Source organism: Cajanus cajan, chromosome 3, assembly GCF_000230855.2.
Source record: "Cajanus cajan strain Asha chromosome 3, NIPB_CcT2T_4, whole genome shotgun sequence".
NCBI classification, from domain to species: domain Eukaryota; kingdom Viridiplantae; phylum Streptophyta; class Magnoliopsida; order Fabales; family Fabaceae; genus Cajanus; species Cajanus cajan.
In genome coordinates, this window is record NC_138519.1 from 32,838,466 (window position 1) to 32,910,554 (window position 72,089).

Genomic DNA, 72,089 nt, shown 5'->3' on the forward strand with positions numbered 1-72,089 from the left:
GGAAACAAGACTTGACAAAACTTAAAAGATTCAAAAATCAAAAAAAACATGTTCATATGAGACTCAAACCTAAAAATGAAAAAGCATGGAAAACACCTAGCAATGGAAACCTAAAGTATTCAAGGAAGGCTCACAAGGAACAAAGTATGAGCCCAAAACTATTCGGCTACACAAGAAATGACAAGAAGGAGAGAAATGACCGAATAGAAAAAGACAAGCAAGAAGACAAGGAAGACAAGATATTACCCTTGATGAACCTTGGCTCTAGATACCACTTGATGGAGACCCTCCTTCCATGGTTGTAAGTGATGTGTTGAAGGGAGTCACATTGCGCATGATCTAGGCTCACCAAAGGTTAGGCAAAGGAATGTTTAAGATGGGAAAAGGAAACTAGGCGTGATATGGTGAAGGGTGGCGGAAGTGTTTGGGTGCTCAAAGGTTGGCTCACTCCAAAGGTAGATGGAGGCCACTCTAGGGTTCTCACTCTCCAATGGTGGAGATAGGAGAAGGTTTGCCAAAGGTAACCTAGTGACTAAGGAAGGGATGTTGAGGCAAATAATGCTCACTCAATATTATATAATCCAAAGTATTTACAAGGTGTGGTGCATTGGGTATTTATAGGGGGAGGCATCTAGGGTTGCATTTGGAGTATGCATGGCAGAAATTCACAAGGCAAATGCACTCCAAATGAAATGCAAATTAACCCTAGATGCAACTTGGTGGCCAAGGATGGAATCTTTGGGTTTAGATTGGCTATATCTAGGTGCATGATAAGACCATGCAACATTTGCCCTCCACTTGGGCCTAAGCCTTTCTAACACCAAAAAATAGGTCCAAGAGCACCAAAAAATCGGTCACCCCTTAATTTAACACCCTAGCCCAAAATTAAAACCCTAATCATCTAGAGGACCCCATAATACAAGGGTAAAATGGGAAATACAAAAGAAAGTAATTCCTATGACTAAGATACCCAAAATACAAGGGTAAAATTGGAAATACAAGTAAAATAAATTCTATGACTAAAATACCCCAAAGTACAAGGGTAAAATTGTAATAAAGCAATAAAATTCTATACTACTCAAATTGGGCCTAGGAGATGGATCCATACATGGTATCTCTCCATTCTCCTAGCCATGAGCCATGTGATGGGTCTCACATTAAGTACCAAGGATGGTCCTCCATCATCCCCTCCTTCTTGAGAAGGATTTGACTTCAATTCTTTAAGCTCTTCCATTCCATTGATCCTTCAAAAAGATGTGAAACCACAATTAGGGAACTAAAATACTAAAACTTAGCTATGCAATCCTTAAGTACATAATTTTTGAATGAAAGTGCTAGGGAAAGGAGAGAGCTAAAGAGGCGTCACCATTTAAAAAATTATTGACCTCATGCAATTCATTCACCAAATCATCTATTTTAGGGATTGGGTGCCTTTTATTCAATGATGGCTTTTATAAAAAAAGGTGCTCATCCTCCATTGCCATCTTTCTTTAGCACCAAAAGAATGAGGATGGCACAAGGGTTAAGGTTCTCTTGAACCTAGCCCTTCTTTCTCTTGAAAGGGAAAATTCTTTTCTTTTCTTTTCTTTTTCTTTTTGTTTTTGCTTTTCTCTTCTTCGTCTTTCTTAGCTTTTAGTTTGAGTTGGTCCTCATTCACTTGAGAGGGTGATAGAGGACACCACACAAACTTCTTACCTAAGTGTTGGAAACTTATTTTGTTTGTGAGGCCATCATGGATTGTTTGTTTGTCAAATTTCCATGGCCTCCCAAGCAAGACACGACTAACCTCCAATGGCACTATGTCACACAAAACTTCTTCTTAATAATTGCCAATGGAGATTGGTATGCTTGCTTGTTGGCTAACTACAATACCTCTCTCCTCAATGATCCATTGCATTCTATAAGGTTTAGGATGAGGTTTTGTAGTCAAGGCTAACTTATCAACCAATCTAGTGCTACAACAATTGGAAGTTGATCCACTATCTACAATGAGAGAACAAGTATTTTCTAAAATCTTGCATTTTGTTTGAAACAAGTTCTCTCTTTGAGATTGGTCAACGTCACTAGAGTGATTGTTAAGAAGCCTTCTTACCAAAAGTAAGTCTCCTTCACAAGGTAAAATCTCTTCCTCGGATTCTATGGCTTCTCTTTCACTACTAGAGGAAGATGAAGTAGCTTCATCAAGGCTACTATAGTGATCTTGGGCCTTTAAAACCATGGTTTTCTTTGTAGGACATTGAGAAGCAATATGTCCTCTTCCAAGACACTTAAAGCACTTGATTTCACTTGACTTAGACTCTTTGGAAGGTTCTTTAAAAGATGAATTTTCTTTTTCATCTTTTTTTTTCTTTTTCGTCTTTGGGATAAGGTAGGGAAGAGTGGCCCTCCTTCTTGAAACTCTTGGAATAAGATGAAGTGGAGTCTTTTGGAAAAGTTTTTCTTTTAAGTTGATGCTCCACCCTTGAACAAAGTTGAACAAGTTCATTTAAATCTCTATAAGGTAAAAGTTCAACTTTGTCTCTTATTTCAAGGTTTAAACCACTTTGAAATCTTGAGATTGTGGTCCTCTCTTCCTCCCTAATCCCAGCCCTCATCATTAGTAACTCCATAGATTGCCTATATTCTTCCACACTAGAGGACCCTTGTTTCAATCTTTGAAGCTTATCCATAAGCTCTCGGTCATAGTATGGAGGAATATGCCTCCTTCTTAAGGCACTACGGAGCTCATTCCAATATTGGATTGGGGGCTCATGGTTTATTCTCCTTTCTTTTTCTAAGGAGGTCCACCAATACATAGCATGCCCTTGGAAGCTAAGGGTTGCTAAAGAAACCTTCCTATCTTCACTCACTCCATGGCAAGAGAAAAGTTGTTCAACTTTCATTTCCCAATCTAAATAATGTTCAACATTATCTTTGCCATGAAATGGGGGAAGAGTGATGTTGGGTTCCCTATTGGAAGACTCCCTATGTCTATGTTGCCTTGGGGGTCTTTGATAGTAATCATCATTGTGATGACTACTATAGAAGATATCACTTGGAGGTTGGGTATGATGCCCTTCCTCCTCATGAACACTTGAATGTATCATATGCCCCTTTCCTCTTGAGGATTGAGGAGAAGTGACTCTTGGTTTTGAACCACTAGCCTCTCCTCCCACAACTAGACTAGCAAGCAACCTTTTTATCTCTTCATTATTTTTTTCATTTTCTCTTTCTTTTCTTCTCAACTCTTCCTCTCTTTTTATATTTTCCTCTTCTTTTTTTCTTAGGTACTCTTTTAGTTGCCTAAGTTCATCCCTAACACTAGACCTAGAACTACAAGAGTTATGACCATGTACACTAGAATGATCACTCATCTTTGATCCAAAAGGTTTTCACAAAGTTGTTTTTCAAAAAGGTTTGGAAAAGGTTTTCATAAAGAGTGAGTGATAAAAGGTTTTCACAAAAAGGGTTTTCAAGGTGCAAGATAGGTAGGAAGAGGCCTAAGTGTACAAAGTGAACTATCAAAGGGAGGTGGACTACTAGGAATCACTTAATAACCAAGCCTTATCAAGTAATAATCACTAAGCCTTTTCCACTTTTCTCACAAAACAATTTGGCACAACAATAAAGTGTGTGTGTGCACGTTCCCCCTAGTAGGCAAAAGCAAGCCTTCTAAACGGAATTGGAGACAAAGATAAAACCCTAAACAATTATACTACCAAAAGCTTTAAAACATGCAAAAGGAAAGCACTTAAAACATATACTAGTCGAAGTCCTAGGTGAAGGTTTTCAAATCACCTTCAACTACACGAAACTAAACCAAAATGAAGAGATTTAAAAATGGCCAATTACAAACCAAAATAAAGAAAGAAGGCCCAAATACAAGTGGCCCAAAAGAAATCAAGCAAAAAAAATGAAAAGACAAAATTTTTAGGTCTTCAACTCCTCCACTTGGGTTCCTTCACAATGAGAAAACTTTGTTAGTCCTCTCCAAGTGTTTAACACTCCTTTTGTGTGGTGTAAATCCCTCCAAAGACTAGGTTTGGATTCGGTTCACTCCTCCACTCAAATCCACCAAAGGTTTGCTAGTTAGCTAGATAGGTTCTTCACCTACATTCAAAATGAAACCAACCCAAAGCGCAAGAGTCCAAGAAATAAAAACTGAAAAAGAACAATTAGGAAAGGCTAAACTCAGAGAGAAATGATTGAGACAAAACAAAAGAGGCCAAAGAAAAGACAAACTAAAATTAAGACACAATTAAAAAGGAAGCACACAAAAGAGTAATCCTAGAATGGCACTAGAATGGATTAGTGTTTAGTCCACTTGCTTAAGTCTTTTATATGATTCGGTCCAGCCATATTTAAAGTCTCAAAATAGGTTCAATAATGGTCTTAAGTCCAACTCCAAAAAGCATAGGTATTGGTCCAAGTCCACAAGTCTAGCAACAAGTCCTTTTTGGTCAATTTTTTTTTTGTTCTTTCTTTTCACGTTAATTTTTTTTTATATATTCCTTGGGTCCAATTTCTTTTCTTTAATGTTCAGCCCATTTGTTGCTTAGGTTTTTCACCTGTGGGTGGGAAAAATTAGGTCAAATTTAGGAGAAAGAGAAAGGAGACAAGTGGCGTGTTCTTAGAGGGTTTTAGGGAATCTTTTTAGTGGAATTGGTCTTGTACTATTTAGGACAAGTTGTTTTGTGCTAAATTTCTAGCACACCTCTTAGATTCTTTTAGGGTTATCAATCATCAAATATAGACCATCACAAGTGGAAATGCAAGGGAAAAGTGGGCAGCAATTTAAATGCATGTGCAAGGAAGCATTTTTACACATGGAAACTCAAAAAAAATTACAAGGAACATGCTAGGACTAAATAGCATGCATGAATGACTCCTAGATGGTATCTATATGTCACGCCCACTTTATATCATGAAACATGGTATTTTTGGTTCATGTATTCATGCAATATGTTTGGCATACATACATGGAATTTTTTGTAGACAATATAGGAAACAAGACTTGTCAAAACTTAAAAGATTCAAAAATCAAAAAAAACATGTTCATATGAGACTCAAACCTAAAAATGAAAAAGCATGGAAAACACCTAGCAATGGAAACCTAAAATATTCAAGGAAGGCTCACAAGGAACAAAGTATGAGCCCAAAACTATTCGGCCACACAAGAAATGACAAGAAGGAGAGAAATGACCGAATAGAAAAAGACAAGCAAGAAGACAAGGAAGACAAGATATTACCCTTGATGAACCTTGGCTCTAGATACCACTTGATGGAGACCCTCCTTCCATGGTTGTAAGTGATTTGTTGAAGGGAGTCACCTTGCCCATGATCTAGGCTCACCAAAGGTTAGGCAAAGGAATGTTTAAGATGGGAAAAGGAAACTAGGCGTGATATGGTGAAGGGTGGCAGAAGTTTTTGGGTGCTCAAAGGTTGGCTCACTCCAAAGGTAGATGGAAGCCACTCTAGGGTTCTCACTCTCCAATGGTGGAGATAGGAGAAGGTTATCCAAAGGTAACCTAGTGACTAAGGAAGGGATGTTGAGGCAAATAATGCTCACTCAATATCATATAATCCAAAGTATTTACAAGGTGTGGTGCATTGGGTATTTTTAGGGGGGAGGCATCTAGGGTTGCATTTGGAGTATGCATGGCCGAAATTCACAAGGCAAATGCACTCCAAATGAAATGCAAATTAACCCTAGATGCAACTTGGTGGCCAAGGATGGAATCTTTGGGTTTAGATTGGCTATATCTAGGTGCATGATAAGACCATGCAACCTTTGCCCTCCACTTGGGCCTAAGCCTTTCTAACACCAAAAAATAGGTCCAAGAGCACCAAAAATGCGTCACCCCTTAATTTAACACCCTAGCCCAAAATTAAAACCCTAATCATCTAGAGCACCCCATAATACAAGGGTAAAATGGGAAATACAAAAGAAAATAATTCCTATGACTAAGATACCCCAAAATACAAGGGTAAAATTGGAAATACAAGTAAAATAAATTCTATGACTAAAATACCCCAAAGTACAAGGGTAAAATTGTAATAAAGCAATAAAATTCTATACTACTCAAATTGGGCCTAGGAGATGGATCCATACATGGTATCTCTCCATTCTCCTAGCCATGAACCATGTGATGGGTCTCACATTAAGTACCAAGGATGGTCCTCCATCATCTTATCTTTCCAGGGATCCACCTCCATCTTCATGATCACTCTGGGGCAACTAGCCTAGGAATAACCAAGTTAGGGGGAGAATAATCATATGTATTTTTTTTAATTATTTAGTGGTATAGATTCTTCTCATTGAATACATTTATGATTCAATTTAGTTCAATTCAATACACATTTTTCATCCAAAGTTATTGCTTTGTTATATGGAATGCTCTGCTCAAAGTTATAGTTTTTCTATGTATGATCTCGCTCTGTTATTTTATCTATCTTGATATCAAATTTTTCTAAGAGATTCATCTATTTCTTTTTTATGATTACAAAATGGGAGAAATAGAAAAGAATTAATCAAATATGTTATATGAACCTGACATGACTAAGAAACAATCTAGTAAGGGGGAGAGCATATACTAAGGAGGGAGTTGTAGTACATTAATAGTACATTAATAACCTGCAAACTTGCTATGAACCACGAATTACTCTGATTTAGTTTTATCTGAAACAATTTGATCAATTATATTTGTCATCATCAAAAAGGGGGAGATTTTTAAGTCAGACAAAGTAATTCCCAACAAGGTTTTGAATGAGACAAATATAATACATATTGTTATTTCTAACAAGTGTGTTAGTGTTTCAAGAAAAACATAAGCACAGGCAAGATGAAGAACAGAACATGTGCCACGTCATATACTAGAACCAAGACAAAAGAAGGAAATTAAAGCTTCAAGCATCAGACGGAAAGGCCAAACGAAGCCAAGTCTAGCACAAGAAGAAAAATGATCAAGCTCCAGACAAAGCACATTCATGAACGAGAAAAAGTCCATACAGACCACAGACGAAACTTCTTCGAGTACCAGACGAAGATTAGTCAAGGCAAAGCACAGCACGAGGATCAGATGAAGCAAAGTCAAATGATAGATGAAATATGACATGAGCGCCAAATGATAATGGATCAAATACCAGATGTAGGTGTGTCAAGCACAACCTAGAGTGCAACATAAGAACTTAGACAAAGGCTGGTCATGAATTAGACAAAAGTCAACTACATATCAGACAAAAGACAGCACAGACTGAAAAGCATTCCAAATGGAAACAAAGTCTGTCCACCTACAATGTTGACCAGACCAAAGAAAGTCAAAGCATTAATGACAAATGCTCAGACGAAGATCAAGTATTGAGATGCACATGGACTACCAAACTTAGGCAAAGACTGCCATGCAAGCATTTGAAGAATCAAGTCTCAAGGGACAATTCAGGCATCGTCTATAATCATACAAAAGCTCTCACTATGATCGCGCGATGAAAGGAAGAAAAGAAAAAGAAGAAAAGCAAGCGCAAAAGTAAAAGCATGCATGTGTCAAAAAAAGTACATTACTTTTAGAGATAAAGACAACGCCTCTGCAACTACAATGACCGAAAATGACAAAAAGTTCCTAGGTCTCAATTAAAGTCAGACACTACAGCTAACAAAACGTAAAAGACTTCACGCAATGTCTATAAACAGGAAGCAACATTTAATGCAAGATCTAATGCATTAAATGAAAGATCAAACTACTCATGAACGACTACATCCTGCTTCAACGGACACTTGCAACGGAAAAATTTTACAGAGACTATATATATGTCATGACTTCAAACCTTGAAAGGTTGGCGAAGAGTGATATCAAGCCCAAGAAGTAACGAAACCAGAGACAGAGCATACATAGTCAAATGTACAATATTGTATTGTATTTATCTTTGTAGACTAAGGAGTTATAAGTGTAACTTAGGAACATAAACCTTAGTGAGTGTAGTAAATTTTGTATCCTCTCTATGAGAGTAAACCACACACTCAAAACAAACTATCTATCATTTGTAAAGCCTGAAGAGGTTAGGGAAAGAATACTTGTATAAGCCTGAAGAGGCTTGTCAAAGAATCCTCAATAAGAGCCTAAAGAGGCTGAATAAAGAATACTAGAGCCAATGAGTGAAGTTGGTCAACCAGAAGTGGTTGATAATACTCGGGACCAGGAGTGGTCGTGAATACTCAATGAGACAAAGAATACTAGAGCTAATGAGTGAAGTTAGCCAACTAGTAGTGGTTGATAATACTCAGGGACCAGGAGTGGTTGAGAATACTCACTGAGAGCTTGAAGAGGCTGAACAAAGAATACTAATGCTAATGAGTGAAGTTAGCCAACCATGAGTGGTTGATAATACTCAGGGACCAAGAGTGGTCGAGAATACTCACTACGAGCCTGAAGAGGCTGAACAAAGAATACTAGCGCTGACGAGTGAAGTTGGCAGGCCAAAAGTGGTCGATAATACTCGGCAAACCAGAAGTGGTGATAATACTTGTACTTACATGAAAATCTAGTGGAACCCTTCAATTGAAGGAGACTGGACGTAGCTCAGTCTGAGAGAACCAATATAAAAACCTTTGCACTATTTATCTATATTTCAGACGTAATTTCGTTTAGTTGATATATCTTACTGAAAGCTTTGTCCACTGCTTATTCTTCACTATAACTCTCTTAAGACGAAAAATACACTCGTTTCATTTGTTATTTTAAGAAACATTTTCCTTGAGCAGACGATAAACTATCAGACGCAAACTTCTTTGTTGACCAAATCCTGCACAGCTCTTAAGTATTCAAAATAATATTTTTATTGGAAGAAAAAGAGTCTCTCTGGGAAAATGTTTTTAAAATTCCTTCGTTCATACACACACATATTCAACCCCCCTTCTATGTGTTTTTCCGCTAACTTCATAACATTTCAATCGTGGAGCACTACAAGATCAACCTATCGTTATGTAACCCTTAGTCATAAGTGGCTAAGTTCTCCATTATTGAGGATTGTGTAACCCTCAATCTTCCTATTTTTCATCCAATAAAAAGTATTGTTTAGTTAATTATTTTCTTCTATTCTTAATGCTTGTTTTGGTTTGATCACCCAATGCAAATTTCATAAAAATTAATTGAGGTTGGAAAATCCATTTGAATCTATAATATGGAGAAAACATTGATGACATTTAACTAAGGAATTGGGATAAACCTCATCAATAAGCTTTTGGTCCCTCACCTTAATGTAGGATTGTTTAATAAAAATTACCAAGGAATTGAGATTTTCCTTAAACAACCTAGATTTTGTCACCTAAGGAATTAGGATTTAAATACATGCGTGGGTTGAGATTCATGGGTGATGAATGAAGCTTAGCTCTGAAGATTTGAGAAGTTTTGATGATAACAAAAGGATACAAGCCAAGAACAAAGGGCAAGCTAGTCAAGAAAGGAAGATATGAAAGAATAAAAAATGTATTAGGGATAGCTTATATGTTCTTATGTTTTGTGTTGCCTTGTTAAGTTTATTTCTTACATGTGTATGCTTTGTGCTAGAGTAAATCTTAATCTTAATTGACTAAGAGTAAGTATGATGATGGTCTAAATGACTTGAAAAGATTTAGAAATTTTTCTAAAAGTGTGAAATTGAGGTTTTTGAAAACTTACTCAAAATAATCGATTATTATTATGAATAATCCATTATTCCACCAAGAGGTTCAGGGAACCTTGCTTAATAATCAATTATCTGAGAAATAATCGATTATTCCAGGAAGTACCCTCTAGAATAATCGATTGTCCTGCAAAATAATCGATTATTCTATTCTTGAGTGGTTTCCAGAAATCATGAAGAACAAAATAATCGATTATCTCAAGAAATAATCGATTATTTGGGTCTGGAAAACTTTATAAATAGTTTTCACATTTTGAAACAAGACAAGTGAGATGAACTGAAAATAAAAGAGAGAAAAACTTATTTTGTGATGTCTTTGTGACCTTCTTGGGGTGTTTTCTTTGTGAAACCAAGAAGAGAAATATTTTGTGAAATGATTTGAAAGAAATCATCATCATCACTACATTCTTGGAAGAGAAAGATTAAGATGTGTCAGGAATTCACAATCTAATTTGTTCAGCTTCTAGGTGAATTTGTTCCTTTAATTCATTGTGTAAAGTGTAAAAGAAATCTTGACTAGGTGTCTCAAGTAGTAAGGAATTCTTGTAGTGGGTTTTTACAAGAAGTGCTTTCTTGGGGGCAAGAAATTGTCTATCTTGAATGTAAGAGTGTATACATGTGTGATATGCTTATAAAACTTCTTCATTAAGATAGTGAAATAAATCTTGATCAGGTTATGATTGAGGATTGGATGTAGGTCACATGTGGAGTGGCTGAACCAGGATAAAACACTTTGCATTCTTCTCTCATCTCTATCTCTTACCTTGAATCATCTTTAATTGAATGCTAAAATAGTTGGTCTTGATTGATATGCTTGTATGATTAATAATGGTTTAAACTAAAACATTACAATTGCATATTAGTTGTTTCTTAGACTAAATTCAATAAAGATTAACCAAGAATTCATATAGGAGTCATTCCCATTTTTCAAAGGTTAAATTAACTTCATTGAGAATCCATATTAGAAAAGTTTTGAGTGAAATAAAGATCCTTAAACTTTGAAAAAATTTTAAGTGTCATTGAATCCAATTTACCCCCTCTTGGATTGAGCCATTCTTTTCTATCAGCGTGGACTGTTGAATTAATTATTTAATATAAAATTGAATGGAAAATTGATATAATTTTACATAGGAAAAGTTATTGAATCAATTTTTGACTACTTCTATTATATATATTAAATTCATCCAAATTATTATTTTCTTTTAATTTCTACACTCTAATATTTCTTTACATGATTAAAGTCAATTACTTTTTAATTTACCTATTTAGTATGACTATTATATTAAACAACTATAAATTCAATTCTCTATGGATTCGATAACTTAGACTTTTGTCCTCTTTACTACTATGTCAATTAGTATACTAGCCAAATACATATCAATCATATACTAACATCAATAAAACCATAAGATAACATTGTTCAACAACAAGAAACACAACACAACTCATACTAGTTACACAACATAAACACAATGGGATCACTCCATAAAGTGCCAAAAAGACTTAATTGGCTCTAAATACCACAAAAGTATAACAATCTAGTAGGTCACTACACTTACTATAACACAGTTACTAGGTAGCAAAAAACATAAACATCATCTAGCCTAAGATTCTTGTGCAAACAATACTTGGATATTCATGCAACAATATATATACAAGAGTATAAAACTTAAAACAGTCCCTACTTATAATATCTTAAAACATAAAGTTCCTCAGTGGGATTACAGCACAATCTTGTACATATATTTATAAATTCTAGAACAAGAAAGCAATAAAAAACTAACTTCCCAATTAAACAACAACTAGCTATATCATAACAACCTCCACCAAAACACGCCATCTCTCATGGCTCAATATCCTACTCTCTCTCTATCCTAATGTTCACATACTCTCATAATAGTATATTCATCGTAGTCCAACAACATAGAAAAGTAAGGGTAAACTTGTGTGCAACAAAAGAACATATAGTACAAAAGTCATTAGTTAACTATATAAACATCTTCACAATAATCAACATAACAACAATAATATATTCTATTTAAAATCATAGAGCAAAACTGGTAATCATTCATATGAATTAATATCTTTACAACTCAACATATAACTTAACAACTTAGCAATATAGCAACTTAACAACAATTCATCTTAATGTGTCATCAGATATTTCAACTAAGAGATCTCTTATAACATAGATAAGCAGTTAAAGTGGTTTAACCTTACCAAATCAAAAACATAGAAGATTTCTCATCTCTAGGTCATTCAACACAACTTTTGGACATCAATCCAATATTAAAGTAACAATGATTTCTCAAATTTCACCACCTAAAATAGGAAAGTCTAGTACTACTATTAGAAATAGAACAGTTTAGGTATAAGCCTACCATGTAACATCCCAAAATTTTACTAATTAGAATATAGTAAATAATAGTCATTTAAATAGAAATCAACTCCTTAATGAGTCTAAAGAAAAAGAAATTGAATAACAAGAACCTAGACTAAAATAAATAGGACTTTTAGTACTTGATTAATTTAATATAGACTAATTGAACAAGTGTACATTAATGAAAAGTCTTATAAGATAAGTAAAAGTTATTTAAGACTTAGCACTTAGTATAAACTTAAATTGAGACAAATAAGTGATCATTTAATTAATGGTGAAGTCTTCTAACTAATTAATTAGTAATCTAATGGATTTAAATCAAGCACTATATTAATACAAAGAGGTTAACTAGTAACACTTAGTCAAGACCAATTAATATAAACAAGAATTAAGTTAACTATGAAAAGGAACTTGGACTAATTGTCAATCTGATTTACTTAGTAGTCTAGAAATAAGGTCAAAATTAGAATTAGAAAGTCAACAAGAGTCAAAGGAATGGATTTAGTCAACTCATTAGTGTATTATTACTATAATTTAATTTTGTTGGAGATTTTGTGACTTATTCTTGGTAAAGTTAGACTATATCCATGTGTAATCATGCCTGTGGATTTACTGGGAAAAAAATCAGAATTGTTTGAGCACGTATACTATTTTTAATAGGTGTATTTATCTATTTTGTTGATTTAGCCCTAGTACTACTTTTATTATGTTAAATGCTTAAATAAAATATTTGTGAAAACTGGATCAATATAAACTTTTTATATGTCATTGATGATATCTCAAAATTTTTGTATGAATTTACAAGCTCTATAAGTATTTGATTTTGATATTTTATTGAAATTTTAGAAATATGTCAAGTTTTTATTTGATGAAAATTATTTTATTTGTGAGATAAATGTTTAAAAAAATATATGATGTGTGCAGACTTATCATGAATACCCTGAAATTTTCTTAGAATATTATAAATTGATTTTATATAAATTTATAAATTTATTGTGTAAGCTTTATTTTTTGCCAATGGTAATAAATAATTATAAAAATGGTATTTCTTCTTCATAAATTATGAGAAAATTATGTGTGCACAATGATGTTGTATATGACCTCTATAAAATATCTACACTAACCTATTGTATGACTTCATAACCATAGTTATAAAGTTGAGTCTGGAAAGATGTCTTGTCTGAAAAAGAATACTTATTTTTGAGTTTGGAGAGACTTGACTGAAAAAAAATACTTGGTTGTTAAGTCTATAGAGATTTATTATTAAAAGAATACTTGGATAGTTGCTTGAAGAGACAAGTCAAAAAATACTTAAGGATGAGCCAGAAGTGACTTGTTAAAAGAATACTTATATCTTTATTTAAAGATGATAGAATTCAATTTAGTTAGATTAAGAACTAAATGTAGTCTTGATGGTTAAGACGAATCAATATAAAAATACTCAATGTTCTATCTCACTGCTCTTCTTGCTAATCGACATTCATTAATTGTTGGATGACATTTTCTTTGTTACCTATCAAAATTGAACTAACAAAAGTACAACTCGTATATGTTGAACCAAATACGCTAGACCATATATGACACAAATTTAATATACATTTGGAGGAACCAGGACACGTGAACGTGGTTGATTGGTGGTCAAGTTTATGTTGGTTGGGAATTAAATGCATCATTAATGGATCCAATGTGGAATGAGGTCTATAAATAAATTCTCATAAACAATTCTTCCAAGCAGAGAGACACTTTCCATCGTAGCAAAAGACGTTTTCTCAAATATAGATTGTGTTTATGGCTTCCACACCGGGAATCCTCACGGACTGGCCATGGAAGCCTCTCGGAAACTATAAGGTTATTTGCCTACCCTCCCTTTCATATTACATCTAATCTCTATCTCTCTTTTAATTATTAATAAATATCTTAACAATATTGTCATTCCAAAACCTACTAACATCCGCAGTACATCCTAATTAAGATTAAAAAAAACTGTAACAAAGAATTAATGATAAAACTGGGCAAAAACTCATGAAACATTAACAAAACTAAAGGCAATCCAAAATAATTGCGAAAAAAATTCTCCGTATCTCTCTCTTTATTAACAATATTTGTTGCTTTTGATTTAAGTAAACTACTATTTTGATAAGAGTGTAATGTATATCAACATGCTATTAGTTTAAGTAGTATTAATAATTGTTCTTTTAAGAAAAATTTTGTGTTTGAATTTTGTCAATGAAAAAAATCTGAGCAAGAGAAGAGATCCTATTAAAAATAACTAATTAGATTATCCAATAAAAATTAATTATCAACGAAATTGGGTGGTGCTTAAAACTAAAAATTAACACAAATATAAATAAATAAATAAAATATGATACACTGCTTTGAAGCTAAATAACTTTGTATGAAATTTCCCCATATTTCATATATATAATTGCTTAAACTTAACCACTTGCTACATTATAACACTATTTTTTGTTTTTTTAATTTTAAATAAATCTGAACGATATAGATTATATTTTCATTGACATATTTAGAATTAAGTCTCAAGTATTAGTGTCACGTACGGTGTTATAAACCTTTTTATGACATGAACGTGATACATTGTTCTCGTACATTGGACAACTTTTAATGTCAAACGCCCCCATTAACATTTTCAGTTTTTTTTTTTTCTCTCTCACTCTTCCTATCAAATCGTATAATATATTATACTAATATTTTTTTATATTATTTTTTTCCATCGGTATAATAAAATATATTATTAATGACAATTATTTAATAATAATAAATTAATTGTTATTTTATTATATAATAAAATATTAAAGATTAATATGTAATAGTTACTAAGAATATATTTATATTATCAAAATTTATTATTATTAATAATTATTTATTAAAAAAATTTAAGTCTTACATCGATTAGAGATAAGATAATTAAAGAGTATATAAGTGGGTGATAACTATTACCTTACAAGTTAATTTTGTAGGGTTGAATTAGACTCATAACCCACTTACTATTCTAATTTGATATTAGATCTTAAGAAAACAGAAAAATTAAAGAATATATAAATAGAGGATAATCATTATCTTACAAATCTCACTTTGATTAGAAATAGGGTAATCAAAAAGTATATAAATTAAGAATTACTTATTAAATTTTTAGTGACAATAACAAAAAATAAAAAATATTATAAAAAATCAGTATACAAAATAATTGATGATAAATATTTTAGCGACACTGCATATAATAATTACTGTAAAAATATTTTTACAACAATTTTTATTATTACTAAAAATAATATTAAATACTACTAAAAGTTTATTTTATTGTAGTGTATTGGAATTGAATAAATTGTTTTGGTTGTTTAAAAATCAATTTTTTGGCAAAATAATATGTGCATGCATGATGCATGAAAAAGTTTTCCCGTGGTTTCAGGCACGTGCAAAACGTTTTATTTATACCTTTGATTATTTTAAACAAATTGTGATGATAACTCATTAAAAACAAGGATAAATTGTGCATTTTATTAGAGCGAAATATGTCTCTTCAAAGTAATTTTTGCATTTCGAGAATCTTGACGCTTAGCATATACGCCCTATAGTAAGGTGCTTTATTAATTAATGGATCCAATTGCACCGATCAACAACACAGTTCCAATTCCAATGACAAAGATAAAGTAATTAAGATAACTTAATGTAGAGAGTAAATATATTTAACTTTTATATTATTATTAGTACTACTCTCTTTCACTCTTACTAATTTTAAATGAGTTAAATTTAAAACTAACAATGCATATTAGAAAATATATATCCTTTGTAAATTAAAATAACTAAAAATATTGTAACTAGATACATATTAGCTGAAATAAAATAAAAAATTAAAAAAAAAAGTCAAGTCAAGTCAAACATAACTTAATTTAGATATATTTTTATATATCTTAAGAGAACACTTGGTATGCAAGATATTTTGCATTTATGAAAATCTTAAAATGTAAATCTTAATTTTATATGTTTAGTAGCAATTTAAAAAAAAAAAAAGATTATTAGAAATATAGTTTCCTGATAATCATTTTTATCCCACTTTTTCTAAAAAAATATTTCATGGGAGTGAGAATCCAACTTTCTTAAATTAGAGAAAAAGTTTAATGTATATAAAAAAATCACAATTTTCTTTTTTTAAAACATAAAATCTCTATCTTTCTATTTCTCTTTCTCCTTCTCTTTCTCTCTCTCTCTCCCTCTCTCTTTCACTCTCAATCACCCTCTCTTCGTCTCTCCCTCTCCTTCTCCCTCTCTCTCCCCTTCCATTTCTCTTTCTCCCTCTCTCTCACTCCCCTCTCTCCCTCTTCATCTCCCTCCCTCCCTCCCTCTCTCTCTCTCTCTTTCTCCCTCTCACCTTGTCACTCTCTTCCCCCTCTCTCTTTCTCTCTCTCTCTCCTTCCATGTCTTTATTTTTCTTTCTTTTCTTGTATTTCATTATTTCTTGACTTTGTCAATTTTAATAATAATATTAAAGTTTGTTTTATTTTAATAGTATTTGTTAACACTTTTTAATTAAAGTCTCTTTCTCGCTCACTTTCACTCTCACTCCCTCTATTTGGTTATATTATTGGTTTTTTCGGCTAACATATTAATAATGTTGCAGTACGTGGTAGTAGCACCTTTTGTTATTCATAGCTGGTACGCAATGTTGGTGAAGGATGACAGTGAAATAAATGCATTTAATATCTTAAAAATATTTTTTTTTAGCAGGTAGAAAGATTTATAGGAAAACGTAGAGAAAAAAATGTTGTAATAGAAGTATTTGAAATTATTGTTAGAGTTAATCATCTATACATTGTCAATGTAAAGTGTAAAAAACTAGTAACTAATCATATCTTTTAAATTATTTTATTTTATTATTATTTCATTAAAAAAGCAACTGACATGATATTATTAAAAGATATGATTGATTATCAGTATAAAAAATTTTCACACTGATAATGTATACATAATTAACTCTTATTTTTAACTTAATATATATTAATGGTGTGATTAATTTTGCAGTACATGGTAGTAGCTCCTTTTGTTATTCATAGCTGGTACTCAATGTTGGTGAAGGATGAAAGTGAAAGGGACATAACCAACTTTCTCATACTACCATTTTTGTTGTCGCGTATGCTTCATAATCAAATATGGATCTCTGTCTCTCGCTACCAAACAGCCAAAGGCAATGCTAGAATTGTTGACAAAGGAATTGAGTTTGATCAAGTTGACAGAGAAAGAAATTGGTTAGTATCTATGCTTAAAATGACAACTCAAATTAAGTCTCAAACTTACCCTTTTCCCATTTAGTTGAGTTGTTTGTTTTACTTTTTGTATTTCGATCTTGCAGGGATGACCAAATATTATTCAATGGGTTATTATACTACATGGCAAACTATATATTTCCAGGGGCATCACGTCTTCCATTATGGAGAACAGATGGAATGATTATGACAATACTACTTCATATGGGACCAGTGGAATTTCTGTATTACTGGTTACATAGGGCACTTCATCACCACTTCCTATACTCTCGATATCATTCTCATCACCATTCTTCAATTGTCACAGAACCCATTACTTGTAAGTATTGTCATATTAATTATCGCCCTTTGAATTTGTGACACATTTCAACATCATCTTTTTTGTGATATTTAATATTATTTTTTAATAGTCAAAAAATATTTTACTTGAATTTTCACATTACCTATTGTATGTACGAGAAAAATGTATGATTTTTCTTACTGAAATGTAGTATTTTTTTTATCATTATCATTAAAAATTTAAGAAAATATTTCTAATTTATATATTTTTTAATTGTTTTTTTTAGTCGATGTGAGACTTGTAAGGTAAGAGTTGCTCTGTACTTATACCAAGTTAGAATAGTGAGTTGTGGATCTAACTCAATCATACAAAATTAACTTGTCAATTAAGAATTATCATTCATTTATATACTATTTAATTATCTTATCTCTAGTCGATGTGAGACTTAAGTTTTTTTTAATAAATAATTGTCGCTAATAGTAAATTTTAGTATAATATAAATATATTTTAATTTAATAGTTATTATATATTAGTCATTAATATTTTTATTAATAAAAATATTATTTATTTCTCCCTTCAACAAAATCATCTGTTTTTTATATTTAATATTATTTTAGTAGTCACAAAATATTTTACTTGTATTTTTACATTAATTATTGTATATACGTTTTTGTAACATCTTTTTTACTGAAATTTAATACTTTTTTACCTTTGTCACTAAAAATTTAAGAAAATATTTCTAACTTATATATTATTTAATTACTTTATCTCTAATCGTTGTGAGATTTGTAAGATGACAGTTGTCCCCTACTTATATACTCTTGAATTGTCTTATTTTTAGTCGATGTGGGACTTAAATTTTTTTTAATACACCCCCTCAAGTATAATATTATTGAGCTTGACACATGAATAAATGGTGAGTGATATGATACTATCTTAGAATTTACAGTATATATTTTAAAATAAATATAATATCATGTAACAAAAGATATTACTAATATTTTAATATTAATGCACAATAATTCAAAAATACTTATAATTTATATGAGAATATTAATGTCAAATCAAATTGGAATAATTCAAATTCATCCCAATAAAAATACATTGATTACAATTTCAAAATTTGAGGCTATTTAAATCAATCTCAAACCGAATTAACGGATTGTGGAAAGTCATGTTTACTTGAATTTTAAATTTCATTATTATTGATTTATTGGTATGATGATATTTATTTACATAACATATTTTGAGTTAATAATTTAAGTTTTTGAAATAATTAATCTAAGTAACTCTTGCACAAGGAGTGTTAAATTCATTTATTTATCTTAATTAAAAATATAAAAGGATTCCTTGCAAAGGGAATCGCTTGTAAGAATTCAGGGAAAAATTGGTTCAAATCTTAGTATATATAACATTATTTGTTCTAGGCATACACTCCATATACACCCCCAAAACAAGATGTACGGTATTCGTTTTTCATTTTATATTAATTTTGTTTATATATGACTAGTTCAAATTTTGACTAGCTAACACGTCAACAGTTTTTAGTCAATAAACAACTCCTTTACATTCACTACAAAAATTCGTACATATTAATGATTGAGGGTTAAATTCAATTAGTTTGGTGAAATATATATTTAATAAGACAAAATAATTGACATTATTCATCTGTATTAATTAAGATAATAATACATTTCACTAGTAGATAATTTTATGTTTAAAAATATTTTTAGTTCCTTTTATTTTTTTATTTCTTAAATTTAAAACTATCATTTTAGTCTTTATAATTTTAAAAATTATTATTTTAATCTTTTAAGACCATCAATAACATACTTAACATAAAGAAGGGTATATGTAATATTAGTTAAATTTAGTTTGATATTTTCACTAACAAGAATGTTAGTAAGTAAATTTTTTAAAAATATTTAATAATACTTGAGTTTTATTTGACAAACTTATTAAGAATTTTTAGTGGAAGGACTGAAATATATATATATTTTTTAAAATTACAAGAACTAAAAAATTAATTTTAAATTTGAGAAATGAAAAATAAATTTAACTCTTATTTAAAGGACGAAAAACATTGGATAAAACATCATTCCAATTTCTAAGAGTGCATGTTTCTTAAAATAAGAAAGTTTTGAATAAGTCATTGAAAGTTTTGGTTGTTTCATTAAGTCCATCAGAAATAAGTTATTGCTAATTTAATCCCTAAATATATATTAATATTTTCATTTTAGTCACATATTTTAAATTTTATAAACATTCAAGGACTTTTTTTTATTTTAATTTTTATAATTTCATGGAGTGCCATTGATATGTACTTTTAGGGGCTCGAACAATATTTTACCAAAAATATTTAAAGCATAATTTTATTTATATATAAAAGTGGTATATTTTTAATACATCAAATACTAATATAAGGTATCATTTTATTAGTGTTGACTCACGAATAAATCATTTAACACTTGTCTATAAGTTTATGTAACACCTTGTTTTTCTTGGTGCAGCTGTCACCCATCCATTTGCTGAGCACATATTATATTTTCTTCTTTTTGCAATTGCTTTGTTAATCCCTGTCTTTACAAAAACGACCTCTATGTTGGCCGTGTTTGGATATGTGACATACATTGATTTTATGAACAATATGGGTCATTGCAATTTTGAGATTGTTCCAACGTGGCTCTTTCGCATATTTCCTCCTCTCAAGTACCTCATGTACACCCCATCGTAAGTATTTACTCTCTCTCTAAGAAACATACCATGTCAAACACAATAGCACAAAAGAAGTGAATTTCAATTATATAATAAAAAATGAGAGATAAGATTAACATTATTTAAAGCAATCATAATCATTCATATGTTATGATTAATATTTAAGTCACTTTTGGAATAATTTATTAACAATTTATTTATAATTATTTTATGGATTTAGCACTTGTTTACATGTTTAAAATAACTTATGATATGTTTATGATATATTTTTATCTTATTTCAATAAGTTTTACATAAAGACTTATGATAAATAACTTACGACTTATATTAAAATAGATTTAACATATTTTCACTTTAACTATAATAAACAACATATACATAAGTGTTTACGTACATAATAAATAATTATTTAAAATAATTACTTAAAAAAGAAATAAATTTTAATTACTTAAAAAAGACATGTGACATTTTTTAAAAATTCACATGACTCGTTTATTTAATTTTGTCTATTCATTATTTAATCTAATTAATCTCTCACAATAAAGGCTCTCTCATAGATACTCCATGCTACACATTTAAAGGACATTTTTAATTAAAAAAATGAAAACTTTTAATTAAAAAAATGAAAACTTTCTATGGTAACTCTTGGATAACAATTAAAAAATAATTGTGATATAAATTTAAACATAATTATAAACACTATTTTTTATAAGATTATTAATGTTATTAGTATTGTTGTCATCTCTATTTTAGTTATCATTGTCATCACCACAATGTCACATGGATAGTAGTGGAGGATGATGATGGTGACTATAGAGGCGACAACAAATAATAGTTTCACAAGATGTATATAACTGAATTTTAATTTCAACACAATTTTTTTAAGTGTAATCCAATGCATGATTATCTTATTTTGAAAATTCATTTATTTTCATTATTTTTTTAATTAAGTGTTACTCTCACACATATTAGGTGTGGATTTATTTTGTTTTTGTGATAAATAAGAACATTTAATTACAACTATTACATTAAAATTGATTGTTTAAATTGCATATTTAATTACAAAAGATAACAAAGTATACATAATTATTTTCATATATTTCACAGGTTTCACTCTTTGCATCATACACAATTCAGGACAAATTACTCTTTGTTTATGCCATTTTATGACTACATTTATGGCACCAAAGACAAGACCTCAGATCAGTTACATTATTCAACAAGAAAACGACAAGAAGAAATACCAGATGTTGTGCATCTAACACACTTAACTACTCCTAAATCCATATATCATCTCAGATTTGGATTTTCTTACCTAGCCTCCAAGCCATACACAACAAAATGGTACCTTTGTTTGATGTGGCCTGTGACAGCTTGGTCTATGATTCTTACAAGGGCTTATGGTCGTACATTCATTGTGGAGCGAAATAATTTTGATAAACTCAAGTTACAAACTTGGGCAATACCCAAATATAAATTCCAAGTAAATATTATAAGTTTATTTCTTTGTAATTAAATATGAATTTACTTTGCCAATTTCATAGACATTTATTCAAAACCATTTAGTATTTAAAATTAAATGGAAACATTACTTTTTTTTTTTGTTTGAAAATGTCTTCATAAAATCCTAAAGAATATTGAATGTGAAGTTGACATGTCTATATATAACTAACAAGTTGTTTGACTACTTTTTTTTTCTTATATTTTATTTTGTATCATCATTTGAGTGATTGTTTATTTTTGTAAAGTTTTAATATAATTATATGTGATCAATGATATATTATATTTATATGGTGGTGTAAAATAATAATTTATATAACTATGTAATATTTTGTAGTACATTTCACAATTGCAAAAAATGACCATCAACAAAATGATAGAGGAAGCAATACTAGATGCAGATAGAAAAGGCATAAAAGTGTTGAGCCTAGGCCTTATGAATCAAGGAGAGGAGCTTAACATCTATGGAGGGCTATATGTTAGTAGGCATCCAAAGCTAAAAGTTAAGGTTGTAGATGGAAGCAACCTTGCTGTTGGTATTGTTCTTAACAACATTCCTAAAGGAACAACTCAAGTATTACTTAGGGGAAAACTCACTAAGGTTACTTATGCTCTTGCCTACACATTGTGTCAACAAGGCATTAAGGTCGGTTTTACACACTATAAATAGATAGATAGATAGAAATTTATGCTTATTTAATTTTGAATGCCTCTAATTTTGATATCATAATTAACTATATTTCAGGTTGCTACAATGCACAAGGATAATTATGGGAGACTTCAAAGTTCATCCAATAACTTTGAAACTAATTTGATCATTGCAAAAAGCTACACCCAAATGGTAATATAACAAAATTTTCCTAGTATTTTTATAGAATACTTTACTAAAAACAACTTCAAGTTAATCTTAAAAATTTATATAAAAAATATATGAAAAATAATTCTTATAATAATTTCACCTTGATTTTCTTAAAACCTTGTCAATAATGACAAACAAGGTTTTCCTTTGATTTTTGATCTTTGTTGTTTTTTACAGACTTGGTTAGTTGGAGATGAATTAACCGAAGAGGAACAATTGAAGGCACCCAAAGGAACATTATTTATTCCATACTCACAGTTTCAACCAAAGAAATATCGCAAAGATTGTTCTTATCATTGGACTCCAGCAATGTTAATTCCTAAATCTGTTGAAAATGTTCATTCTTGTGAGGTTTGTTTAGATCATTGTTTAATTGATTCAATCATTCTATTCAATTGTGCATGGACGATTGCATTATGATTTTTACTATTCCAAGTGGGAAAAATTTATTAAATATTATACATATATTGCAGAATTGGTTGCCAAGGAGGGTAATGAGTGCATCACGCATAGCTGGAATATTGCACTCTTTAGAAAGCTGGAATGAACATGAATGCAACTACACAATGCATAGTATAGAAAAAGTTTGGGATTCAGCTCTTCAACATGGATTTCGACCTTTAACTATGCCAATTCAAGAGTTAATTCATTGTTAATAAACTTAAATAATTAATTTCTTTTCCTACCTTATTAGAGCTCTTCGAAAGGTATTAACATTTCCTTACAAAGATTATCATATATGTTAAAATAAGTTTTAGTATTTTATTCAAACATACTGATGGAGGACCATCCTTGTAGCTTCATGTGGGACCCATCACACTAGGTGGGTAGGACAATAGAAGAAGAGGAAGGAGCTCACACATCTAGAGATACTCTCCTCATGGTCAGGGTATTAATTACTCTCCTAAGCCTCATTAGTATAGGATTTATTTTCTTTTATTTCATGAGTTTTATTTCTCATTTTACCCTTGTATTTTGGGGTACTTAAAATGTAGGATTTATTTTGCTTTGTATTTCCTATTTTGCCTTTGTATTTTGGGGGTACTTAGAATTTAGGGCTTAAATTCCTAGAGGTATGGTGAATGGTCGTGAACATTATGGGATCTATTGGGCTAAGTAGAGCATTTGCCCAAGTGGAAGGGCACCTAAGTTGCATACTCCCATTATGCACCTAGTTGTAGCTTAACTTAACCCAAAAAGATGTCATCTTGGCCTAGGCATGTGCGACACTTTTAGGGTTACATGTAAGTCTCATTTAGAGTGCATTTCCTTCTCATTTTGAGGTGGGAATGAGCACTCCATGATGACCTAGCCGTCACACATCCCTAGGGTTATGACCTCACCCATCACTTATAAATATCTTAGGGAGCACCTCATGTAAACACTTTGAAAATCAATATAGAGTGAGCTTTTGAGCCTTTATATTTTCCTTAGTCTCTCTTGGTCTATTTTTGGCCAAGTACCCTACTATCTCCACCTTGAGTGCATAAACCCTAAGAGTGGCCTTCATCCCCCTTGAAGTGAGCCAAACCCTAGAGTGCCTCGTACACCTTTCATCAAACACATTACCTCCTTCCTCCATTTTCGGTCTCCACCTTCCATTCACGGCTAGACATTGAAGAACCATAATCTAAGGAGCCTAGGAGGCTTTCTCATTGATTACCATTCCTCCATCAATGCTAAGAAGGTTTCCATCATGTGGTATCTAAAGCCAATGGTTCTTCAAGGATAACTTCTAGTCCATATTGTTCTTAAATTTTCAGTCATATTTTGTGTCTTTTTTCTTGTTTAAATTTGTGCTAAAATGGATCATTATCTTACCATGTTCTCATGATTTATATGTTCTCTTTTATGTGTTGATTCATGCCATATCTTCCTTGTGAATCATCTTGGTGTTTTAAGGATTCCTTGTTTAAGTTCCTACCATTTTCTTTTTAAGTTTGAGTTGCTGGAAAAGTTTGGTTGCAGGTGAAACATTGGTGAAATTATATATTTTATTTTATTATCCATCTGGTTTTGTCATTAGATTGTCTCTTTTGAATTACCTTGAAAAAAATTCCAAGTATTCATGCTTAAACCTTGTTGTGATCAAAATATGACATGCATGCCACATGTTTGATGAAATGGCCATGAGTCTCTAGTGTGCTTTTGAGAGTCAATCATGCATGCTAATTAGTCCTAGCATGTTCTAAATCACTTAAACGTTCATGTGTGATTAATTTCTTTGCACATCATTGTTATAAATTTTTGGCCATTTGAATAGCTCCTTGTGCACTTGAAATGCTTACATATTGTTTGATGATTTAAGTATGAGATTTATTTTTATGTGCATATTTTACAGCTAGACATTTGCAAATTAAAATCTAAGAAATGCTCAAATTGTTGTCTCATTGAGCTATCACAAATTGTTAAAAGGATACTCCCAAAATTTTTGCTAATCAAATTTTCAATCTCAAGTGTAAAACCCAAGCAAAGGAAGAACATTAATATAAAAAAATAAAAATAAAAAAGAGAAAGGTGGCTGGACGTTTCTAAAAGACTGAGCCATAAACAAGTGTAAAAAAATAAAAAAGATTCAAAAAACAAGCAAAAAGGGAACCTTTGCTAGACTTATGGACTTTGGGACAAATTTTCCTACCTTAGCAAGTAGAGTTATTCTTGGACCTTTGAACAAAACTTAAGGGCTGAATGAGACCCTTAATTCAAACATATTAAGTGCAACATTTCTTTACACATACTTGTTGATTCCATTCTAGTGTCATTCTAGGAATTAATCTTTTGAGTGTTTGGCTTTCTTAATGTGCCTTAATTTTGGCTTTGTGTCTTCTTTCTACTCTTAAGTTTTGTCATATTCACCTCCACTTGAGTTTAGCCTTTTTAATTGTGTCTTTTTAGTTTTTATTCTTTGGTCGTTTGTACTTTTGGTTTAGTTTCTTCTTGGCATAGGTGAGGAAAACTTCTAAAACCATACACACTCTTGGTGGATTGAGTGGGGGGGTTGTCCGAATTTGTGTCGAAGGTGCTTTGGAGGATTATACCGAAAACTAAGAGAGAAAACACCAAAGGAGAGGACTAACTTGGGTGTTCTTTGTGAAGGGAGCAAGTTTGAGACTTGAAGACTTAATTTCTTAAATTATTTTATCTTGTGCAAGTTTCAACCACTTGTACTTTTGGCCTTTGTTTCCTTTGGTTTTTGGTTTGTAATTGGCCTCTTTATTAAGTAGTTTTAGGGTAATTCGAGTAGTGCTTGTGGGAGTGGCTTGAATACCACCAAGGTCACTTCAAGCTCCCACCCTAGGAAATTCGACTAGCATATATTTTAATTGCTTTCTTTGCATGCCTATTGCTTTGGGTGGTATAATTGCTTAGGTTTTTACCTTGCTTGTTTTCGTTTAGAATGCTTCAAGTTGCCTACTAGGGGTTCGTGCACACACACACACACACACTTAACCTTTGTGCAAAATTATTTTGTAAGAAAGGTATAAGAAGGCTTAGTGATTTTTACTTGAAAAGGCTTAGTTATTAAGTGATTCTTTGTAGTCCACCTCCCTTGATAGTTCAATTTGTACACTTAGGCCTTCTAATACTAGTCTTGCACCTCAAAAACATTTGTGAAAACCTTTTATCACTCATTTTTTGTGAAAACTTTCAAACCCATTTGTGAAAACCTTTCTTGATCATAGATGAACGATCATTCTAGTGTGCATGGTCATAACTCTTACAGTAGTACACCTAGTGTTAGGGATGAGCTTAGGGAGTTGAAAGAGTACATAAGAAAAAAAAGAAGAGGAAAACATAAAAAGGGAGGAAGAAATTAGAAAAAGGGAAAAATAAAATGCATAGAATAATGAAAAGATAAGACAATTACTTGCAAAATTTGTTGGAGGGGGGGGGGGGGGGGAACTAGTGGATCCAAACCAAGGGTCCCTCCAACTAGGTCCCCAAGAGGCAAAGGGGTTAGAATCCCTTCAAGTGTGCATAAGGAGGAAGGGCATCATACCCAACCTCCAAGTGAAAGCCTCTATAGTAGTAATCACAATGATGATTACTATCAAAGACCCCCAAGACAACCAAGACATAGGGATAGAGAGTCTTCCAATAAGGAACCCAACATTACTCTTCCATCATTACATGACAAAGATAACGTTGAAACATATTTAGATTGGGAAATGAAAGTTGAACAACTTTTCTCTTGCCATGGAGTGAGTGAAGAGAGAAAGGTTTCTTTAGCAACCCTTAGCTTCCAAGGGCATGCTATGTGTTCCGGCCTGTAGACCCCTAAAATTGTCCGGGTCGGAAATAAAGCTTGAAGACTCTCGAAGACTGAAGGATAATCAGCCAGAAGGACTCCTCGAAGGCCCTAGGAGGGTTCTCTGTAGGTCTAGAGGTCTTAGAATAGCTAAAAATAAGGAAGTGGAGGGAAAAAGCCCAATACGGCCGTACTGAACTTAATACGGCCGTATTGAAGCTTCAATACGGCCGTACTGAAGTCAGTACAACCGTATTGACACTTCAATACAACCGCAGCGAACTCAATACGGGCGTATTGAAATTTCTGAACTTCAATACGACCGTATTGAACTTCAATACGACCGTATTGAAGTTCAAAAATTTCAATACGGCCGTATTGGCCCTGTAGGCCGTACTGCGCCTATTCCCTATAAATATGACGTCAATTGGACGTCATTCCACACTTTTTCACTCAGTTTTGACTCCCTCCTTGAGTATTCTGGGGTTTTTGAGCAGTGTTCTGCCTTAGAAATCTCTCTGGGAGTCGATCCGACGAAGTTCTGGAATTCCGAGCACTTAGCTTGGAGATTCGAACCTAGTCGAAGGGAAATCCTCCGGATTTCCATAGTCAAAAGTTTTTAGGAAGGAGCGAGCGAGCTTGTAGAGCGAGGGAACGCCAAAAAGCTTCCCAGTTTTACTCAATATATAAAAAGCACGCTTCAAGAGGTTTCTTCTTAAATCCTTCCTTTTACTGCTTTCTGTGTGCATACTTAAACTGTCATCATGTAGATAGTTAATTTATAATCGCTTATAATAAATAGGGGTAATTTAGTAATTTTATATTGTTATTTTAGAATATAATCTGTCATAGGGAACCCGAAAGGGGCGCTGTGGGGTGCTAACACCTTCCCCACGCGTAACCGACTCCCTTACCCAACTCTGGTTGTAATGGCCAAAGTTGATTTATAAAATCAATTGCCTTATCCCTTTTTCCAATGTTTTGAGTAAAACATTGGTGGCGACTCCACGAACCCTCCTTTTACGAAAACCACTAATCCATGGAGGGTCCCGCTTGGGATTAATATGGATTAGTGAGACTTTTAATAAAATTGTTCGTTTGACGAGGTCTCAGTTTGAGAATAAGTCATTCTAGCAATCCACATTCTTAAACAAATAAACGAGTCCAACCATCCTTCGCGAAAGCCGAAAGCCCGTTTCGGGCCGGTGGCGACAGATGGCGACTCCACTGGGGAAGCTTCGAGAGTCAGTCCCATTTAGTGACAGATTATTTTTAACAAATAATAGTTAAAAATTACTTCATTACCCCTTGCTTGTATGATAACATGCTTTATGTATTTGGCTTTAAATAACTGTTGTTTGTTTAAATTTCCGCAATTGTTTGAAATACAAACTGTACACAAACCTTTGCACACAACAGTTCCCTCTATACCCGGGGGCATGAGTGATTAACCATAGGGAGTGGATGTTAGTACGGCCGGTTGTCGAATGGGTCTATAGGTGCCCGTAGACCGTTGTCGGAAAACATCACTCAAGGTGATAACCATGAACTTGAGTCCGACGGTGCGTTGGAACTTTCCATCGACCTACGACGAGAGGAATTGGGTCCCTATAATGGGGGCACCTTGGGGGCCTCAGACCAAGTGAGAACAGTTAGAACCTCCTTGAATATGCACTTTTCTGCAGGAGACCCCTACCTCGTGATTCGCTCGTGACCGTTCGTGGATGAGTGAATTGTTTGTGCATTTTTATGTGACATTGTATGAGCATACATTTGCACCTTTTAAACATACAACATTCTTTTTTAAATAAAAAGAATAAATAGAAATAAAGATCTTCTAGTACATGGTGTTAACATCTACCTTCATTGCATTCATATAGGTAGTTTCCCTTTTCACCCAAAAAATACAAAAAAAGATACAAAAATATTCAAAAGAAAAATATGTATTTACCCAAACCAAGCAATATCATGCATCATCTTAGGAAAATCCTAAAAACATGATAATGCTTAGTTCAATAAACACAATGCATGCATATTCAACATCATCATATCATGCATATAGATCATGGAGGGATCTAGGAGTCATTCATACATCTCTCCTAGTAATCCATTAATAAACATTAATAAAAAGAAAGGATTAGTCGATGCGTATGTTCAAAGAATGGATCGCACGCCGTTCGTTATCAAGTGTAAGCCAACAACCGTGCCAATCGAGCGCACATCAGCTCCGTTGTTGGTAATCAAGACGAATAAAGGGGAAGGTCCGACACCATTAAGGATCACAGTCCCAAGGCCTTTCCCTTACAAATCAAATAAGGCTGTGCCGTGGATATACGACATCCACCTTTCTGCCGACAGCGATATCTCTAACATCGCTGGACTTGGGGGCATGACTAGGAGTGGCAGGATCTACACTCCCGAAGATCTTCATGATAAAGCCCCCAAGAATAAAGAAAAAGAAGAAAAGAAAACCGAGGAAAAAGAATCCGAGGAGGAGACAGACGAGCTGTTAAAGTTTATCCGACAGAACGAGTACTCCATCGTGGATCAACTTCATAGGACGCCAGCAAAGATTACGCTGTCGTCGTTGATCCGAAGCTCCGAACCGCATCGACAAGATCTGTTGAAAGTCTTGAACGAGGCATATGTGTCGCACACAATCTCCCAAGACGAGTTTGAGGGGATTGTTAGTCACATCAAGGCTAATGATCACCTCACTTTCATCGATGAAGAAATCCCCGCCGAGGGATCAAACCACAACAAGCCCTTGCACATCTCTATAAAGTGCAAGGAGTATCACATCGCTAAAGTCTTGGTAGATAATGGATCTTCCTTGAATGTGATGCCAAAAAGAACGCTCAAGCAATTGGCAATCAAGGGAGTCCAAATGCGCCCGAGCAACATGATCGTTCGAGCCTTCGATGGTTCTAACAGAGAAGTGGTGGGAGAGATCAATCTTCCAATCCAAATTGGACCCACTATCTTTAAATGTCGAATTCCAAGTGATGGACATTACTCCAACATACAGCTGTCTCCTCGGCCGACTTTGGATTCATGATGCAAAAGCTATTCCTTCTACGCTTCACCAGAAAGTCAAATTCATTGTGGGTGACAAGCTGGTGACTGTACAAGCTGAAGACGACATACTCATCAGCAAGCCATCCACCATACCTTATGTGGATGCAGTGGAGGAAGCTCTAGAAACCGCCTTCCAAGCATTGGAAATTGCCAATGTTGAAACGTTTCCTCGAGAAATGAAGAAGGTAGCTCATATGCTCACAAAGAACGGATACTTGCCAGGACAAGGATTAGGCAAGGACTCCCAAGGAATCCCGGAGCTACCCATTATCAAGGATAATCCGGGGAAACAAGGGTTAGGATACAACCCTGTTAAAGATCAAAGAACGAAGAGGAATCAAGATCCTTCTCGACGTTCTTTAAGCCAGATCTTTAGGAAGGCCGGTTCACAAGCGTCAAGGCCGGTCGTCGTCGTCAAAATATTTTTTTCCTTCCGATAGGGATGTATAGACTCAGTGACTATTAGAGATCACTCCTCGGGGACAGCCCGACCCCCGAGCCTCGATAGGGCACATGTTTCCGCTGCGATTATAATAAAATCATTCTTCATTAATTCTTTATTGCTTCTTTTCTCGCTTGCAATAAAATTCTAGACCACATTATTTTAACCCTGTTTGAATAAACATGAATGAGGTTTAAATCATCTTAATAATAATAAACCCGCATCATTTTTATGTGGAAGTGTGTGTGTCAACTTGGAGCACCTTTTCTTGGCCTCAATAAGTGCCGTCATGGATAAAATAAATCCATTCAGGACAAAAATCCTAAAAAATAAAAAGCTCGGCAGGAAACCCAAAAAGGGGGCTGCACAAAAATAAGAGCAAAAGACCCGCTAGGAATCCCACAAAAGGGTGACCTAGGCAAAAATTAGGGTTACAAAATAATGAACAAAAACAAAAGCCCGCTAAGACATCACAAATGGGTGTTTTAGGCAAAAGTTAGGGCCGTCAAAAAAAGAAAAACAAAATAAATCCATGATGGTACCATCAATTGAATTCAACAAGGGGCTCAAGAAAAGCTATCCAAGTTGTCAAAACACAATCATTAATAACAAAGATGTGCTTAACCTCATAAGTGTTTAATCGAACAAGCCTAAACACATAAGCCTACCATGGCCAGCCATTCTTACAAAATCCAAAAATTAAAAAGAGTTACCCGAATAAGGATAACCGGGATACTCCACCTACGTCAAAAGGACGTCAGCCAAACATAAGGCATCGCTCGACTCAGAGAGAAAGAGCATCTGTGTCTACACCCCAAGGAATCAGAAATTCCCCATGGGTACCAACAATGCAACGCAAGTTGGGGCACAGGAACCTGTGAATGACTGCACATCCCGTAGACGGATCCCTGCATTATCCAGCCCTCAGTGGCACCAAAATCAAAATCAACATCCAGAATCCCCAGCGGATAACAGCCTACACAGAGGCAGCGAAAAATCAGAAAATCAAAAAGAGTTACCCGAACAAGGATAACCGGGATACTCCACCAACGTCGAAAGGACGTCAGCCAATCATAAGGCACCGCTCACATCAGAAAGAGCATCTTTGTGTCTATACCCCAAGGAGTCAGAAATTCCCCAAGGGTACCAACAATGCAATGCAAGTTGGGGCACAGGAACCTGTGAATGACTGCACATCCCCTAGACGGATCCCTGCGTTATCCAGCCCTCAGCGGCACAAAAATCAAAAAACAACCGTCGAAGCAGCATCGTGGATTGTGGAGACAAAATCATCACCAAATCCCTGGAAAGGAGATATTCACGCTACCCCGTCGTCACAAACACGGAGGTATGTAGCTTCCGGCTCGGGCAATGAGAGAAGCTATCTCTGGAAAAGGGGTACTCACCGCTTACCGTTGTCACAAAGGTACTTAGCTTCCGGCTCGAACAAAGAGTGAAGTTAAGCCTGGAGAGGCGGTACTCAACCATCAGCGTCATCAGAGGCGCATTGATGTCCAACTTCCGGCTCGAGCGTCGAGTGAAGTTGACCTTGGAGAAGGTAAACTCAGCTACCGAGGATGTCAGAAGCGCCAAGGTATGCACCCACCTGGAGAGGCTACTCAACAATTTTCCGCCGGAAGACGCTACAAGTCAGAAGGTCGGCGCAATACCCGGACAATTGGGTCAACTCCTTTACTTGTCAGCCGATACACCAAAAGGCCGTCCGACTAAGTAAAGGGGGGGCAGCTGTAGACCCCTAAAATTGTCCGGGTCGGAAATAAAGCTTGAAGACTCTCGAAGACTGAAGGATAATCAGCCAGAAGGACTCCTCGAAGGCCCTAGGAGGGTTCTCTGTAGGTCTAGAGGTCTTAGAATAGCTAAAAATAAGGAAGTGGAGGGAAAAAGCCCAATACGGCCGTACTGAACTTAATACGGCCGTATTGAAGCTTCAATACGGCCGTACTGAAGTCAGTACAACCGTATTGACACTTCAATACAACCGCAGCGAACTCAATACGGGCGTATTGAAATTTCTGAACTTCAATACGACCGTATTGAACTTCAATACGACCGTATTGAAGTTCAAAAATTTCAATACGGCCGTATTGGCCCTGTAGGCCGTACTGCGCCTATTCCCTATAAATATGACGTCAATTGGACGTCATTCCACACTTTTTCACTCAGTTTTGACTCCCTCCTTGAGTATTCTGGGGTTTTTGAGCAGTGTTCTGCCCTAGAAATCTCTCTGGGAGTCGATCCGACGAAGTTCTGGAATTCCGAGCACTTAGCTTGGAGATTCGAACCTAGTCGAAGGGAAATCCTCCGGATTTCCATAGTCAAAAGTTTTTAGGAAGGAGCGAGCGAGCTTGTAGAGCGAGGGAACGCCAAAAAGCTTCCCAGTTTTACTCAATATATAAAAAGCACGCTTCAAGAGGTTTCTTCTTAAATCCTTCCTTTTACTGCTTTCTGTGTGCATACTTAAACTGTCATCATGTAGATAGTTAATTTATAATCGCTTATAATAAATAGGGGTAATTTAGTAATTTTATATTGTTATTTTAGAATATAATCTGTCATAGGGAACCCGAAAGGGGCGCTGTGGGGTGCTAACACCTTCCCCACGCGTAACCGACTCCCTTACCCAACTCTGGTTGTAATGGCCAAAGTTGATTTATAAAATCAATTGCCTTATCCCTTTTTCCAATGTTTTGAGTAAAACATTGGTGGCGACTCCACGAACCCTCCTTTTACGAAAACCACTAATCCATGGAGGGTCCCGCTTGGGATTAATATGGATTAGTGAGACTTTTAATAAAATTGTTCGTTTGACGAGGTCTCAGTTTGAGAATAAGTCATTCTAGCAATCCACATTCTTAAACAAATAAACGAGTCCAACCATCCTTCGCGAAAGCCGAAAGCCCGTTTCGGGCCGGTGGCGACACGGCCAAGGGGGCATCTAGGGTTCTTTCCCTAGGTCAACCTTTCCAAGCTAGAGCATTCGAGTGAGTATTGTGTATTTTGCTTTCCTAGCTCTAGGGTTTCAGGTCTTATACTTTTTTCACCATGGGTCTCATGGGCCTCATGAATGTGGAGATTTTTATGACGGCTTTATTTGGGAATATTTGGTCATTTAAAGATATGATTTTATCCTTGATATCGGATCAGTATCTACGTGGGAAGGTCAGATCGGATTCTGACTGAGCCAACGCACTTACGCAAAAGGGTAAGATTGGATTCTGACCGAGTTCATCCATGTAGAGGGGTTAGATCAGATTCTGACCGAGTGCACTCATGTAGCGAGGTCAGATCGAATTCTGACCGAGACAGTACACTTGCTTTCCAGCCCCTATGCCTTATAGCCATGATATCAGATCAATGCCTATGTTAGAAGGTTATATCGGATTCTATCCGAGATGTTACACTTGCCTTCCAGCCCCAAGCCTATAAGGTGTAAGGGCTTAGCTAGCCATGATATCAGATCAATGCCTACATGAGAAGATCAGATCAGATTCTGACCAAGACGGTACACTTGTCTTCCAGCCCCAAGCCTATAAGGCGTAGGGGCTCAGCTAGCCATGATATCGGATCAATCCTACGTGGGAAGGTTAGATCGAATTCTGACTGAGACGGTACGCCTCCCTTCAAGCCCTGACTTTACGTTGTATTGAAGCAAGACTATTATTATTCTATTAAGCGTATTACTAGATTTTTATTCACTGATCATCCTTATGCATTATGTGGGAGAGAATAACCGAGACATTTGTTGATATCATGAATAATGGAGAAACTAAACTAAGTTAAAAAATTTCGTTTTTGGTATACCATGTCATCCAAATTCCAATTTGGAGAAAATAAACTAAGTTAACAAATTTCATTTTGGTATACCATGTCATCCAAATTCCGATTTGGAGAAAATAAACTAATTTAACAAATATCGTTTTGGTACACCATGTCATCCAAATTCCGACTTGAAGAAAATAAACTAAGTTAAAAACTCCGTTTTTGGTATACCAAGTCATCAAAATTCCAATTGGGAGAAAATAAACTAAGTTAAAAATTTTTGTTTTGGTATACCATGTCATCCAAATTCCGATTTGGAGAAAATAAACTAAGTTAAAAATTTCGTTTTGGTATACCATGTCATCCAAATTCTGACTAGAAGAAAATAAAATAAGTTAAAAACTCTGTTTTTGGTATACCATGTCATCCAAATTTCGATTGGAAGAAAATAATCTAAGTTAAAAAATTTGTTTTGGTATATCATGTCATCCAAAATGCCGACCTCACGATTAATGAAGAAATAAACCAAGTTAAAAACTCTGTTCTTGGTGTATAAAACCATGTCTCCAAAATGCTGACCTTATGATTAATGAAGAAATAAAACCAAGTTAAAAACTCCGTTCTTGGTGTATATATAAAACCATGTCTCCAAAATGCCGACCTCAACATTAATGAAGAAATAAAACCAAGTTAAAAACATTGTTCTTGGTGTATAAAACCCAGTCTCCAAAATGACAATCTCATAATTAATGAAGAAATAAAACCAAGTTAAAAACACTGTTCTTGGTGTATAAAACCCAGTCTCCAAAATGCCGACCTCACGATTAATGAAGAAATAAAACCAAGTTAAAAACTCTGTTCTTGGTGTATAAAACCATGTCTCCAAAATTCGGACCTCAAGATTAATGAAGAAATAAAACCAAGTTAAAAACTTTGTTTTTGGTGTATAAAACCAAGTCACCAAAATGCCGACCTCATGATGTATGAAGAAATTCCGAGTTTGTCTTCAAGTTATTTATACTCGCCTAGTCCGAGTTTAACCGATCAATCACGAGTTTATCTTCGAGTTATTTATACTCGCCCAGTCGAAGTTTAACCGATCAATCACGAGTTTGTCTTCGAGTTATTTATACTCGCCCAGTCAGAGTTTAACCGATCAATCACGAGTTTGTCTTCGAGTTATTTATACTCGCCCAGTCGGAATTTAACCGATAAATCACGAGTTCTTCTTTGAGTTATTTATTCTCTCCCATTTGGAGTTTAACTGATCAATCACGAGTTTGTCTTTGAGTTATTTATACTCGCTTAGTCGGAGTTTAACCGATCAATCACGAGTTTGTCTTTAAGTCATTTATACTCGCCTAGTCAGAGTTTAACCGATCAATCACGAGTTTGTCTTCGAGTTATTTATACTCGCCCAGTCAGAGTTTAACCGATCAATCATGAGTTTATCTTCGAGTTATTTATACTTGCCCAATCGGAGTTTACCCGATCAATCACGAGTTTGTCTTCGAGTTATTTATACTCGCCCAATCAGAATTTAACCGATCAATCATGAGTTTGTCTTCGAGTTATTTATACTCACGCAGTCAGAATTTAACCGATCAATCATTAGTTCTTCGAGTTATTTATACTGGCCCAGTCGGAGTTTAACCAATCAATCACGATTCTGTCTTCAAGTTATTTATACTCGCCCAGTCAGAGTTTAACCGATCAATCATGAGTTTGTCTTCGAGTTATTTATACTCGCCCAGTCAGAGTTTAACCGATCAATCACGAGTTTGTCTTTGAGTTATTTATACTCGCCTAGTCGGAGTTTAACCGATCAATCATGTGTTTGTCTTTGAGTTATTTATACTCGCCCAATTGGAATTTAACCGATCAATCACGAGTTCTTTGAGTTATTTATACTCTTCCAGTCGAAGTTTATCCAATTATTCATGAGTTTTTCAAGTTATTTATACTCGTCCAGTTGGAGTTTAACCGATCCATCACGAGTTTGCCTGCGAGTCAGAATCAGTTTGAAAATAATTTTTATTATTTGATGGTACCTCATTAAAAACCTTTTCAGCAAAAAGTCCTTTCACAATTTTGTAGGGATAAAAATACTGATTTAGGAAAAGAGTGCACCTAGTACAAGTACAACACAACCAAAGCAACCAATTAACTATAATAAAAAAGTAAACTTGTAATATTCCACGTCCTCGGTATCTTTCCGGCATTGAGTGTTTTCAATCGGTAAGCTCCTTTGCCAATCACCTCATCAATTCTATAAGGACCGACCCACTTGGGTGATAACGCGTTCTTCAGCTGAGTTAGTTGAGCGCGCTTCAAAACAAGATCTCCTTCTACGAAATCTCGCGGGATGGCTTCAGATTCGATTGCCTCTGAAAACGGTTTAAAGTCCTCTGGGACTTCCATCATACTATCTTCTTCCGTTGTCTTGAGATTGACCGTGATTGTAGCTTGCATCTCATCCACTCATCTCCGAATTTCTTTGTTCTCCCGTCTAATGGCTTCCTCCCTCTCCCTAGCTCGAGCATTTTCTTCTCTTAAGCCATTGATTAATGCCATCATCTCCTCCATGGTAGGTGTTGCGTGTCTTGATTTGGTGCACCGCCTCACGCCATTTTTCTTAACCTCTATTCTCTTTCACGTGGTTGTGGGTCCTTGAAGTTTTTGTACATCTTAGGGCATAGGAAAAGTTTTACCGTAGCCCCACGGTGGGCGCCAAAATGTTCCGGCTAAGGGGGCGTCTAGGGTTATTTTCCTAGGTCAACCTTTCCAAGCCAGAGCATTCGAGTGAGTAATGTGTAATCTGCTTTCCTAGCTCTAGGGTTTCAGGTCTTATACTTTCTTCACCATCGGCCTCATGGGCCTCATGAATGCGGAGATTTTTATGATAACTTTATCTGGGAATATTTGGTCATTTAAAGATATGACACTACAAGAAAAATGTAAATTTCCGACGGAACATTTCCGACGGATATGTATGACACTACAAGAAAAATGTAAATTTCCGACGGAACATTTCCGACGGATATGGATCCATCGGAAATTTCTGACGGATTTATATTTCCGTCGGAAATTTCCGACAGAATTTTCTGTCAGAAATTTTCCGTCAGAAATTTCTGACGGAAATATAAATCCTAGAAATTTCCGACGGAAAATTTCGTCGGAAATTTCCGACGGAAAAATAAATCCGTCAGAAATTTCTGCCGGAAAATTTCCGACGGAATTATTCCGTCGGAAATTTATTTTTAATTTATTTTTAATTTATTTTTTTAATTTCTTATTTTTAATTTATTATTTTTAATTTCTTATATATATTTGTAGTATTAAAAATTTTATATATCTTTTAAAGGTATAAATATATATTATAATTATTTATTACAAGTTTTTTATATCTACGATTAGTATTAAAGATGAAAATAAATTAGGTTATACTATATTTTATTATAATTTACTTGGTTTAAACCTAACTTTCTTTAAAAATATATATTTTAAGTGTGACTTATTTATCTATCATAGATAATTTTTAAATATTTGGGTAGAACTACAATTATATAGACTTTTATTTTATAATAATTTAACACTATTAAAAATATAAAAATCTATATGTTAAATTTATAAAAATAAAGTTTAATTTATTTATGATATAAATCTGTTTTTAATATCTAATATATATTTTTAGATGATAATTTATTTTAAAATATATCTTATAATAACAATTCTAAATAGAATATAAATCTTATGATTTTTCTTATTTTGATTTTTTTAATCAATGTATACAATTTTACAATTTTGATTTTTTCAATCAACGTATACAATAAATAAAAAACACAAAAGAAAAACATGCATGCTACAAATTTTATTTTATCAAAAAATTATTTGTTTTAATATATTACATTATATATGTGAATATTAAGACATATATATATATATATATACATATATATTATAATTAAACTTTTTTTAAAAATTAATTCATTATTAAGAAATTTTTTTTATCACATGAGAATTAATTTCCTTCAAAAATTTGACAGATATCAAATAAATAAACATTTTTTCTGAATCTATATATTTATTTTATTAGAATATAATTTTTATTTTTTAAAATATATTATTTTTTTAGATAAAAAATTATGTATATGTCAAATAGTAGTGAGGGCAAGTGCCTCACTATTCCAAACGTGCAGCTGTCGCTGTATATATATGTATGTGTGTATATATATATATATATATATATAATATAAGGGGTTATAATTATATCGGTGTAACTTTTACTAAGTATTATGCCGCTCTATAACTTTATATTAAATGTGAATTTTGTAAATCCAACCGTTAAATTGAAAGTTCATATCACTTTATACGTGTATATCAAGTTTTGTTAAAATTGAACAACAACTGGAAGATAATCCAAGTGTTCATATTTTAGTGTATTTTGAAATGAATATATTACATCAATTTTGTTTTATAAAAATGAAGTATCAAATCATCTTGGATTAATATAAAGTTTTGTATATATAATCTATAAGAGATATGAACTTTCAATCTAACAGTTGGATTTACCAAATTCACATTTAATATAAAGTTTTTGAGCGGTGTAATACATTGTAAAAGTCGCATTTAATATATATATATATATGAGGGGGGTTATAATTACAATGGTATAAATTTTACTAAGTGTTACACCGCTCAATAACTTTATATTAAATGTGAATTTTGTAAATTCAACCGTTAAATTGAAAATATTTTACTCTTAAATCATATATATATATACACACACACACACACACACACACACACACACACACACATATATATATATATATATATATATATATATATATATATATATATATATATATATACATGAGGGGAGCTATAATTACAATGGTATTAATTTTACTAAGTGTTACACCGCTCAATAACTTTATATTAAATGTGAATTTTGTAAATTTAACCGTTCAATTGAAAATCTTTTACTCTTAAATCATATATACAAAATGTTATATTAATCGAAGATGATTTTTTATAAAATAAAATTAAATCTGTCGAAAAATTTATATTTTTGATGAGAAAATTTTTGTAAGAAAAGTTATATTATTGATAGAATATTTCAGACAAATTTATATTTGTCGAAAATGTAAGAACTGGTTTTAAATTTGATATGAAAATATTATGATATAATTAGATAAGATTTTAAGTTAGTATTTTATTAATGGTTGATAATTAAAAAATAAAACATGGATAAATACATTATTTGAATTTTATATGTTTGATTTAAGATAACTTACAAAATAACTCTTGGTAAAGTTATTCCGCTCAATAACTCATGGTGTGTTGAATTTCATCGATCCAATTAATTGTTAAATTAAAAGTTATTAAATTTTACTAATAATTAATATAAAAAATTAATTAGTTTTGGAATAAATTATTTGCTAATTAACAATATAATTGAAATATTAATTATTTTAAATTATTTAACTAAAATCTTATTGACAATTTACTATATGATCTTAATATTTTTGTATAACTAATATCTGGTTTTAAATTTGATATGAAAATATTATATATAATTAGATAAGATTTTAAGTTAGTATTTTATTAATAGTTGATAATTAGAAAAAAAAAAGGATAAATACATTTTTTAAATTTTATATGTTTGATTTAATGTAAATAAATATATTAAATTAATTAATAATTTATTTAAAATATTAAAATTTAATTTATAAGTATGTAATAAATAAATATTTATAATTTTATAAATTATATTATCATTATAAATTATAAAATTAAATAATTTAAATTATAATTTTAAATAAAAGTAAGTAGATGTTAATTATAAAAGTAAGTACATATAAATAAAGAATAATTAAATATATTATTATTATTATTATTATTATTATTATTCATAATATAAAATTATTATATATTATTATTATAGTACAAATATGAGATTGTATATTTGAGGATGACTTAAATGAATTAATTTGTACAAGTTATACTGACAACATACATAGACATTTCGGTAGCTTACTCATCAGAACTTCACAGTTAAGCGTGCTTGACCTGGAGTAGTACTGGGATGGGTGACCTTCTGGGAAGTCTCCCAGAAATTGCACAAGTAAGAATAAAACACGCTAAACAGTGAAATATTGTGAAATAGAACCCTTGAGAAGCCAAATATGGGAGTTGTTACATTAATAAATTTATTAAAATTAAAAAAAAATTATAATTTCCAACGGATTTTTCCGTCGGAAAATTTGACAGCAATTTCCGACGGATTTTTCCGTCGGAAATTTTCGACGAAATTTTCCGACGGAATTTTCTGTCGGAAAATTCTGTCGGAAAAATTATTTCTGACGGATTTTTTTTCCGATGCCACTTTTTCCGACGGATTGAAATCCGTCAGAAATCCGTCGGAAAAAGCAAAATCCGTCGGAAATTTACCTATTTCCGTCAGAAATTTCCGTCGGAAATCAGCATTTTTCTTGTAGTGTGATTTTATCCTTGATATCGGATCACTATCTACGTGGGAAGGTCAGATTGGATTCTGACCGAGCCAATGTAACATCCCAAATTTTATTCAATGAAAAGAAATATTTTTTTTATGTATTTATTATGTGAATAAGTATTTTATTTATGTATTTTACTATTTACGTATACGTATTTTTACTATTTATGTATACGTATTTTACTATTTATGTATATGTATTTTTACTATTTACGTATACGTATGTATGAATAGTATTTCACTATGCAATTGCACAGTGAAGGCGGCTGCACGAGGGACGCGGGTTCAAATTTTATAATAAATTTGAATATAATAATGAATAGTGCATAGTAACTTATAATATTATTTTAATGAATAGTGCATAGTGCATAGTAATTTATAATATTATTTTAATGAATAGTGCATAGTGCATAGTAACTTCAAAAATTCTATAAATAGGGACTTAAGGTTTTGAAAATTTAGAATTCTAGAGAGAAGGAAATTCTGGAGAAATAGAGAGAGAAAGTAAGAGAGAGAGAAGGAGAAAGAAAAGAAGGTTCTGCTCTAGTGTCTTGTTTAAGGAGAAAGAGGAAGAGATTCTGCCCTATTTCCGATTCCTTTTAAGGAAAGATAGAGAGGAGGAGATTCTGCCCAAATTTCTGTAAACCCAGGTAAGGGGGGAGTGGGAAACCTCGCTTGGGGGTGTGGGAATAATTGTTAAATAGTTTGTTTGTTGGATTGGCTCCCGATCCCTTGCCTGTTGTTTATTTCTTTGAATATGTATTATTGATGTGTTTTGTTTTATATCTTATTTATTTACATATTAGAATCTGTTATTTGAATGGAAGGCTAAGCCTCCTAAGTATTTATAAATTTGTAATCTATTATTTAAATGGAAGGCTGAGCCTCCTTATTATCTTATATTACCTTTTAAGCTTCCTACTTTACTTAAAAGATCTTAATATATTATTATTGAAAAATATGATACCTAAGCAACCTCTGGACTGTTGGATTGTTGGACTGTTGGATTGTTGGACTGTTGGACTGTTGGACTGTTTGGACTGTTGGACTGTTTGGACTGTTGAACTATTGGACTATTAAATTGGATTATTGAAATAATTCTTAATTATGAAATATGAATATGATATGTGTAACATGCTAAAGGTTGAGTCTGTGAATGTATGACATGCATCATATGCACATATTACTCCAGGTGTGCCGCTGAGGCCGCATACCCACGACTAACAAGGTGTACCTTTGGGTCACCCACGATATGCTAACGAGGTGTATGAACACCAATGATAGGTGTACCTTAGGGTCACCGACAATTGTATAGGTGTGCCTTCGGGTCACCAGTGATGAATTCTGCAACTTCCGTATGGCGCCACATGCATACATTAGTGAGTCAAGTCAAGAAAATCATTATACATAAGCATATATGTGAGATTGATTATATATGTGAATTATATTGTGTGTGTGTGTGCTATTTAACTTTTATTTCTATATCTGCAACTGAGTGAGAAGTTTCTCACTCCCTTGTCATTTTTGTGTATATTTAAATTATGATGCAGATAATTAGCATGAGGCTGAGAATGTTGGTGGTGAAGCTTAGGCTTCTGTTTGGGTTTCGCTCTGATAGGATGTGACATCGGGATTAGCTAGACTTATTGTTAAATTATTATTATTTTTCTTTTGTAATTTTTATGTTATTTATGTTGAAAGTGTGTATTTTTGTCATATTATAATTTTACTAAAAGATTATAAGTTAATTCCTAACTAGGAGGCTCTGCCACCTTTACTGGGATTAATCTATAATCTTTATTTTATTATTTCTTGACAATTTGATACTTACAGTTGAAAATTATGAATGTGCATCTTTTACCCAATGATACTTGAGATAATTATTTTATATTAGACTAAGAAAGAATTTATATATAGATGGTTTATATCTATTGTATTTATGTTGGGGTAGAGGGTGTCACATTTAGTGGTATCAGAGCAAGTCGATTTTATCAACCGTGTGTGTTATGTGCTTATCATGACTCTGTTGTGTACTCTGACTATGTCTTGTTTGTTGTGTATTATGATGATGATGTTCGTCCTGTGTTGATATTGTTGAGTTTGAGATTGTTAAGTTAGTTTGTAATCAGAGGAATGATAATCATGATAGTGTTAGCCAACTCGAATTATTAGAACCTTGGATGGGAGGTGATATATTGAGTGTACTAAGAGTTTATGATTGGTGAAGTTTCTGACATCTATAGTTGTAGCAGGTTGAATCTAAAGGTGGTTGTCTCTTTGGTGAGAGATCGAAATGATGTTAATTCCCTTAAGTGTTATTATTGGTATGTTAATTATTTATGGTTTAGGTAGCATGTGAGTTGTTTTGATTGAGAAAAGTAAGGAGAGACTTGAATGAGAAATTAAGTAGTGAATTTGGAAAAAGTTGAGGTATTTTGTGGCATTAGATATATTGATACATTATTGCTATTTGGTGTCGAAAATATTTTCATTATAGTTTGTTAGGATAGTATGAGTATTATATCGACAAAATTTATATTTTGAGGTCTTTATGAAGAATATGGCTTTAGATATTATCTTTTCAATAGAACTAGGATAAGATGAAACAAAAATCTAGAACTTCAAGTTATGACTGCCTTGGTGATTAGAAATTTAGTAAGCACTGAATTTATTAGTGGTGATATTTGAATCTTTAGCTAAAGAGATGATCTCTTGGAAATCTTATGTCTTCATAAAGAGTTGTAGCTTATTCACTTAACTTTCGTTTGAGATAAGTTTGAAATCACTTGGATGAATACAACTCTGTGTGTCAGGCAGATATATGCTATCATGATATTTTGAGTTGTTAGGTATAAAAATAGATTTAAATATGATATTTAGAGGTTTTGTATTTGATAGGTCTATTAAAATGATATAATGCAGAGTAGTAAAAGTTGGTTCTTGTACATGCTATAGGATGTAAGCAATGATCAATTCATACATGCTTAGGAATGATATTTATGAAAAAGGTATTCTAATATGAATATGTATATTTTTAACTACCCAAATCATTTCGTTGCTTACTTCTTTGAATTACTTACTATTACCTTTGACTGAATTGACTAGAAAGGAGTTACATTAGTATGGGATAACAATTGAGGAAGTAGTTTTCAAACTCTTAAGGAAAGATTGACTAGTGTTAATATTACTAGATTTTAGTAAGATTATTGTGATATATAAATATGTCTCTGAAAATAGGTTTAGGAAGAATATTGTGGCAAGAAGAAAAGATAGTAGCTTATGTTTCTAAGAAATTGAAAATTCATGAGAGAAATTACCTTACCCATAACCTTGTTAGCGACTTTGTCATTTATACTAAGATTTGGAGACACTAACTATATGATTCTATGGTTGAGGTATTTAGTGATCATAAGAACCTTAAATATATTTTGACCAAAGGGGTTGAATACGAGATAAAAGAAATAGTTGAAATTTCTTAAGGAATAAAATTTTGATCTTATTATTTGGCTAAAGCCATTGTGGTGATTGAGGTTTTGAGGAAATCTTTATCTTTCATTATGATTAGAGAGATGAATCTTTTTCGCTCAAATTAGAAATTTAAGTTTGGATTATAAGGTTACTTCTAGTATTGTGAGATTAAGTATGAATAACGAATGGATTGTTGAAGAAAATTATAGGAGCATAATTAGTTGATTTATTTTGGTAACAAGTTATAAGGCTATAGGTTAAGGTGATGGATATGATTATGACTTGGGTGAAGATGAAATGGTGAAACTAGAGAACTGATATGGATACCGAGTGTACATTATGCTTAGGTACCTGATCTTTAGAATTGATCATAGAAGAGTTTGAATTGGTTGTAGATAGAGTAGTAAAATTAGTGATCTGATATGTGTATCTAATGCTTAGGTGTTGATGTTGTGGCAAATATCTGGATTACAATGATAACCAAATTATTATTTTGATGATTTAAGGATTGAATTTGATTGCAGAATTTAGAAACTTATGCTTGATGTGTAAGATTACCCTAGTAGCATTGAATTATTTATGTTGGAAGTAACTATCAGATTAATAGATGAGATTAGAGGAACTAGGAGTTAGATCCTTTATTAGTGACCCAAATAAGCAAGAGATTAGAAAGGACACAGTTGGATGTTTAGTTATAAAACTTGAAAGGACATAAGAGTACTCTTAACATTTATTTAGGAGTTACTAAAATGTATCAGAGTGGCGCAGGGGAAGCGTGATGGTCTAATATGGAAAGAGAAGTAGAGAACTTGAATCAAGATATGGAGAGTGAGTTTAAATTTGGAGTGGATGGAGTTTTGAGATTTAAGGATAAGTTGTGCATTCCTAGTGTGCTAGAATTTAATAAAGCAATCCTAGAAGAAGGTCATAAGAGTATCTTTAGTATCCATTCAGAAACTACTAAGATGTACCAAAATCTTAAGAAGATATTTTGTGACCTAAGATGAAGAGAGGAGTAAAGCAATTGTATATTTATGGTTAGCATACTAGAAGTTTTTAAGAATCTTGTAGCACTTAGATGCTCCATTTTGGAAGTAAGATGGTGAATAGATAGACCCTAGTAGAAGATTTGTCTAAGACGCTTAAGAAATTGATTTTGTTTGTGTTTAAGTGGATAAATTCGTCAAGATCTTTCCCTAAGCAAATCCTTTGAGGAAATTGATAAAAGTTGTACATCAACAAGGTAGTGATGTTGCATAAGAATTAGAAGTAAGAATGCGAAGAGTTTACCATTGCAAAAATTTCGGGGACGAAATTTCTAAAAGGAGGGGAGAATTGTAACATCCCAAATTTTATTCAATGAAAAGAAATATTTTTTTTATGTATTTATTATGTGAATAAGTATTTTATTTATGTATTTTACTATTTACGTATACGTATTTTTACTATTTATGTATACGTATTTTACTATTTATGTATATGTATTTTTACTATTTACGTATACGTATGTATGAATAGTATTTCACTATGCAATTGCACAGTGAAGGCGGCTGCACGAGGGACGCGGGTTCAAATTTTATAATAAATTTGAATATAATAATGAATAGTGCATAGTAACTTATAATATTATTTTAATGAATAGTGCATAGTGCATAGTAATTTATAATATTATTTTAATGAATAGTGCATAGTGCATAGTAACTTCAAAAATTCTATAAATAGGGACTTAAGGTTTTGAAAATTTAGAATTCTAGAGAGAAGGAAATTCTGGAGAAATAGAGAGAGAAAGTAAGAGAGAGAGAAGGAGAAAGAAAAGAAGGTTCTGCTCTAGTGTCTTGTTTAAGGAGAAAGAGGAAGAGATTCTGCCCTATTTCCGATTCCTTTTAAGGAAAGATAGAGAGGAGGAGATTCTGCCCAAATTTCTGTAAACCCAGGTAAGGGGGGAGTGGGAAACCTCGCTTGGGGGTGTGGGAATAATTGTTAAATAGTTTGTTTGTTGGATTGGCTCCCGATCCCTTGCCTGTTGTTTATTTCTTTGAATATGTATTATTGATGTGTTTTGTTTTATATCTTATTTATTTACATATTAGAATCTGTTATTTGAATGGAAGGCTAAGCCTCCTAAGTATTTATAAATTTGTAATCTATTATTTAAATGGAAGGCTGAGCCTCCTTATTATCTTATATTACCTTTTAAGCTTCCTACTTTACTTAAAAGATCTTAATATATTATTATTGAAAAATATGATACCTAAGCAACCTCTGGACTGTTGGATTGTTGGACTGTTGGATTGTTGGACTGTTGGACTGTTGGACTGTTTGGACTGTTGGACTGTTTGGACTGTTGAACTATTGGACTATTAAATTGGATTATTGAAATAATTCTTAATTATGAAATATGAATATGATATGTGTAACATGCTAAAGGTTGAGTCTGTGAATGTATGACATGCATCATATGCACATATTACTCCAGGTGTGCCGCTGAGGCCGCATACCCACGACTAACAAGGTGTACCTTTGGGTCACCCACGATATGCTAACGAGGTGTATGAACACCAATGATAGGTGTACCTTAGGGTCACCGACAATTGTATAGGTGTGCCTTCGGGTCACCAGTGATGAATTCTGCAACTTCCGTATGGCGCCACATGCATACATTAGTGAGTCAAGTCAAGAAAATCATTATACATAAGCATATATGTGAGATTGATTATATATGTGAATTATATTGTGTGTGTGTGTGCTATTTAACTTTTATTTCTATATCTGCAACTGAGTGAGAAGTTTCTCACTCCCTTGTCATTTTTGTGTATATTTAAATTATGATGCAGATAATTAGCATGAGGCTGAGAATGTTGGTGGTGAAGCTTAGGCTTCTGTTTGGGTTTCGCTCTGATAGGATGTGACATCGGGATTAGCTAGACTTATTGTTAAATTATTATTATTTTTCTTTTGTAATTTTTATGTTATTTATGTTGAAAGTGTGTATTTTTGTCATATTATAATTTTATTAAAAGATTATAAGTTAATTCCTAACTAGGAGGCTCTGCCACCTTTACTGGGATTAATCTATAATCTTTATTTTATTATTTCTTGACAATTTGATACTTACAGTTGAAAATTATGAATGTGCATCTTTTACCCAATGATACTTGAGATAATTATTTTATATTAGACTAAGAAAGAATTTATATATAGATGGTTTATATCTATTGTATTTATGTTGGGGTAGAGGGTGTCACAGCCAACGCACCTACGCAAAAGGGTAAGATTGGATCCTGACCGAGTTCACCCATGTAGAGGGGTTAGATCAGATTATGACCGAGTGCACCCATGTAACAGGGTCAGATCAGATTCTGCCCGAGACGGTACACTTGCCTTCTAGCCCCAAGCCTATAAGGCATAGGGGCTCAGGTTGCCATGATATCGGATCAATGCCTACGTGAGAAGGTTAGACCAGATTCTGTCCGAGACGGTACACTATGTATTGGTGGGCTTCCTTAGAAAAAGAAAGGAAAATAAATCATGAGCCCCTAATCCAATATTGGAATGAAGTTCGTAGTGCCTTGAAAAGGAGGTATATTCCACCATACTATGACCGAGAGCTTATGAACAAGCTTCAAAGGTTGAAACAAGGGTCATCTAGTGTGGAAGAATATAGGAAAACAATTAAGTTACTAATTATGAGGGCTAGGACTATAGAGGAAGAGAGGACCACTATATCAAGGTTTCAAAGTGGTCTTAACCTTGAAATAAGAGACAAAGTTGAACTTTTACCCTATAGAGATTTAAAGTAACTTGTTCAACTTTGTTCAAGAGTGGAGCATCAACTTAAGAGGAAATATTTTTGAAAAGACTCCACTCTCTCTTATTCCAAGAGTTTTAAGAAGGAGGTTCACTCTTCATAACCTTATTCCAAAGAAGAAAAAGAAAAAGAAAAAGAAAAATATTCTCTCAAAGCACCTTCCAAAGAATCTAAGTCAAGTGAAATCAAGTGCTTCAAATGTCTTGGAGGAGGACATATTGCTTTTCAATGTCCTACAAAGAAAAATATGATTTTAAAAGCCCAAGATCACTATAGTAGCCTTGACGAAGCTACTTCATCTTCCTCTAGTAGTGAAGATGAAGCCATAGATTCTGATGAAGAAATCTTACATTGTAGATAATGGGTCTAGTTCCAATTTTTGTAGTACTAGATTGGTTGATAAGTTAGTCTTAACTAAAAAACCTCATCATAAACCTTATAAAATGCAATGGATTAATGAGGAAAGAGGTATTGTAGTTAACCAACAAGCAAACATACCAATCTCCCTTGGCAAATATAAAGAAGAAGTTTTGTGTGATATAGTGCCATTAGAGGCTATTTATGTCTTGCTTAAGAGGCCATGACAATTTGACAAGAAAATAATCCATGATGGCCTCACAAATAAAATAAGTTTCCAACATTTAGGTAAGAAATTTGTGTGGTGTCCTCTATCACCCTCTCAAGTGAATGAGGACCAACTCAAAGTGAAAGCCAAGAGAGAAGAAGAGAAGAAAAGAAAAAAGAAAAATAAAAAGAAAAGAAAAGAAAAGAGTTTTCCCTTTAGAGATAAAGAAGGGCTAGGTTCAAGAGAACCTTAACCCTTGTGCCATCCTCATTTTTTTGGTGCCAAAGAAAGATGGCAATGGAGGATGTGCACCGATTATAGAAATCCATCAATAAATACAGTATAGGAACCCAATCCCTAGGCTAGATGATTTAATGGATGAATTGCATGGGGCCATTAAATTTTACAAAATTTTCTTATATGCATGGTTGGTGATTCCTTTTGGCCTCCCCAATGCCCCTATCACATTCATTCATCTAATGAATCATGTACTTAAGGATTACGTAGGAAAGTTTTAGTAGTTTATCTCGATAATAATTGTGGTCTCATATCTTTTGAAGGGACCAATGGCTTGGATGAGCTTAAAGATTTGAGGTCAAATCCTTCTCAAGAAGGAGGGGATGATGGAGGACCATCCTTGGAGCTTCATGTGGGACCCATCACTAGGTCCATGGTTAGGAGAATAGAAGAAGAGGAAGGAGCTCACACATCTAGAGATACTCTCCTCATGGTCATAAAGTATTAATTACTCTCCTAAGCCTCATTAGTATAGGATTTATTTTCTTTTATTTCATGAGTTTTATTTCCTATTTTACCCTTGTATTTTGGGGTGCTTAGAAATTAGGATTTATTTTGCTTTATATTTCCTATTTTGCCATTGTATTTTGGGGGTACTTAGAATTTAGGGCTTAAATTCCTAGAGATATGGTGAATGGCCGTGAACATTATGGCATCTATTAGGCTAAGTAAAGCATTGACCCAAGTGTAAGGGAAACCAGGTTGCATAATCCCATCATGCACCTCGTTGTAGCTTAACTTAACCCAAAAAGATGCCATCTTGGCCTAGGCATGTGCAGCACTTTTAGGGTTACATGTGAGTCTCATTTAGAGTGCATTTCCTTCTTATTTTGAGGTGGGAATGATCTCTCCATGATGACCTAGTCGTCACACATCCCTAGGGTTATGACCTCACCCATCACTTATAAATACCTTAGGGAGCACCTCATGTAAACACTTTGGAAATTAATATAGAGAGAGCCTTGAGCCTTTATATTTTCCTTAGTCTTTCTTGGTATAATTTTGGCCAAGACCCTACTATCTTCACCTTGAGTGCATAAACCATAGGAGTGGTCTTCATCAACCTTTGAGTGAGCTAAACCCTAGAGTGCTTCTTACACCTTCCATCAAGCACCTTATCTCCTTCTCCATTTTCGTTCTCCATTTTAATGTTATTTTTTTAAATGATAAAACAAATATAGAAAACCAACGTATTCTCATATTCAGATTCGTAGAAAAATAAAATCATTTCACATATCAAATCTCTTTTAAACAAAATTCACTATCCATCAACATTAGTAAAACTAATTTGAAATACAATACTGGAAGGTTAAGGTTATAGAATTGAATTCAAATGTACCAACAAAATACTACAATTTTTTGCTTTTGCCAACATTTTTTTCCTAAAAGGTAAAAAATGTCACTATAAGTGCATTGAACAATGATTTAAAATTGATGTAAAAAATATTATGTAAGATTATTTTTTTTTACCAATATTGAATAAGTGTTTTCTTATGTCGAAATGGGAAAGAATTTTAATCGTTATTACGGGGGCATTAATTTGTTTCAAGTTCTAATATTATGTTTCTAGGAATAGATTCGTAAAAATATTATAACTAAGAAGGTTATTTATGCCAACATTTAAAAATATATTTTGTTTGATTTTAACATTCCTAGAAATATTTTTAACATTCCTATATATTAAGGACCAATTTAAAGTTTTAACATTAATTTTTTTCACAAGAGATTACATTTTTATAGTTATATTGTTGTTATAATCTTAGTTTTAACACATTCTTAGGTTTTAGTTACACACCTATACTTTGCTTAGGAGAGGATCCTATCCATAACCTTAGAAGGTCTAGTTTCATTAATTTAAACTTGTTTGTTAGGTTCTCTGGAAGGATTCCTCTTAGGGTTTGCCTTTCACACTTTTTATTTGAATATGTCACCTCTCATGCATGGTATTTTATAATTGTAGGTAATGATGTCTATCATGAAGATCCTCGAGATTGGAGGAAAAATCATTTTCAAGAGGGAGGGTATGATGGAATCATGCCAAGGCCAAGAAGACCAAGAGGTGATACATTAAAGGACCAAAGAGGAATGGGTTAGTCTTGAAGACCACAAGAGGATTGGGCCTACTTTTGGGTTAGTGGGCCTTAGCTCATTATGGGCTATGGACCTCTAACTAAAATTCCAATACCTCTCATATCATTGTATATATATAGTAGTCCCATTATAGGTATCATATTTTTTAGCCTTGTATTTTGGGCACCTAGATTATAGTTTTTGGCCTAGTAGCCGATTTGGGCCTATTAGTGGGCTTCATCGGCTTTGGGCTTTTCATGGACAATATTGGTCTTGTTTTGTTTGTGTTTTTATTTTAGATATGATTGTATAGGAATTTTAGACCTTGTACTCACAGGTCTCTTAGTATAGGATTTTTTAGGTTAAAGGGTTTTAATTTGAAGATAAATGTAATTTAGAGTGCATTTACATCTAATTTGAGTCATGCCTTCCATGCATGACCAAATAAGATGCAAATGCAACCCAAATTACATTTATAACTTCAAATTTGGGTGAGTTGGACGTGAATGAGAGAGCCAAGGCGCCAAATTTCAATTAATTCAAATTTGGACAACTAGGATTTAAAGTGACCATACCATGGTTCACTTTAAACACTAGTTAACCTAGCTTCTCTCACAAGCTTCCCCACTCTTATAAATACCCTACACACTTGTAGCTGACCACTTTTTGATGATATATGATTTTCACTTCAGAAAATTCTCTCAAAGAGTCCTTAGAGCTTTAGGGAAATTCTCCCTCCTTATGCACCTTCACAAGGGAATCCTTCCTTTATGCTTTGGCGATTATTCTTCCTTCTTTGGAAGATATCCACCACGGATCCAGCTGCATTCTTCACCATTTTTGAAGTTTTTTTTCTTCCATTGGAACCTCATGGATTGCGTGTGGACTTCGGTGGAAGCTAGAAGAAGCAAACCGGACCACTTCTTCAAGAGTGCTTCCATCACTAATCCTCTCAGGTTTCTTAATTAATCTTTGTGAATGTTTATGTTTAATGTTGGAATGAAACTATTGAGGTAAGATGGCTATGATTGTAATTTTGTGATAAATTTAAGTGTGTACATAATTACCTTATATTTTGAGGGTTAAGATTGTATGCATAATTTGGAAGCTTAGTGTGATTTGTTTTAATTCAAAAAGATTATTAGAGTATGATGTTTAATTTTGAGATGATTATACGAGTATGGGATAATTTTATGGTTTAACGTATAAAGAATAAGTGGATGAGAACTCTATGCGAATCAATCAAGCCTGATGCAATTTTATTCCTTTAGACTAATAAGAACGATCATGCTTGAAGGAACCACACCCATGTAGGAGGTACCTATAGACACCTAATTTTATCTGGGGCACATAAACAAGGAAATGAACTTTTAACATAAGAAGAAGGAGTTCCCAAAGGCCTGAAAACAACATCAGAGCAGGCTAACATGACATCCAGAGGCCTAAACTGTAGAAGGCCAGAATTAGGAGCCTGGAACAGGTCATTCCCAAATCGGAATGGGTCATTCTGAGTATAGAAAAAAGCCTGTAACCCTAGGTCAAAATGTCCCGTTCTGACTTAGTTTTTTACATGCAAAATTCAAATCTGGAACGGGTTGATCCGCTTTGGGAACGAGCCGTTGTAGTTTTAATTTTTTTGTGTAACAAAAAGGCCCAAAACAACCCATTTTGAATTCAGAGCAGTCTATTGTGGTGGATTTTCGTCCCTATAAATAGTAGGCTCGTACGAAGCACCAAGGGAGGAAAAAAAGGGAAAAATTGCTTACTAGAAGTCTTGTATAAACTCAAAATTATCTCTCTCCCTCCTTTTGTATTTCTAGAGTGTTGTGAGGCACATTGTAGTGTGAAGGGTGACCAAAAAGCACCTAAAGTATTTCACATTTGAAAAACACTTTATAAAAGCTCGCTCAAAAGGTATTCCCATTAGTCTTCTTCTCCATTTTCTATTTCTTTTATTGTAAATATTGCTATAACTAAAAAGGACCATCATGCATATGTTGATGTCTTAGGGTAAATTTGATAATTTAGTTTAAATCATGTAAATAACCATTAATAAAGGGAACCGAATATGTAAACTGTTATTCTCTATCATGTTAGTTTTATTATAAGATTACCAATTTAGGGCATTGTAGGGTGCCTAACACCTTCCCTATACGTAACCGACCCCTGAACCCAATTTTGTTTGTGAAGGCCATTTTTTATATTTTTAAGAATCTCTTTTTCCTTTTTTCTGATTTTTTGAGAAAAACATCGGTGGGGACTCCATGAACTCTTTTGAAAATCATTAATTAGGGATTAGTCTGGTCTTCGGGCATTCCTTAATGGATGAGATTTTCAAATTTGAAGTCCAAACCATTTGTGGCTAAGATCAAAATTTTTTGGGTTCGACAGCTAACAACTCTATTGGGGAAGCTTAAAAAGGGTCAGGTCCAAATAAATGATGAGATTAGCAAAATAAGAATAATAGTTCAAATATGTTTTCCCTTTACCTTATTTGTTTTGCATGTAAATATTTACTTATTTGGCTTTGATATTTGTTTGTATGTTTAAATTCTGCACCTGTTTGAAATAACAACTATACATAAACCCTTGCACATAATAGTTTCCTATACACCCAGGGGCATGGGCGTGTAAAGATAGAGAGTGGTTGACATATGACCAGTCCAAGAACGACCTTAGAGCCTGCAAGCTTTGTCGAAAATCACACTCAAGGTGATAACCGGTTACTCTAGCTCGAAATATTGCGTCAAACCTTAGAGTTTGCCAGGTGAGGATGACAGAGGTACTAGGTCCCTATGATGGGGGCACCTTGGGAGTTTTTAAAGACTAGTGATGATAATTAAAACCTTCCTATACAACGCACTTTCTTTGATAGGGACCCTAAACCATGGATTTGAACGTGATCATTCACGGGTGTGCGTTGATTGAGCATTGTCGCCACCGGCCCGAAACGGGCTTTCGGCATTCGCGAAGGATGGTTGTGCTCGCTTTTATTTTGGTTTTGAAAATGTATTGGATTATTAGAACGACTTGTTCTCAAACTGAGACCTTGTCGATCTTATCCAATTTATTTATTAAAAGTCTCACTAATCCATATTAATCCCAAGCGGGACCCTCCATGGTTTAGTGGTTTTCGTAAAAGGAGGGTTCGTGGAGTCGCCACCAATGTTTTACTCAAAACATTGGAAAAAGGGATAAGGCAATTGATTTTATAAATCAACTTTGGCCATTACAACCAGAGTTGGGTAAGGGAGTCGGTTACGCGTGGGGAAGGTGTTAGCACCCCACAGCGCCCCTTTCGGGTTCCCTATGACAGATTATTTCTAAAATAATAGCGTAAAATTACTAAATTACCCCTATTTATTATAAGCGATTATGAATTAACTATCTACATGATGACAGTTTAAATATGCACACAGAAAGCAGTAAAAGGAAGGATTTAAGAAGAAACCTCTTGAAGCGTGCTTTTATATATTGAGTAAAACTGGGAAGCTTTTTGGCGTTCCCTCGCTCTACAAGCTCGCTCGCTCTCTCCTATAAAATTTTGACTATGGAAATCCGGAGGATTTCCCTTCGACTAGGTTCGAATCTCCAAGCTAAGTGCTCGGAATTCCAGAACTTCGTCGGATCGACTCCCAGAGAGATTTCTAGGGCAGAACACTGCTCAAAAACCCCAGAATACTCAAGGAGGGAGTCAAAACTGAGTGTGAAAGTGTGGAATGACGTCCAATTGACGTCATATTTATAGGGAATAGGCGCAGTACGGCCTACAGGGCCAATACGGCCGTATTGAAATTTTTGAACTTCAATACGGTCGTATTGGGGTTCAATACGGTCGTATTGAAAGTCAGAAATTTCAATACGCCCGTATTGAGTTCGCAGCGGTCGTATTGAAGTGTCAATACGGTCGTACTGACTTCAGTATGGCCGTATTGAAGCTTCAATACGGCCGTATTGAGTTCAGTACGGCCGTATTGGGCTTTTTCCCTCCACTTCTTTATTTTAAACTATTCTAAGACCTCTGGACCTACAGAGAACCCTCCTAGGGCCTTCGAGGAGTCCTTCTGGCTGATTATCCTTCAGTCTTCGAGAGTCTTCAAACTTTATTTCTGACCCGGACAATTTTAGGGGTCTACAGCTGCCCCCCCTTTACTTAGTCAAACGGTCTTTTGGTGTACCGGCTGACAAGTAAAGGAGTTGACCCAATTGTCCGGGTGATGTGCCATCCTTCCGACTTGTAGTGTCTTCAGGTGGGAAAATTGTTGAGTAGCCTCTCCAGGTTGGTGCATACCTCCGCGCTTCTAGTCACTTTGGTAGCGTGAGTCTTGCCCTCTCCAGGGTGAGTATTAATCGTCGCCTCGTGAGTCTTGCCCTCTCCAGGGTGAGTTTGCCCTCTCCAGGGTGAGTTTGCCCTCTCCGGGGTGAGTTTGCCCTCTCCGGGGTGAGTATTAGTCGTCGCCTCTCCAGACTTGTGCGTGAGTCTTGCCCTCTCCAGGGTGAGTTTGCCCTCTCCAGGGTGAGTATTAGTCGTCGCCTCTCCAGACTTGTGCGTGAGTCTTGCCCTCTCCAGGGTGAGTTTGCCCTCTCCAGGGTGAGTTTGCCCTCTCCGGGGTGAGTATTAGTCGTCGCCTCTCCAGACTTGTGCGTGAGTCTTGCCCTCTCCAGGGTGAGTTTGCCCTCTCCAGGGTCTGCCTCCGTGTTCTTGACGACATTGGCAATGTGAGTTTGCCCTCTCCAGGGATTTGAGATGATTTTTGTCTCCACAGTCCACGATGCTGCTTTGACGGTTTGATTTTGATTTTGGTGCCACTGAGGGCTGGATAACGCAGGGATCCGTCTAGGGGATGTGCAGTCATTCATAGGTTCCTGTGCCCCAACTTGCATTGCATTGTTGGTACCCATTGAGGAATTTCTGTTTCCTTGGGGTGTAGACACAGATGCTCTTCTTGAATTGAGCGATGCCTTATGTTTGGCTGACGTCCTTTGACGTTGGTGGAGTATCCCGGTTCATCCTTATTCGGGTATCTCTTTTGGGTTTTCTGATTTTGTCGCCTCTGTGTAGGCTGTTATCCGCTGGGGATTCTGTCGTTGATTTTGATTAGCCTCTTCTGTTAGGCGTATCAGCTCGACGTTCAATGATTGGCTAAAAAGCCAAATTCCACTTGGGGAATTGTTATTGATTTTTTTTTCTTTTTTTGGGTTTTCCTTTTTGAAGGAGTGCCTCTTGTGTAGGCGACTGGGGATTTGAAGTTCAGTGTTCGGCTGAGTGCCAGATTCCGCTTGGGGAATACTTATTGATATTTTTGATTTTTTCTCTTTTTGCAGGGATGCCTCTGAGTAGGCGATTGGGGAATGAGGGATCTTATGTATCCCAGAGTATTATTTAGGAAGCCTCTGCAGGCTTAGCCTCACTCAGCGCTTTGAGTCGGAGAGCTATCTTTCACTGAGGAAGTGTTAAGTCCTTTGACTTGTATATACTGTTTGGATGATCGCACTTCCATTGGGGATTGCGTCGATTTTGCTTTGATAGCTCTCGCTGGGGATTCGTTCCGTGAGCTTGAGTTGAGGTTTCTCTGGGGAGTATTATTTCTGCGAGCCTCTCCAGGCTCATTTATTCTGTACAGTTGGGGGAGTATTATTTCTGCAAGCCTCTCCAGGCTTTAGTTATTCTGAGGAAGTATTATTTCTGCAAGCCTCTCCAGGCTCAATTATTCTGAAAGAGTATTATTTCAGCAAGCCTCTCCAGGCTCAAATATTCTGAGAGTATTATTTCTGCAAGCCTCTCCAGGCTCAAATATTCTGAGAGTATTATTTCTGCAAGCCTCTCCAGGCTTTAGTTATGATGAAAGAGTATTATTTCGGCGAGCCTCTCCAGGCTCAATTATTCTGAAGGAGTATTATTTCGGCAAGCCTCTCCAGGCTCAATTATTCTGCGGGAGTATTATTTAGGCAAGCCTCTCCAGGCTCAGTTATTCTGAGAGAGTATTATTTCGGCGAGCCTCTCCAGGCTCAGTTATTTTGAGAGAGTATTATTTCGGCAAGCCTCTCCAGGCTCAGTTATTCTGAGAGTATTATTTCGGCAAGCCTCTCCAGGCTCAGTTATTCTGAGAGTATTATTTCTGCAAGCCTCTCCAGGCTTTAGTTATTCTGAGAGTATTATTTCGGCAAGCCTCTCCAGGCTCAGTTATTCTGAGAGTATTCTTTCGGCAAGCCTCTCCAGGCTCAGTTATTCTGAGAGTATTCTTTCGGTAAGCCTCTCCAGGCTCAGTTATTCTGAGAGTATTCTTTCGGCAAGCCTCTCCAGGCTCAGTTATTCTGTATGACGCTGTTGATTTTCTGAATCTTTGCATTTTGTTTACTGCTGTCATACACAAGCAATTTTTCCTATTTTTTCTAATTTATGTAGTTGCCTCATGACGAGGTCTTTGAAAATTTCTTTATGGCCAATACGGCCGCATCCATTTCAGTACGCCCGTATTGAGTTGAAATTTTGTTCATAACCCTGATTTTAGTACGGGTGTACTGAACATGGTACGGGCGCATTGTTTTTTCTGAAGTTTATATTTTTTGTTTGTTTGTTTTTTTTTTTTTTTTTTTTTTTTTTTTTTTTTTTTTTTTTTTTTGTTTTTTCAATAAACAGAGAATAAGTGATCTTCCAGTACACCTATCATCTGTATGCATGTATGCAGTATGATGCACCTAATTCTATTTGATTCTTTTTTTCAAAAGAATTAACCGATGCGTTTTTGTGTTTGGATTTTGCCATTCCTCCAGACGGACTGTGCGCTGCCGATTTCTGTTACCGAGGAATGATGCGTATTTGATTTTGGTGTCATCAACCAAATGATCCTTCCCTTTCTTTAGAAGATGTGTCAACCCTCCTATTGACCACTATATCTCCATGTTTCCACTAGATTATTCAAAAATCGTTGGGACAAGAGAGAAAAGAAGGAAAGGATATATTTTCAAAAGTTTGTGTTTTAGAGGGGATTATTTTATTTTTGAAAAATTGTTTTTGTAAGCATGGATGGCCAAGGTAGGCTTATTGTGTTTAGGTTTGTTTGTTTAAACACTTATGAGGTTAAGCACATCTTTGTTATTAATGATTGTGCTTTGACAACTTGGATAGCTTTTCTTGAGCCCCTTTGTTGAATTCAATTGATGGTACCATCATGGATTTATTTTGTTTTTCTCTTTTTTGATGGCTCTTACTTTTGCCTAAAACACCCATTTGTGGTGTCTTAGCGGGCTTTTGTTTTTATTCATTATTTTGTAACCCTAATTTTTGCCTAGGTCACCCTTTTGTGGGATTCCTAGCGGGTCTTTTGCTCTTATTTTTGTGCAGCCCCCTTTTTGGGTTTCCTGCCGAGCTTTTTTGTTTTTTAGGATTTCTTTTATCCATGATGGCACTTATTGATGCCAAGAAAAGGTGCTCCAAGCTGTCATGCACACTTCCACATAAAAATGATGCGGGTTTATTTTTATTAAGATGATTTTAACCTCATTCATGTTTATTCAAACAGGGTTAAAATAATGTGGTCTAGAATTTTATTGCAAGCGAGAAAAGAAGCAATAAAGAATTAATGAAGAATGATTTTATTATAATCATGATGGAAACATGTGCCCTATCGAGGCTCGGGGGTCGGGCTGTCCCCGAGGAGTGATCTCTAATAGTCACTGAGTCTATACATCCCTATCGGAAGGAGAAAAACATTTGACGACGACGACCGGCCTTGACGCTTGTGAACCGGCCTTCCTAAAGATCTGGCTTAAAGAACGTCGAGAAGGATCTTGATTCCTCTTCGTTCTTTGATCTTTGTTAGGGTTGTATCCTAACCCTTGTTTCCCCGGATTTATCCTTGATAATGGGTAGCTCCGGGATTCCTTGGGAGTCCTTGCCTAATCCTTGTCCTGGCAAGTATCCGTTCTTGGTGAGCATGGAGGCTACCTTCTTCATTTCTCGGGGAAACGTTTCGACATTGGCGATTTCCAATGCTTGGAAGGCGGTTTCTAAAGCTTCCTCTGCTGCATCCACATAAAGTATGTTGGATGGCTTGCTGATGAGTATGTCATCTTTAGCTTGTTCGGTCACCAGTTTGTCACCCACTATGAACTTGACTTTCTGGTGGAGCGTAGAAGGAATAGCTTTCGCATCATGAATCCAAGGTCGGCCGAGGAGACAGCTGTATGCGGGAGTGATATCCATCACTTGAAATTCGACGTTGAAGATAGTGGGTCCAATTTGGATTGGAAGATTGATTTCTCCCACTGCTTCTCTTTTAGAACCGTCGAAAGCTCGAACGATCATGTTGCTCGGGCGCGTTTGGACTCCCTTGATTGCCAATTGCTTTGAGCGTTCTTTTTGGCATCACTTTCAAGGAAGATCTATTACCTACCAAGACTTTAGCGATGTGCTACTCCTTGCACTTTGTAGAGATGTGCAAGGGCTTGTTGTGGTTTGATCCCTCGGCGGGGATTTCTTCATCGATGAAGGTGAGGTGATCGTTAGCCTTGACGTGACTAACAATCCCCTCAAACTCGTCTTGGGAGATAATGTGCGACACGTATGCCTCGTTCAAGACTTTCGACAGAGCTTGCCGATGCGGTTCGGAACTTAGGATCAACGACAACAGCGTAATCTTTGCTGGCGTCCTATGAAGTTGATCCACGATGGAGTACTCGCTCTGTCTCCTCCTCGGATTCTTTTTCCTCGGTTTTCTTTTCTTCTTTTTTTTCTTTATTCTTGGGGGCTTTATCATAAAGATCTTCGGGAGTGTAGATCCTGCCACTCCTAGTTATGCCCCCAAGTCCAGCGATGTTGGAGATATCGCTGTCGGCAGAAGAGTGGATGTCGTATATCCACGGCACAGCCTTATTTGATTTGCAAGGGAAAGGCCTTGGAACTGTGATCCTTAATGGTGTTGGACCTTCCCCTTTGTTTGTCTGATTACCAACAACGGAGTTGACGTATGCTCGCTTGGCATGGTTGTTGGCTTACACTTGATAACGAACGGCGTGCGATCCATTTTTGAACATACGCATCGATTTAATCCTTTCTTTTTATTTATGTTTATTACTGAATTACTAGGAGGGATGTATGAAATGAATGATTCCTAGATCCCTCCATGATCTATATGCATGAGATGATGATGTTGAATATGCATGCATTGTGTTTATTGAAATAAGCATTATCATGTTTTTAGGATTTTCCTAAGATGATGCATGATATTGCTTGGTTTGGGTAAATACATATTTTCCTTTTGAATATTTTGTATCTTTTTTTGTATTTTTTGGGTGAAAAGGGAAACTACCTATATGAATGCAATGAAGGTAGATGTTAACACCATGTACTAGAAGATCTTTATTTCTGTTTATTCTTTTTGTTGTATGTTTAAAAGGTGCAAATGTATGCTCATACAATGTCACATAAAAATGCACAAACAATTCACTCACCCACGAACAGTCACGAGCGAATCACGAGGTAGGGGTATCCTGCAGAAAAGTGCATATTCAAGGTGGATCTAACTGTTCTCACCGGTCTGAGGCCCCCAAGGTGCCCCCATTATAGGGACCCAATTCCTCTTGTCGTAGGTCGATGGAAAGCTCCAACGCACCGTCGGACTCAAGTTCATGGTTATCACCTTGAGTGATGTTTTCCGACAACGGTCTCATAGGCTCCTATAAACCCATCAACCGGCCGTACTAACATCCACTCCCTATGGATTACCACTCATGCCCCCGGGTATAGAGGGAACTGTTGTGTGCAAAGGTTTGTGTGCAATTTTATTTCAAACATTTGCGGAAAATTAAACATACAACAGTTATTAAAGCCAAATAGATAAACATGTTATCATACAAGTGAGGGGTAATAAAGTAATTTTAACTATTATTTGTTAAAAATAATCTGTCACTAAATGGGACTGACTCTCGAGGCTTCCCCAGTGGAGTCGCCATCTGTCGCCACCGGCCCGAAACGGGCTTTCGGCATTCGCGAAGGATGGTTGTGCTCGCTTTTATTTTGGTTTTGAAAATGTATTGGATTATTAGAACGACTTGTTCTCAAACTGAGACCTTGTCGATCTTATCCAATTTATTTATTAAAAGTCTCACTAATCCATATTAATCCCAAGCGGGACCCTCCATGGTTTAGTGGTTTTCGTAAAAGGAGGGTTCGTGGAGTCGCCACCAATGTTTTACTCAAAACATTGGAAAAAGGGATAAGGCAATTGATTTTATAAATCAACTTTGGCCATTACAACCAGAGTTGGGTAAGGGAGTCGGTTACGCGTGGGGAAGGTGTTAGCACCCCACAGCGCCCCTTTCGGGTTCCCTATGACAGATTATTTCTAAAATAATAGCGTAAAATTACTAAATTACCCCTATTTATTATAAGCGATTATGAATTAACTATCTACATGATGACAGTTTAAATATGCACACAGAAAGCAGTAAAAGGAAGGATTTAAGAAGAAACCTCTTGAAGCGTGCTTTTATATATTGAGTAAAACTGGGAAGCTTTTTGGCGTTCCCTCGCTCTACAAGCTCGCTCGCTCTCTCCTATAAAATTTTGACTATGGAAATCCGGAGGATTTCCCTTCGACTAGGTTCGAATCTCCAAGCTAAGTGCTCGGAATTCCAGAACTTCGTCGGATCGACTCCCAGAGAGATTTCTAGGGCAGAACACTGCTCAAAAACCCCAGAATACTCAAGGAGGGAGTCAAAACTGAGTGTGAAAGTGTGGAATGACGTCCAATTGACGTCATATTTATAGGGAATAGGCGCAGTACGGCCTACAGGGCCAATACGGCCGTATTGAAATTTTTGAACTTCAATACGGTCGTATTGGGGTTCAATACGGTCGTATTGAAAGTCAGAAATTTCAATACGCCCGTATTGAGTTCGCAGCGGTCGTATTGAAGTGTCAATACGGTCGTACTGACTTCAGTATGGCCGTATTGAAGCTTCAATACGGCCGTATTGAGTTCAGTACGGCCGTATTGGGCTTTTTCCCTCCACTTCTTTATTTTAAACTATTCTAAGACCTCTGGACCTACAGAGAACCCTCCTAGGGCCTTCGAGGAGTCCTTCTGGCTGATTATCCTTCAGTCTTCGAGAGTCTTCAAACTTTATTTCTGACCCGGACAATTTTAGGGGTCTACAGCCCCCTTTTTGGGTTTCCTGCCGAGCTTTTTTTATTTTAAAGGATTTCTTTTTATCCATGATGGCACTTGTCGAGGCCAAGGGAAGGTGCTCCAAGTTGTCACACACACTTCCACATAAAGATGATGTGGGTTTATTATTATTAAGATGATTTTAACCTCATTCATGTTTATTCAAACAGGGTTAAAAATAATGTGGTTTAGAATTTTATTATAAGCAAGAAAAGAAGCAAAAAGAATGATTTCATTATAATCATAGCGGAAACATATGTCCTTATTTCATCACTGATATGGGTCCCAATGTTGACCTCTTTTATCTCTCGGCCCTGCCCCAAATTCACAGTCTCCAATTTCTCTTGATACGGTTGGAGTAGGCGAGCTTCTCGTTCTAGCAGTCTTTGCAGATCCGGAGAGATGGCCTCCTCATCACTGTCCAACTCAACCCATTCATCCTCAACTTTCGGATCCCGGTCAGAGCGAACAATTACAGACATAATTATTTTATTGGTTCTGTTTAGGTTTAGAATTATTAATGTTAATGAGGAAAGAGAGAAAAGAACAAAAGAGAGAGTGATGTGTGAAAAATGCCTCTTTATTGATATGTATTAAAACTGTACAAAAACCCTTATTTACATGAAAAGGTTCTCATGATCTCGGGTACTGATCATGAGTCCCTAAAAGAAGAATATGGAGGGGCCCTATCGTGGCTTGCCATTCTCTACTCCTACTTTGGCCGAGGATTCTTGCTCACGTCGGGCGCTGTTGAATCAAAAGTGATCCACCCAGCATCGATAAGGTTTTGGACCTTATATTTGAGAGCTCTACAGTTCTCCGTTGAATGCCCCGGTGCCCCCGAATGGTATAGACATTTATCTTGTGGATTGTACCAATCGGGGTAGGGTGGATCCATTTTCTTTGGTGGAACATAAGCTAGAAGACGTGCTTCCACTAGCTTCGGCAGGAGGTCGCTATATGTGGTCGGAAGTTTATCAAACTTCTTCACAGGGTTGTATTGCGACTTTCCTGACTTCGAAGTGGAAGAAGATGAAGAAATATTTACGGCATTGACTCCTCTCTCCTTCTTCTTCCTAAAGGTCTTCTTAGCTTTAAATGATTGGGAAGGTTTAGCTAACTTCCCACTTTTCAGCTCTTGTTCCACTCTTCCTCCAACATGATGGGACTCATGGTCACTGTGCTCAGCCCCGTGTATGTTGTGGTGACACATGAGTTCCATCATTTGCGCCATTTGCTCCTTGAGCTGTGAGAGTTCAGCTGTAAGCTTCTTATTTTGTTCCTCCAACGCGTCCATCTTCTTGATTTTCTGCGCGCGCGTGAGGACAGAGAGATGACCAGCCACTTTCTAAAATGAATGTTTAATCTAATTTTATTTATGGAGTGAATACACTCTTGACATGAGCTTGATAACCCTCCATTTTTAAGGCGCTGCCTTTTTAAAACAGAGTGTTACCACCCTCCTTGACTTATGATCCCTCCCCAACGGAGAAACTCGATGATTATGGGTCTCTTTTACTCATGTCAAGAGGTATTGGTGAACCTAAAATGCATGGTTTGTGAGGATGCATGATGTCTTATTGGTAATGATGCACATGCTCCTCACTTTTATTATATTTTCGCACATGGTCTTTCCTCTCATGTCATGGTTTTTTCATGCATGGGGATTATTCTTTAGACCTTATCACGAGGTTTTATTAATGCACAAACAATATCACATAAACCTATACACAAACAATTCACTCATCCACGAACAGTCACGAGCGAATCACGAGGTAGGGGTATCCTGCAGAAAAGTGCATATTCAAGGTGGATCTAACTGTTCTCACCGGTCTGAGGCCCCCAAGGTGCCCCCATTATAGGGACCCAATTCCTCTTGTCGTAAGTCGATGGAAAGTTCCAACGCACTGTCGGACTCGAGTTCATGGTTATCACCTTGAGTGATGCTTTCCGACAACGGTCTACGGGCACCTATAGACCCATTCGACAACCGGCCGTACTAACATCCACTCCCTATGGCTTTCCACTCATGCCCCCGGGTATAGAGGGAACTATTGTGTGCAAAGGTTCGTGTGCAGTTTGTATTTCAAACAATTGCGAGAATTTAAAAATACAACAGTTATTAAAGCCAAATAGATAAAGCATGTTATCATACAAGTGAGGGGTAATAAAGTAATTTTAAACTATTATTTTGAAAAGAATCCATCACTAAATGGGACTGACTCTCGAGGCTTCCCCAGTGGAGTCGCCATCTGTCGCCACCCGCCGAAACGGACCTTGGCAATCGCGACGATGGTTGGACTCTTTTTAAAGTTTTGAAAAGTGGTGGATTGATAGAACGACTTATTCTCAAACTGAGACCTTGTCGAGCTACCAATTTTATTAAATGATTCACCAATCCATATTAATCCCAAGCGGGACCCTCTATGGATTAGTGGTTTTCGCAAAAATTAGGGTTCTTGGAGTCGCCACCAATATTTTACTCAAAACATTGGAAAAAGATTTAAGGCAATTGATTTTATAAATCAACTTTGGCCATTACAACCAGAGTTGGGTAAGGGAGTCGGTTACGTGTGGGGAAGGTGTTAGCACCCCCACAACGCCCCATTAGGGTTCCCTATGACGGATTATTTATTAAATAATAGCGCAAAATTACTAAATTACCCCTATTTATTATAAGCGATTGTAAATTAAATATCTACATGATGATAAATTTAAATATGCAACAATCAGAAAGCGGTAAAAGAAGGGATTTTTAGAAAAGAAACCTCTTGAAGCGTGCTTTTTATATATCAATGAAGTCTAGGAGGCTTTTTGGCACTCCCTCCCTCTACAAGCTCGCTCGCTCCTTCCTAAAAATAATTTTTGACTATGGAAATCCAAAAGATTTCCCTTCGACTAAGTTCGAATCTCCAAGCTAAATGCTCGGAATTCCAGAACTTCGTCGGATCGACTCCCAGAGAGATTTCTAGGGCAGAACACTGCTCAAAAACCCCAGAATACTCAAGGAGGGAGTCAAAACTGTGTGGAAAAGTGTGGAATGACGTCCAAATGACGTCCTATTTATAGGGATGAGGCGCAGTACGGCCCCTGGGTTCCATACGGCCCGTATTGAGTTTTTGTACTTCAATACGGCCGTATTGAATTCAGTACGGCCGTATTGAAATACAGAAACTTCAATACGGCCGTATTGGTTTCAGTACGACCGTATTGTAAGGAGGCCGTACTGAACTCCAAGGAGGCCGTATTGAGCTCCAAACCTCCCACTTTCTTATTTTTGGCTACTCTAAGACCTCTAAACCTACAGATAGTCATCCTATGGTCTTCTGGGAGTCCTTCTGGCTGACTTTCCTTTGATCTTTGAGAGTCTTCGAGTCTTATTTCCGACCCGGACAATTTTAGGGGTCTACAGCCCTGAAAATGAAATTTGGAATAATTAGATTCAGAAAATTCAAATTAGTTAAAATATGAATTACCGGTGCAATTACAGCCCAAATAGAAAACAATGAAGAATATAAGCAATTAGGCACAAATCAAAGATTAAAATAAGTACAGAAAGGTAAGAAAATAGGGGAAAATATTGACTCATTAAATTCCCCCACACTTAGCCTTTTGCATTCCTGAGCAAAATCAAAAAGTAGAGCAAGGAATAATGCCAGAGATATCAAAGAGAGTGACACAACAGGAAGAAACAGAAACAAGAACACACAACAAAACAAACAGATTTACACAATCCTCAATGAATCCTGGGGAAAGAAAAGGAGTAGACAACATCCAACACAAAAAGAGTCAGAGAAACCAGATACTTATGGAAATCATCCAAGCATTTCAAAACATGGCAAGACAATCAATCAGCTTAAGAGGTGAATCAAAAGCAACAGAACCTCACAAGATGCACTGTATCACTGTATCTCTCAAGTGTCTAGGCAATTGTATACTCTCAAAGCACTCATGAAAAACAAGCAACAGATAGACTTTGGAAGCCTCTAAAATCAACACCCAATAAACATGCACATAAGGATAAAAAGGTCTTTTTAGGGTTGTAATGAGGCCAAGGACAGGGTAGAGGATAATATATGGGATAAGTAACTACAAACCAGAGGAATCAGAGGAGCAATGGGGAATAAGTCAAGAATACGCACAAGAAACAAACCCAAAAACCTCTAATGACCTCTATGATGATGAATCCTCTTTCTCTTGCCTCAAACAACTTCTCTTTTTCATTTTTTTTTGGATTTTTATTTTTATTTTTTTTTTTGATTTTTTGATTTTTTGATTTTTTTTTGAAAACATGAACAGTACATAGTGAATAGTACACACGAAAATTTGAAATGAGATAACATGCAGAGAAGCAAAGTGTACAACATAAGGAATCAACTAGCCAACATACATCATCCAATGAAACATACACACACCCCCACACTTATTCAAGAACTTATTCCCAAAAAAATTCCAAAGCTCCAAAACTCCCTAAGGTTAAGGTAATCATGGTTTTTCGCTTAAGGCTTGTAATGAGCTTCAAACAAAAATGGGAAATAGGCTCAGCAGGGGTTATTAGAGGAGTTAATTCAAGGTAGGCTTATTTGGCTAGAGGCTTATCAGAACAAAAATGCCTTAATCATATCCAAACATGCATTTGAATCAAGAAGTATCAAACAGAGTCAAGACAAGGCAACTGTAAGCAATCAAGAGGCATAACACACAAGAAAGAACAGAGAGTGGCTCAAATCCTCACATAGGGTATATCTGTCACAATTAAAACAACCTCTCAAACCTCAAAATCATCTTTCCAAGCAGAGAAAAACAGGGATTTCAAACCATATAGTATCAAGAAACTCCTATCCAAGAATGAAGTAAGTGCCTACAAACAATCAAAACCCAAAAATCACAGAGAAACATGCAAAGATGTACAGAACACCTAAACATAAAACCTAAAATAACAAATAAACCGTAAAAGCATGTAATCAAACCAAAACAGTTCCCCCCCACACTTAAATCACACATTGTCCCAATGTGGCCCAAACAGAAGATCAGAGCAATCAGAACAATCAATAAATCTGGACAAGTGCAATAAAAGTAAAGAAGGAGAGGGGGAAAGAAAACTCCCTAAGTCATGGTGGGAGAGTAGCAGGGTCGAGAAGAGACATCTCATCTTCAACTGCATTCAACAGGGATGGATTGCTGAGGAAGGGCTTCAGACGGTGCCCATTAACTTTGAAGCTCTTGTTTGTGGATTCACTTTTGACCTCAACTGTACCATAAGGAAAAAAATTAGTAACAACAAAAGGTCCAATCCACTTAGAATGTAACTTACCACCCATGAGTCCGAGCCGAGAATTGTACAAGAGAACTTTCTGGCCAACCACAAAGTCCTTCCTAGCTATCAAGCTGTCATGGAACTTCTTGGTTTTCTCCTTGTAGAACTTAGAGTTCTCATAAGCTTCAAGCGAATCTCATCAAGCTCACTCAGTTGCAACTTCCTTTCCTCTCCAGCTTGATCAATTGAGAAGTTGCAAGTCTTCACAGCCCAGTAGGCTCGGTGCTCTATCTCCACAGGTAAATGACATGCCTTACCGAAGACAACCTGATAAGGAGACATCCCTATAGGTGCCTTGTAGGCAGTCCTATGCGCCCAAAGAGCGTCCTCTAGCCTATTGCTCCAATCTTTTCTGTTGGGCTGCACAATCTTCTCTAAGATCCTCTTGATCTCCCTATTTGAAATCTCAGCTTGCCCATTAGTCTGCAGGTGGTAGGGTGTAGAAATTCTGTGCACTACCCCATACTTCTTGAGCAAAGCCTGCATAGATCTGTTACAAAAATGGGTTCCCTGATGACTAACAATAGCTCTGGGTACTCCAAACCTGCAAAATATGTTAGATCTGACAAAATCCACAACAACCCGAGCATCATTGGTTCTGGTGGCTTTGGCTTCCACCCATTTTGAAACATAATCAACAGCTAGGAGAATATATGAAAAACCAAAAGAAACAGGAAAGGGACCCATGAAATCAATACCCCAGACATCAAACACCTCACAAAATAGCATGGGCTGCTGAGGCATCTGCTGTCTCCATGTAAGGGATCCTCTTGCTCTCTGACACTGCTCACAAGTGCTGCACATCTTCCACGCATCCTTGAAGATGGTGGGCCAGTAAAAACCACAGTCAAGCACCTTGCGAGCTGTCCTCTGAATGCCAAGATGACCACCATATGCAGAAGAATGACAGAACTGTAGGACGGAGTCAATCTCATGGTCTGGCAAGCATCTCCTGATTACCTGATCACTGCAAAACTTCCACAAATAGGGGTCATCCCAAACATAATGTTTAGCATCACTCTTGAGTTTATCAATCTGAGCTCTAGATGCTAAAGGAGGAAAAATAGAAGCAACTAAATAATTAACAATGTTTGCAAACCAAGGGGTGCGGGAAGGAATAGAAACAAAAGAAACAATCAAAAAAATTTCATCAGGAAAGTTATCCTGGATGGGAAAGACATCAGCACTGTCCTCAACTCTCTCAATCCTGCTGAGATGGTCTTCCACTAAGTTTTGTGCTCCGCTCCTGTCACGGATGTCCAAGTCAAACTCTTGAAGCCAGAGCATCCATCTGATCAGCCTAGGCTTTGAGTCAGCCTTCTTCAACAGGTACTTTAGAGCTGCATGATCTGTAAAAACAACGACACGAGAACCAAGCAAAATATGATCGAAATTTATCAAGTGCAAAAACAATAGCTAAAAGTTCCTTTTCCGTGGTCGTGTAATTTGCTTGAGCAACATCTAGTGTCCTGGAAGCGTAGTATATGACCCTAGGTGATCTGTCAACCCTCTGTGCTAAGATAGCCCCTAGTGCATAATTTGAAGCATCACACATCAGCTCAAAGGGAATTGTCCAGTCTGGTGCCTGAATGATAGGAGTGGTGGTCAAGGCTGTCTTGAGGCAATCAAACGCCTCCTTGCACCTGTCATCAAAATCAAATTCAATATCCTTCTGAAGCAAGCTGGATAGTGGAAGGGATTTCTTGCTGAAGTCCTTAATGAAGCGCCTGTAGAAACCTGCATGGCCAAGAAAAGATCGAACCTCTCGCATGCAAGAGGGGTAAGCCAACTGTGAAATAACAGAGACTTTTGCAGGATCTACTTCTATGCCCTTACTAGAAATAATATGCCCTAAAACTATACCCTGTTCAACCATGAAATGACATTTCTCAAAATTAAAAACAAGGTTAGTCTCAATGCATCTATTCAGAACTTTATCCAAATTATCCAAACATGCATCAAAAGAGGATCCATAAACAGTAAAATCATCCATAAACACCTCTATGCAATTTTCAAGAAAGTCAGAAAAGATACTAAGCATGCACCGCTGGAATGTGCCAGGGGCATTGCATAGGCCTAAAGGCATCCTCCTATAGACAAAAGTACTAAAAGGGCAGGTGAATGTGGTCTTTTCCTGATCCTCAAGAGCAATATCAATCTGGAAATAACCAGAGAACCCATCAAGAAAGTAGTAATGAGATTTACCTGCCAGACGCTCAAGCATCTGATCAATGAAGGGCAGAGGAAAATGATCCTTCCTTGTTGCTTGGTTGAGCCTCCGGTAGTCAATACAGACCCTCCAACTGTTTTGCACTCTAGTGGGGATGAGCTCATCCCTATCATTTTTCACAACAGTGAGGCCTGTCTTCTTGGGGACCACCTGGACCGGACTCACCCACTGACTATCTAAAATGGGATAGATGATCCCAGCTTGAAGAAGCTTGGTCACCTCCTTCTTCACTACATCCAAAATGACAGGGTTGAGTCGTCTCTAGGGCTGTCTAACTGGTTTAGCTCCATCCTCTAAGAGTATCCTATGCATGCATGTGGATGGGCTAATGCCAGGAATGTCTACCAGGGTCCAACCAATTGCCTTCTTGTGCTTTCGAAGCACATGCAGCAACCTCTCTTCTTGATCAGCATCAAGGGATGTGGATATGATCACAGGGAATCTCTCATCATCCTCCAAGTAAGCATACTTGAGGTTCTCTGGAAGAGGCTTCAACTCTGGTGTGGGTGTTGGCTGAACATCAGAAGGAACCAAAGAAGGGAGAAGGGGTTCCGCAGCCTATACCTTAACCTGCAAGTCAGATTCTTTTGTATTTCCTGCAACATGGTTAGTGCATTATGACTGTATAAAATCAAGAGCAAGAGGTACAACACCCAAAGTGTCAAATTCAAATTTAGATGGCTCATAATCAGTTTCACATTCAGATAGATATTTAGATTCAAACTCAGACTCAATGCATGGAAGATAGCTATACAAATCAGATGAAAATGGATTCTTTCTAGCATAAGAAGAATCTAAACCATGAATATGCTCATCAACTATATCATCAATCAATTCAGCACGAAAAATAAAATGAGCTTCAAAAGGAAATTTCATGGCATCCAAGATATTAAAATGAAGAGCAATATCACAAAATTCCATAGACAAGGTGCCAGCATAAACATCAATCTTGGTCCGGGCTGCTTTCAAAAATGGTTTGCCTAGAATGATTGGGACAAAACCATGGGAGAATCCGTCCTCCATATCAAGCACATAAAAATCGGCAGGAAAAATTAGTTCACCAACCCGAACCAAGACATCCTCTATAAAACCTGTGGGGTGGGCAACACTCCTATTGGCCAACTGAATGACCACACCCGTAGGTTGCAAAGTGCCAAGAGACAAAGAATTAAACATAGACAGAGGCATGACATTAATTGAAACTCCTAAATCAAGCATGGAATTTTCAAATTTATTGTTACCAATAATGCAAGGTACACAAAATGTACCTGGGTCCTTACACTTTTCAGGAATATGTGGAACAGATTTACCTATGAGTGTTGAGACATTTCTGCCCATGCTGATTCGCTCATTTCCCTTCAGCTTCCTCTTGTGGGTGCACAAGTCTTTCAAGAACTTAGCATATCTGGGAATTTGCTTGATGGCATCCAGCAGAGGTATGTTCACCTCCACCTTCCTGAAAGTCTCCAAGATCTCCTTATCCACCTCTTCCATCTTTTTGCTTGGAATTGATTTTGGTGGAAATGGAAGAGGGATAGGAGGCTGATGTAGATCATCACTGTCTGCACTGGAAGAAGGTCCACCTGCATGAAAATTTTTGCTACTACCTGTATGGCCCTCTTTCTCAAGTGTAGGCTCAGGTGGAGGTACAACAGCTGTAGGTGGTGGTGCTGGTATGTCAATTTGTTTGCCAGACCTCAAGGTGATGGCACTCACATTCTTCGGATTTTGCATAGTTTGTGAAGGTAGCTTGTCTGAATTTTGGGACTGTGCCTGATTTAGCTGAGTGGCCATCTGACCCATTTGATTTGTCAGACTCTGAATGGAAGCTCTGGTCTCTTGTTGGAACTGCATGTTTTGAAGAGTCATATGCCTCACTAACTCCTCCAATGAAGGTTCAGAAGTAGAAGGTTGAGGAGCTGGTGGTGCAGGAGCTTCATGTTGTCTCTGTTGCTGCTGCTGTTGGACAGGAGGAGGTACATATCTACTAGGACCAGCATTGTTTTGGAAGGGAGGGGATGGCTGTTGTTGTTGCTGGTTAGACCATTTGAGGTTAGGATGATTTCTCCAACCTGGATTGTACCTATTACTGGAGAGGTCATAATTCTGTTGCTGTTGCTGCTGCACAAGAGGTCTGTTGTTATAAATGTTGGCAGCATATGCTTGTGGGGCATCAGGACCTGTAGAAGAGTCTTGCAAGGAGGGACAACCATCTGTTGGATGATTAATTGAAGTGCAGATGCCACATACTCTTGCTGGTGGTGGAGCTGATTTTTGATTTGCAGCCAGTTGTGAAACCAAGGTGGTGAGAGCATCAATTTTACTCTCCAGCTTCTTATGTTCAGTGGAATCTGAGGCTACCACATCATGCACACCCCTCACAACTATGGCATCACTCCTCATATTGAATTGTTGTGAGTTGGACGC

At 35.5% G+C, this 72,089-nt stretch overlaps 1 protein-coding gene and 1 long non-coding RNA gene across 3 annotated transcripts; both read left to right on the forward strand.

The window, feature by feature from the left end:
- Positions 1–13,750: 13,750 nt before the first annotated feature.
- LOC109792954 (very-long-chain aldehyde decarbonylase CER1) lies at positions 13,751–26,939 on the forward strand. 2 transcript variants are annotated; one of them, XR_002239259.3, is made up of 10 exons: positions 13,751–13,882; positions 17,072–17,295; positions 17,400–17,632; positions 20,104–20,323; positions 21,416–21,791; positions 22,146–22,454; positions 22,554–22,649; positions 22,845–23,018; positions 23,141–23,374; positions 23,466–26,938. XR_002239259.3 is itself a non-coding variant. In XM_020352410.3 (9 exons), the coding sequence occupies exons 1-9, from the start codon at positions 13,823–13,825 to the stop codon at positions 23,321–23,323; spliced, it is 1,875 nt and encodes a 624-aa protein (XP_020207999.2). In that variant the 5' UTR covers positions 13,751–13,822; the 3' UTR covers positions 23,324–26,939. The 2 variants fall into 2 exon arrangements, 1 of the variants encoding a protein (XP_020207999.2); XM_020352410.3 differs by having other exon boundaries at positions 23,141–26,939.
- A 14,137-nt stretch (positions 26,940–41,076) lies between these two features.
- On the forward strand, positions 41,077–42,601 carry LOC145955737 (uncharacterized). The gene is made up of 2 exons (XR_014432414.1): positions 41,077–41,386; positions 42,287–42,601. It is a non-coding gene; the product is annotated as an uncharacterized LOC145955737 (long non-coding RNA).
- Positions 42,602–72,089: the final 29,488 nt, after the last annotated feature.

What these genes read in the sequence shown, in the direction of transcription:
- LOC109792954 (XM_020352410.3), top strand. Translation starts at nt 13,823, where the DNA reads ATGGCTTCCACACCGGGAATCCTCACGGACTGGCCATGGAAGCCTCTC. An exon ending in TGTCACAGAACCCATTACTT is followed by an intron (nt 17,633 to 20,103) that starts GTAAGTATTGTC and finishes TTCTTGGTGCAG; the next exon opens with CTGTCACCCATCCATTTGCT. An exon ending in CAAAAAGCTACACCCAAATG is followed by an intron (nt 22,650 to 22,844) that starts GTAATATAACAA and finishes TGTTTTTTACAG; the next exon opens with ACTTGGTTAGTTGGAGATGA.